Below are 71,279 nucleotides of genomic sequence, written 5' to 3' on the forward strand. Positions count from 1 at the left end.
TCTGGTCTGAAAGTCAAAAACTTATATTTATCCAAAAGTCCTTTCCTCTTGAAGAGGAAGCATTTTTGCAAAGGCATCAGAATAAAACCATAACTAAAGACAATGACAAAAGAATTACAAGAAGGTACGTTTAAAATCTGATTACAATGCAACTGACAAAGAAACTTGATTACTGTCGTGACATATAACACTTTAAGATAATAACTAGAATTATGACTGATAACATTTTATCAGGATATATCACATTTTTAGGAATCATATATAATTTCTAGAATATCTATATTAGTAACATTTAGCATACAATACAACCTAAAAAGACGTATTACTCATTTGACAACACCTCCTATCTAATTTAACATACCAAATGAACCTAATTAGTTTAATATCTCTCTTTGGGATGTTTCAGGGGCCCTTTGAAGCATCCCAAAGTTAGCTAGAGGTCAAAGAAACTTCATTACAATTTGATTTGGGAAGTTTTGTCAAAAAAATATCAAAGAGGTTTAGAACACTCAGTCACATAGGATCAGGGGGACCCCTTCCAGGGCCCGAGAGTGGGCTCTTGTCTAACACTCAGAAGTGCATTGTCCGAGGAGACACACCTGCTGACAAAGCAGGAGACTTTATTGGGAAGGGGCGCCCCGGTGGAGAGCAGCAGGGTAATGGAACCCAGGAAAATGCTGTACCACAGGGCTCGCAGTCTTGGGTTTTATGTAATGAGGTTTGTTTCCAGGTTGTCTCTGGCCCATCACTCTGACTCAGGGTCCGTCCTCGTGGTGCACGCATCACTCAGCCAAGATGGATTCCAACGAGAAAGATTCTGGGGGTTGGTAGGACGTATGGACTGGTGTCTCCTCTCTCCTTCTGACCTTTCCCGAATTCCTCCTGTTGGTGGTAGCTTGTTAGTTCTGTGTTCCTTATCAGGACCTCCTGTTGTAAGATAACTCATGCAGGTGGTTACTATCCTACCTGGTCAAGGCGGACAGTTTCAGTCAGTGGTTCCCCTAACAAAATGACCATCTCTCTCCTGAAGATAGTGTCTAGAATCTTAGCATCACACTTTATTCCATCACGTAGAGCCAAATTTCCATCTGGTATCATTTTCCTTCTGCCTGAATATTTTTTTTTTAATATAGAACAAGTTTGCTGCTCAGGAATTTTCTTAGCATTTTGTTGTTGTTATTATGTTTAAAGTTTTTACCTTATTTGAAAATAATAGACTTCATTTTTGAGAGCAGTTTTAGAACTGAATGAAAGGTACAGAGATTTCCCATATACCCTCAGGAGCCCCACCCCCATCCTGATGCCCCTTGCTGGTTTTCTGTCCTGGAAATGAGGATGTCCTGTGCTGTTTGAACTTTGATCCCAGTCTCTTCGACTCAGAAGAATTGCTGGTCTGTTTGGGTTCTTCCTCTCTATGCTTTAGCCTGGAAATCTGTCTCCTGTAGAGGCTGGAGACTTCCTAAGTTTCACCTCACTTGTTTTCATCTCTCCTCAATCATTGTCCTGCACTGCTTGTGTCCAGTGTCTGAAACAGTGGTTTGACACATTTTGCTGGTTCCTTAGCTGTATACTGTAAGAGGGCGGTTCCTGCAGCAGTTTTTTTTTTTTTTTTTATAATGAATCGTGGGGTCCAAGCTCTTGTCCTTGAGTGTCCGCTCCCCTCTTCCTACGAGCCCAGTGCCTTGACTGAGGGCTAGAATCGGAGGCAATGAGCCTCCCATTCCATTGTCTGGAATCATTCCGTATCAGCCTCGAGAGACCACTAAATACTTAGTTGGAGCAATGGCTCCAATGCCTTGGAATGCACTTCAACTCACTAAACACTTGTTGAGCAGCTTTTGTGTCAAGACACTTAGACCAGAAGTGATTAAGACAAGGTCCTTGCCCTTCAAAATCCTTCGACCAAATATGGAGATTGGGAATATGCAAATGTATACAATGCAAAAATTAAGCAAGACTCAGATGGAATACTTAAGTCAGAGCCCTGTGGTGAGTCAGGGGAAAGGTTGTATTTGTTTGGGAAATAAGCTGTGTTTTCCAGAAGGAGGTAGAATTTGAGATGGCCCCTGAGAGGTGGCTTAAAGTTTGGAGACAAAGCTAGGGGAGAGATTATATGCCAGACATGAGGTCAGCCAGAACAGAGGCAAGGATGAGAGGAAAACCAGTGGAATGGTTGAGGAAGAGTCAGGCTTCCCACTTCTCTGAGGCGTAAAGTGTTCAGAGGGACCTGGGAAAAACCCTGAGGGATGCACTGAAGTTTCAGAGGTAGATTTTTTTTACATCTTTATTGGAGTATAATTGCTTTACAATGTTGTGTTAGTTTGTGCTGTATAACAAAGTGAATCAGCTATACGTATACATATGTTCCCATATCTCTCCCCTCTTGCGTCTGCCTCCCACCCTATCCCACCCCTCTAGGTGGTCGCAAAGCACCGAGCTGATCTCCCTGTGCTATGCGGCTGCTTCCCACTAGCTATCTATTTCATGTTTGGTAGTGTATATATGTCCATGCCACTCTCTCACTTCGCCCCAGCTTACCCTTCCCCTTCCCCTTCCCCGTGTCCTCAAGTCCATTCTCTACTCTGCGTCATTATTCCTGTCCTGCTCCTAGGTTCGTCAGAACCATTTTTTTTAGATTCCACATATATGTGTTAGCATATGGTATTTGTTTTTCTCTTTCTGACTTACTTCACTCTGTATGACAGACTCTAGGTCCATCCACCTCACTACAAATAACTCAGTTTCGTTTCTTTTTACGGTTGAGTAATATTCCATTGTATATATGTGCCACATCTTCTTTATCCATTCATCTGTCAATGGACACTTAGGCTGCTTCCATGTCCTGGCTATTGTAAATAGAGCTGCAATGAACATTGTGGTACATGACTCTTTGAATTATAGTTTTCTCAGGGTATATGCCCAGTAGTGGGATTGCTGGGTCGTATGGTAGTTCTATTTTTAGTTTTTTAAGGAACCTCCATACTGTTATTCATAGTGGCTGTACCAATTCACATTCCCACCAGCAGTGCAAGAGGGTTCCCTTTTCTCCACACTCTCTTATCTTTGATAAAGGAGACAAGAATATACAGTGGAGAAAATACAGCCTCTTCAATAAGTGGTGCTGGGAAAACTGGACAGCTACATGTAAAAGAATGAAATTAGAACACTCCCTAACACCATACACAAAAATAAACTCAAAATGGATTAAAGACCTAAATGTAAGGCCAGATACTATAAAACTCTTAGAGGAAAACATAGGCAGAACACTCTATGACATAAATCACAGCAAGATCCTTTTTGACCCACCTCCTAGAGAAATGGAAGTAAAAACAAAAATAAACAAATGGGACCTAATGAAACTTAAAAGCTTTTGCACAGCAAAGGAAATCATAAGCAAGATGAAAAGACAACCCTCAGAATGGGAGAAAATATTTGCAAATAAAGCAACTGACAAAGGATTAATCTCCAAAATATATAAGCAGCTCATGCAGCTCAATATCAAAAAAACAAACGACCCAATCCAGAAATGGGCGGAAGACCTAAATAGACATTTCTCCAAAGAAGATACACAGATTGCCAACAAACACATGAAAGGATGCTCAACATCACTAATCATTAGAGAAATGCAAATCAAAAGCACAATGAGGTATCACCTCACACCAGTCAGAATGGCCATCATCAAAAAATTAGACATAGATCTGATGGGGAGAGGCTATGGCATATAGATGAACTGGAAACTCAAAATGGGTGACAAGAAAGTGAAGAAAATATTTCAGGAAGAACGAGGAGTCCTGTGTCACTGGGGTGCAAAATTTGCAAAAGAGGAATAAAATCTGATAACCCTTGGAACATCAGTTTAGATCCTCTTGTGGATTGCTCTAGAGATAATACTTTATTTGAATTAAAGGTGAGTCACCAACACTTCCTAAGTTGCCTGTTTGGTAACAACTAGCACAATAACCAGAATTAAAAGAAAGAAAAATAATCCACCTTCTATTCTTTTTGTGAAAAATCTTTAATTTGATTTGGCTTCTATAGACTTCGAGGGAGCATTTTCACACTTGGCAACATTCTCATCGCGCTTCTGGATTTTTCATCTCTCCCTTCGGCAGCATTTTCGACCACTTTGGGAACAAGGGCCTATGGGTATCTCCCTTGGAAGACAGCCAAACAGAGCACACCGGCCGCCTCTCATTTTGCAATAATACCTTTGTAATATATTTATGGTTCTTCCACTGCCTGCAATGAAGAAACGGAAAGCACGGGAAGGTTTTAGGAAGTGCAAGACCTAGGCTTTTGGAATTCCTCACGTAACTGATCTGTGGCCTTTTATTTCTTTTTCCTTTTTCTATACCATCAGGAGTAAAGTACAAGGTGGGACTAAGCAACTAACAATGTGTCCATGGGTTCAGCTCAGCCATAAACCGCCGGAGTGCTGAGAAAGTGGCATGACCACGGGCAGCCCCCCTCGTGAACTGACACCTGGGAGGCCGGGGCCACGGTGGTCCCCCGGGACTCTCTAGAGGCCAAAAGACTCTACCACCAACCACTAAGCTAATAAAAGGGGAGTCTGTGCTTCTGTTCTCAGATTGTCAATTTTTCCTCTTGGTATTAAAGTTTTACATCACTTTCCTCCTGTCTCATTAACAGGTATAACGGCCTTCCCGGGAAGGGGTGGCTTTTGTGATCTGGTTTTTCTCTTACGAGTGAATCAGAAGAGATCGAGACCCTTACTTTAAGGTTCTTAATGGTCTTTGTCAGAAAGAAAAAAATTGGTTATGTCTAGTTCCCAGACAATAAATCTATTTGGTCTAAAATTCCCAGAAGAATGGAGAGGGCTGACTCTGAATTATATATTCTCAATCCTTTCAGCCCTCTCATTTCCCAGCCCCTCTTACCTGAAACAGGCAGCAAGAACAAGAAGAACAACGCAAAGAGAAGGTAGTAGACCCTCATGGCTGGCCGGCTTCGCAGCTGCGACTAGACCAGAGGGTGCACTGGCTCACTTTATAAAGGCTCCAGGTCCACAGCCACAGGGAGAAGCATTCAAAAGCTGCAATTCCTGTAATATTACAGCTATGACAATATGATGTATTTCCTGATGCTTCATGCCAACGTATCTTACAAAGCAGACCACGCCCATTCCTCCCAGGAGTTAATTACAAACCTAAGGGGGACACAGAGCTTGATGCGAGCGCAGGGCTATCCTGATGCCTCTGAGCTCTGGGTGCTCGTGTAGGTCTGGCTCAGGTCTGGCTGCCAGCACAGGTGGGAAAGACCTGCCTGCTCCTGCGTATGGAGTCCTAGGACATGCAGCTGGGAGCTCACCTGTCTCCACTGTGGTCCTTCTAAGCGTTTGCCTCTTCCTAAAGTCCTGGGAGAGCCCGAGGGCCACTGGGAACCACATCAGTCCAGTCCAAGACTGGTATATTCAGAATCTAGGCGTAAACTGGGGCTAGGCCACACCCTGAGCCTGCACGGATATGCCTGAAATTGCTCTGAAACAGGATCAGTCTTCTAAGCAGTGTGGGAAGGGAGGAAAAGTGGGCTACATTCCAGAGACCCTGCCCTTATGCCCCTTGGCCTGTGACGGGGTGTTGCCCCTTGGGTGAAGCACAGCTTATGTACTTCATTGTTGTCTGAAAACCACCAAGTCATGAGTCAAGAAGGTGTGTCATTTTCCTTTATGAGAGGAAGCGGATGTTGGGGTGATACATTTGATGGACTGACATCTCCTCCTCATTGGCGACACTCCCTATACAAATGAGGAGCTTCGGAAGATACACTTACAACCTCTGGTTACTCCTGTGTCGTGAGCATTCAAGGAAGTCCAGGGGTCAGGTGATTTCCACTGGATATAGATTCAATATTTAGGGGGCCAGCTGCTTTTTAAAAAACTTATTAGGCTTAACTGTTAAGAAATGCAATCAGTGGGTTATACTCGATAGATTATTTCCTTGGAAGCTGAAATCATCATGGTGTTGGCTGGCTGTTGCTTTGTGTGAAAGCAATTGTAATGGGCCCACCAGGGTTCTGGGGTGTCTTAGATCTAGGACTGTGGGTTCAGGATCCTCTTGTACCTATCGGATTCTGTAAGCAAATTCTGAACTCCTGCTATAGATAAAGTACCATGTGCTTGGGGTAGGTGAGGGGATAGAAGGGATAAAATACAAAGAGGGGCCAGTTCTGGCTCTTTCTCTCAGGGAACTCCCATGTAGACGGGCATAGAATCGAATAGACCATAGAGAATGGACTTTAATAAGGGCCATAATAAGGGTTCAAGCACAAGGCTGTAGAAATGTAAAAGAAAGGTAATTCATGCTGAAAGGCAAGTTTGGAGAGCAGATTTAAGAAGAATTTCGAGTGGTAGACACTTCATACTTTTAAAATCTAACTTCCCTCATCAGTTCAGGATTTGAGACAAAGTGGACATTTTTATTTTAATTAGTTAATTAGTTGAAATATAGTTGATGTACAATATTATATGTTACAGGTATACAATATAGTGAGTCACACTTTTAAAAACATAAAATACTGGCTATATTCCTTGTATTATAATGTTGTTAATATAAAATATTGGCTATATTCCCCATATTGTACACTATATCCTTGTAGCTTATTTTATACATAATAGTTTGTACCCCTTACTCCCCTCTCCCTATCTGCCCCTCCCCCCTCCCCTCCCCCCACTGGTAACTGCTAGTTTGTTCTTTATATCTGTGAGTCTGCTTTTTTGTGATGTTTACTAGTTTGTTGTATTTTTTAGATTCCACAAATAAGCAATATTGTACAGTATTTGTCTTTCTCTGTCTGACTTATTTCACTTAGCATGATATCCTCCAAGTCCATCCATGTTGCTGCAAATGGCATTATTTTGTTCCTTTTATGGTTGAGTAGTATTCCATTATATACATATACCACATCTTCCTTGTCTGTTCACCTGTTGATGGACACTTAGGTTGCTTCCATGTCTTGGCTATTGTAAATAATGCTGCTATGAACACTGGGGTGTATGTATCTTCTCAAATTAGTGGGTTTAGCTTTTTTTGAATATATACCCAGGAATGGAATTGCTGGGTCATATGGTAGTTCTGTTTTTAGTTTTTTTGAGAAAGCTCCATACCGTTTTCCACAGAGGCTGCGCTAATTTGATTCCCCAATGCAGACATGTTTAACCGGGGAAGGAGATTAATTCCGGGTGGGCAGGTGCTGACTGGGTAAAGAGTCTCACTCGGCCTCACAGGGGGTAAAAGAGATAGCTGCAGGGGTGTCACAGAGAATTAGGACCAGCTCTCCGCCCAGGCACGGGGCTGGAGTCCTCAGAGCTCTGGTTACCGGTGAGGACTTACTTTCCCACTTGGAGAGCAGACCTCCACGGTGAACCCAGGGTCTAACCTGTCCCTTCAAAGCAGGGAGGGCTTTCCAAGGCGACATCACTATTTCATAAGAGGTTCTTTGGGAGAGAAAGCCACTTTTTCTTGTCAGCTGATTTGGAAACTGGGGACTGCGGAGCGGGCCATGGCAGTGGTAGTCACCCCACTCGCAAAATGAAGTTTGAGGAACATTTCTGTATTTTAAGATGTTTATAAAAGTTACTCTTATTTGTGGTAAAAATTCAAACAATAGGAGAGTGAGACTGTTCACTTCTCTGCCCTGGGGAGACACTGGTAACTCTGATTTGCCTTCTTTTTGACTTATTATAGCTTTTTTTATGTCACCAATACTTTTGGCCTCTCGAGCAATAGCAGTTACACGTTTACCATTGAATAATTCACACATGCCTGTGAGTCTGACATTGACAAGAACGGGAGCGACTCCCCAGGCGGAGAGGGCCTAGACTCACAGGGCTTGGAGATGCAGACCCTGCTGACTGGATGTGCTGGGTTTTCTCCCTGCTGTGAGTCAGCATTTTTCTATGTTGATTAGGTGGAGAGAGGAGAGACTTGAGTAATTCAACTATTTTCGCTCATGTCAGACTTTCCTCTCATCTCCTCTAATCCTTTATTTATTTTTTAAACTCTGGTTTTAAAATATGGAGCAGAGATTTGGTAGATCAAAGTTTTTGGTCCAGGGGCAGTACTATGTGGAGTGCAGAGGTCCAGGTTGGAGTGAGACGTTCCCATTTACCTCTCAGCTCTATCATTTATTATTTGGGTTTACCTGAATAAATTCCTTAAGCCCTTTGAGCATCTGTACCTCAGCAGTAAAGCACAGAGAGTAATCAATGTCCTGTTTAGTCCACAGTGAAAGCCCTATGAGTTAATGATATAAAATTGACTTGTAAACTGCAAATTACCACGGATCACCCATGTGGTCTGGGGAAGAATAACCAATGAGGTCTGGTTACCAATAACAAAGTAGGGCAAAGGTTGTGGCATGGGTTCCCTTGCAGGATTTCCACTCTTCTTTATCTTCACAGAGTCTAAGTGTGACTCAGCCGCTCTCCTTTGCAGCCATTTTAATCTTGTCATGACCACTGTTATTTAAGTTATATAGGCAAGGATACGCATTATCCCATTTTACAGATGAGGAAACTGAGGCTCAGAGAGGTTGAGTGACTTTCCTTAGGCCAGCCAGCTAGTAAATGGCAGTGCCCTGAGCTGTAGGGAACTGTGTACATTTCCCAGCCACTCCTGACCTCCAGGTACCATGTAGATTTGCCAAAGGGATGCACTGGTAGAAGATGAGAAGGCAGGACTTGGTGAGAAGCCAGGATATTTATCTTCCTGAACTTCAGAAGGCATCTCCTCCGTGCTTTCAATTTTGGCCAGAAAGCTACTTCATCCATGGGCCTGGCTTCCACAGGCAGGTCCACCACGACCCCAGCTTCTGCTGCGCGGTCCATATCCCAGGCTTTGGGAAGGTTACCTCCTTCCTGTCTTTGTCCCTCTAGCCCCAGGGATAGTAGTACCTTTCTGCTGTTGCAAATGCTGAAGTGACTCACCATAGGCTTGATTTCTCAGCCTAGCACCTCTATAACCAGTTGTCCATATTAAACTCCTCCCATTTGAGATTCTTATATTTACCTCAATTTCCCTTGTTGCATTTTGACCGTCTTCCAAGTCCATGCTGTAAATCGTAACACTATGAAAGTTCTGTTCATTCTTCCCCTTCTGGTGCCAATACTACGTTGTCACCAGCTAGAATACTTTGCCGCACACTGCCCTCCTGTCTACTTTATCAACATCTTAAGATTTAGCATAAAATGGGAGCTTTGAGATGATGGTATAGAGTTGCTGGTTGCTACCAACTAATTGTGGCCCTTTGTTTACACATTCTCACAGTTGTGTGCTTCCCACTGTAGGTGAGGCAGCTTCTAGAATTCCAAGATATCACTGTTATCTTAGCTTAATTATTTTTCTCCAGAAGGATGTAAGCAAGAAAACAGGAGAGGGCTTCCCTGGTGGTGCAGTGGTTGAGAGCCTGCCTGCCGATGCAGGGGACACGGGTTCGTGCCCCGGTCTGGGAAGATCCCACATGCCGCGGAGCGGCTGGGCCCGTGAGCCATGGCCGCTGAGCCTGCACGTCCGGAGCCTGTGCTCCGCAACGGGAGAGGCCACAACAGTGAGAGGCCCGCGTACCGCAAAAAAAAAAGAAAAGAAAACAGGAGAGACAAAACCTTGCCTTAACTATGTAACCACAGACTGCCTTTTCTTCTGGAAGGGTGGCAAACTGTAGGCTTTTAGTTTGGGGCCATCTATGGAGGTATTTTGTTTTGTCTCCGTGGAGGTTTAGAAATTAGCTTACCACTTACTCTTATTCCCATGCTTCATACATTAATATATTTGCATACTTCCTGTAGGCATCTGAGCCGTTACTCCTGCTTTAAAAGATACGGTCTTCCCTTCAAACCCAAGTCAGAAAAAGCTACATTTCAACATGGGGACATGGACCAGGAAGGCAAAGGCTGTATTTCACACTAGGTGACTGAGCTGTCTCCACCAAGCCCCCTGGATGTGGACTAATACTTTACCTCATCTTCAGGCAGCAAGTATTCTTGGCATTTTTGCATCTCCCAGGCATGAGCAAACATGGTTGACCCTTTAGCTTCCTGAAAATACTCTTGAATTGTGAACATCTTATTTGACATTTTGCTCCATCCACTGTACAAAAAAAAATAGAGGAAATATCAATAGAAAGGTGAAGGGAGGAAGTGCAAAGAACAGACAAATGTGAGCGTGAGGGATGCCTGGCTCACCATGAGTCATGGGCTCCTATCTGCTTGACCAAGTGGAGCAGAGTCAGAGACACAACTGTTCACCCCAGGAGCCAGAGCACATGGTGGGGAGATGGGGCAAGTAAGGGAACAGTGAACCGTCTGGTCTAGCCAAGTGGACAAGCGTGGGGACAAGTCTGCATTGATTTGGTAGTGGGGGTGATGACAAGAATTCATGAAAAATTAGATCTAAGATTTTTTCACATCTTTATTGGAGTATAATTGCTTTACAATGGTGTGTTAGTTTCTGCTGTATAACAAAGTGAATCAGCTATACATATACATATGTCCCCATATACATATACATATGTCCCCATATCCCCTCCCTCTTGCGTCTCCCTATCCCATCCTTCTAGGTCACAAAGCACCGAGCTGTAGATCTAAGATTTAAATGATCTAAAATGCTGAACTTGGATTTCCCTGGTGGTGCAGTGGTTAAGAATCCACCTGCCAATGCAGGGGACACGGGTTTGAGCCCTGGTCTGGGAAGACCCCACATTCTGCAGAGCAACAAATCCCGTGTGCCACAACTACCGAGCCTGTGCTCTAGAGCCCATGAGTCACAACTACTAAAGCCCACATGCCACAGCTACTAAAGCCCATGTGCCACAACTACTGAAGTCCACGCGCCACAACTACTGAAGCCCACATGCCACAACTACTGAAGCCCATGCACCTAGAGCCCGTGCTCTGCAAGGAAGAGTAGCCCCCACTCACCGCAACTAGAGAAAGCCCGCTTGCAGCAACAAAGACCCAATGCAGCCAGAAATAAATAAATCTTTTAAAATAAATAAATAAATAAATAAATAAATAAATAAATAAATAAATAAAATGCTGACCTCGCCAACATCTCCAATAAAGACTGAGGAGAAGGGCTGAGAAAGCCGTGCTTACAATTGGGCCAATGGGCCTGGTGGTAACTCTTCCAAAAATCTTTGTGTGTTAAAGACCATTTACATAATCTACCTCCAAGTGGTGTCTATCAATGGCTCTGGGAGTGTGGCCATTGTGAGACAGGCCACTGATGCCAGGGACCTTTGCTGGATCTCGGCCACTCTGTCCTATTCCTCCACACCTCAGCGGCAAAGTGGCTCTCAGCGCAGCTAGACATAGTCCGGAGGGAAGAGCTCTCAGTAGAGGCAGTGTGCCTGTTTTCTCCTCCCAGGAGCTTTTTTTGTGTGTGTGGTACGCGGGTCTCTCACTGTTATGGCCTTTCCCGTTGCAGAGCACAGGCTCCGGACGCGCAGGCTCAGTGGCCATGGCTCGCGGGCCCAGCCGCTCCGCGGCATGTGGGATCTTCCCGGACCGGGGCACGAACCCGTGTCCCCTGCATCGGCAGGTGGACTCTCAACCACTGCGCCACCAGGGAAGCCCCACCCAGGAGCTTTGAATTAAGATTCAAAGACTGTTGAGGAAGGCCATGGGCGTATCTTCTCAGTGGTCTCTCACTGAGAGTCACTAAGACTCTGTATTGTCCAAATACTAAAATCACCGTACATTGCCATTTCTAGTCCTCATTTCTTTATATGAAAAATAAATTAATTTGAAGAGGTGGTGCTTAAGATCCTCTTTGGCTACATCACTAAGGCTTCTTTTCAAGGTTCTCTGCACCCACCACGTCTTACCTTCATACAGCCATTTCCCACTCCTCTGAACGTGGACCACTCTAAGCCAGCCAGACCCATTGATGCCTCACCATTGCCTTGATGACGGACTATCGCTCAGGATTTTACTCATGGGTCCAGCAGACACAGAGATACTTCTTAGCTTTGGTAAAGGACGAATAAACTGGCAAAGTGATTCTGTGTCCATATTCTGCACCAACTCTGCATAGAGCACTCCTCTCAGGTGCTACTTGGGTCACAAGTCCAAATCCTCTCAAATTACCCTCCCTGACTTTGCTTCAAGTGAGGACCACACTTACTTGATGTTGCTTAAGAATATTACAAGAACAGGGGAAAAAATGAGAGCCACTGCATGGGGAACAGAACCTCTCAGGAGGGAAGAGGAAGGAGCTTGTGTTGTCTTCAGTGGTGAACACTTGGGCAGTGCCTACTTTGTGTCTGCTGGAAGGGAAGAGTTCACTTCAGGAGAGACCTTGGGTTCGCTGAATGAACGTTCATATTATACTCAGGCTGGAGCTTAAAGGGTAGACTCTTCATTTCTGGACACACCCTGGTTGACTCCTGCCAGGGGGAGAAATGTCTCCTGAATTAATACAGCTTAAAAAAATTTGGGGCTATTCCCTGTATTTCTCTTTGTAGCTTAGATACCTGATGATATCTTTTTTTTGTGGAAGAAGATACCCTGATGGTTTAGAGTACACAAATTAAGCAAAGATGTAAAAGACATACGCAGGGCTCTAAAAATTAATTCTTTCTCTCACCAAGTATTTTTAACTTATGGGAATGGAGGGTACAGGAGCCAGCTCTCCTCAGTGAATCTTCATGTTCCAGGTTCTCCCTCAAATTTGTATATTTTTACTATTCTTGCTTCTTTCTTTCTGTCTTAGAGGGAGTATTTCTCTTTTCCGAGGCTCTTCTTTCTATACCTTTAGAATCCACCTCTTTTAACCATATACCATTATTTATCCTCTTTCTCTCTCAAGCCACTTTCTTACCCTCTCTTTCTCTACCAGCTCCTTTGTTATGGCCCATAATCGCACTTAATTCTCTACTTAAAAATAATCTCTCCTTGACCCTTTTTTCCCCTCAAACCATTACTTCACTGTCTTTGCTCATTTATCATCAAATTTCTCAAGAGTGGTCTATACCAGTATATATTCCCTCAACCAATTGGTCCTCAATTTATTGCTTCCCGGCATCTGTCTCAAGAAATACATCAGAAGCACTCTCTCCAAGTTCAACAATGACTTTGGCATCTCCAATCCAATGGCTTCTTTGCCAGTAATCATTTGATTTGATCTCTTTGCGACATGTGACTTGTGGGGCTACTTTCAATCTTGAAACCTGTCCCTCTACTTTGACTCAACATCCAAAAAACTTTGCGGATAGCTGCTCTATATTAGGACCTTGGGACCTGGTGCCTTGACAGATACATCAATAAACGATATTTAGTCTCTGGGCTCTGTGCCCTTCACTAATGGTGGAAAGACACAGGCATTTGACATGGTAACACATAATATAAAAGACATACACTTTCCAATTTCCTCCTATCATTTGACTGCTATCTTTGGTTTATTATGGAATTTTTCCTCTTTCTGTTCTCAAGGCCATAAAAGCGAACATCTTCAAGAATTTAATATTATCACAGCAATGATAATAATGATCATCATTATCATGATAATTGACATTTATTGAGCACAGACTACATGCAGACACCATGCCGAGCAATCTGTATGCATTTATTTTATTTGAATTGTGCAATAATTCAATAAGGTTAATATAATTATCTGCATTTCACAGTTGAGGAAGCCAAGACTTAGAGAAGCTAGATAAGGTATCCCATCATCTTTATATATTTAATTCTTTCTGATCCTTCTCTTTTCCTAATTACTCAAATTCAATCAGTGTGTCCAGTCAATTCATTCCACACAGCTGTTTGCACAGTCTACAGAGCCCTGCTCATGTACCAATTCCTCACGATGCTGACCACCCTGGCTGAAAGTGACTGCTGTCTACTCTGCATTTGAGCAGGGCATATTTTGTACTACACTTGGAGCTATTGCCAAACTCCTTAGTAAATGTCATATGCTATCACTATTTGTGAACATTTCTTATCACCTTTAATAGATGGTGTCTTTTTACTTGCGTCCTTGTGTTAATGAGAAAGTAGATATTCATGACCTACATTGCTTTCATCCTTTGAATAATCCGAGGTATTTTCAAACTAGGAAACTTAGAAAAAAATCTATCATAAAGGAGAAATAATACCAGAAGAGTTAGGAAGTAGAGAACCTCAGCAGGCAATGCAAAGTCAACAAAGGACTTACAAAGGACAACAATCTGAATGAATTTATATTTTAGCAAAAAATTTACAGCAAATATAATATGGAGGTTGGGTTAGAGGATTATGAGGCTAAAGGTCAGGAGATCAAGAGCTGAACTGAGGGCTCTTTAGTTCCCAAAAACAATGGGATAAAGAGACAGACTTGAGAGTGAGAACCAGCCAGAAGGTAGAATCCAAAGTTGGTACGATTGAGCGTGAGAGAAGGAATTAAGAGTGAGAGGAAGCAGGCTAGGAAGACCGCCAGTGTTCTGTTCAAGGGACAGGTAGATGGTGGTATCATCAATAGGGAGAGACAATCAAGGTGGTGACCCCCGGCAGGCATGAAGGGAGACATGCTCTGGAGAGAGAGCCAGGCTGAAGATGTGACACCTTCTAACAAGCTCAAGCTGTTTGAGGAATTTGAAGCCTTAGCGGTAATGTGATGCTGTGTGCATTTTCCCAGAGTCTAAAATCACACCCAACAAGGTGGGGCTGATCTCTTGACTCCTGAGGGCAAAAATCAAGGCTATTACATCAAAAATTCATATAAGGTCACCCTAAAGACCTCTTACCTATCTGACAGCAATGTTTTCATCCCAAGAAGAATGAAGTGTGCATGACGCTTTACTTTCTGTTTATACTTCTACACTTTAATCAGATTCTTTGACTGCATTTCACGCTCAACCCCAGTGAAAGCTCACCAGACAGCAGCTCTTGGTGCTAGCCTACACGGTCTGCTGGCTGCTTCTCTGAGCAGGAATTTTAGGGCATAGGTGGCTCTTAGAAAACAGCTATGTAGTAAACTCGTCAATGGGCCAGGGGCTGGGGTGGAGGAAGTAATGTATCCAAAGGCAAGAGGACCCCAGAGAAAATTTTTGAAAATGTAGGACTTCCGGCACTGTTATATAATCAGAACTGATAACTTGAAATGAACCTATTGGCTGTTGCTGAAATAAGCAATGGGAAACCATCAAATGCTTTACACATAATGACTGGCATCTCCTGAACTGTTATGTACCTAGCACTGTAACTGGTGCTATAAAGCTTTTTTTTTTTTTTTTTGCGGTACGCGGGCCTCTCACTGCTGTGGCCTCTCCCGTTGCGGAGCACAGGCTCCGGACGCGCAGGCTCAGCGGCCATGGCTCACGGGCCCAGCCGCTCTGCGGCATGTGGGATGTACCCGGACCGGAGCGCGAAGCTGCGTCCCCTGCATCGGCAGGCGGACTCTCAACCACTGCGCCACCAGGGAAGCCCCCCTGCTTCTATTAATAAACCTTGCCGCCAAGCCCGGGAATGACTCGTCCTTTGAAGGTTCATGCGGAATGAGCTAACAGAGATAAGAATCAACCCGCATTTTCTGTGGGGAGAAGAGCTCAAGGGGGGAGGGCTTCAAATCTTATCGAGGACTAAGCTTTCTCAAATCCCCATGAGGTAGGCATAGGGCGGTGAGTGCGCCTTCCCTCCATAGGAGGAAATAGAACCGAGCTGAAATGGTCAAGCCCATGCTTCTAGGGGAGTTTATCCACTATTTAAAAGTGACTGTTTTCTTGCTTTGTTATCATCAGCAACAAGATCTCAAGAGTTAAAGGGATCTGCAAGGTCATGTAACAAAATGCCTCACGTGACGGTTGAATCCTGCCTCTTCTGCAGCACTTCTAACGCTGGTGAACTCAGTGTTCCCAAAAGGATCCCACTTTACTGTCAGCTGCTATGCCTATCATTTTACTTTTCTCCTTATTGAGCCAAACGACACTTCCCTAAAACTTGTCTCATTGTTCGTGTCTGGGTTCCTGGTTCTCAGAAACCTCCCTCCCCTCTTTCTTCCTTTCTTCCCTTCCTGTTTTCTTTCTCTTTTAAATTAATTAGACCATGTCCTTTTTATTTTATTTTTGACTTTCTGATTTTTAAATTTGAGTTATAATCGACAAATAAAATTGTAAGGTCATGATGTGTACGTTGTAATGATTCAAAGCATGGGCGCGGGCTTCCCTGGCGGCGCAGTGGTTGAGAGTCCGCCTGCCGATGCAGGGGAGGCGGGTTCGTGCTCCGCTCCGGGAGGATCCCACATGCCGCAGAGCGGCTGGGCCCGTGAGCCATGGCCGCTGAGCCTGCGCGTCCGGAGCCTGTGCTCCGTAACGGGAGAGGCCACAACAGTGAGAGAGGCCCGCGTACCGCAAAAAAACAAAAAAAACTCAGAGCTTATACCCTTTTCTCAAATGGTGCTTCGGTAGTTGTTTGGATAGAGCACTGAAGAGCTGCTCCCAGAGCAGGGGTTGGGGGCCTGTGGAGGCACGCATCACTATGCCACCAGGAAGCGGGCAGCAAAAGGAAGGGGGGACCACATACCCACGAGACCCTTACCCTCCATGGCGTGGTCAGGGTGGGCGCTGGCACCTGGAGAGGAAAATTGCTGGAGTGGAAGATCCTGGAACAAAGCTTTCTGTCATCATGGTGCTTCTTCATCCTTCTTTTTATGAAGAGCTGTCTCTCCAGCAAATTCCTTTCCCAAGACTCATGGTGTCTTCCCTCCACATGAGCGGATGCCAGAATGATGGGGAGCAAATGGGAAGGGCGAGCCAGGCACCAGGGGTGTGAAGTCTCACAGTGAGCCAGCCTGGGGCTCCCTGGCTTCACCTCTGCCCGACCAGCTGGTGGCGGAGCCGTGGTGACTCAAGGAACAGGATGTTCAGGTGTGATGCTTGATGCCAGGTGTGGTGCAGTTCCAGGCGAGCACCACGAAAAACTGGAAAAGCTGCACATTTCACTTTACTGTTGTCACTGTGTTGTTCCAGGCAGGAAGCTGGGGGAGCAGAGACGGGGCAGCTACCAGCCCAAGTTTGTGTCTCAAAGCCAGATGAGTGTCTTCACCCTTCAGAAACTGTCTCCTTTAGCCCTGTGGTTCTCAGTACCATCTTGGCAGCATTTAAGAATTACATATGGCGTCCAAGGCACCACCTGTAGGGATGACTGATTGAGTAGCGTGGATCCTTAGCTAATTCTGTAAAGGGACCTGAGTGAAACTATTGTGCATCCAGAGCTGAGAACCATGGCCTCAGGTAGAGAATCGTGGTTCCCTTACATCCTCTCCAGCAGCTTCACTATCGTTTCCCTGCAGTAACATGACTCTGGCCATCACCACATCCCCCCACTAAGTAAGGCTCCAAAGGAGTGGCAGACAGAGAGGAGCTGCAGTGGACACTGGTCATTTCACACGATCCACAGACCCGCTAACGATCTGTGAGAGGGAAGGCTAGCCTTCCTCCTCAGAGACAGGGACAGCGCTCTCGGAGGAGACATGTCATATGATGCACTTCACGTCAGAGGGGGAGGTGTATTCTAGAGGGCAAACCTCACTCGGGGGCCTGCGTTTGTACCCAGAAAGATAGTGCTGTACGAGGAGAGGTGCCAGGTGGGAGACACCCCATTTCAGACAGAGAGAGCATTCCCTGAGGAGAAACGTGGGATCCTGGGCTTTGACCTCAGAGAGGTCAGCAGCTCTCTTTGAAGACAAGGCCTGGTGGCCTGCTCTTGTTCTGAGACAGACAGAGATCACAATAAAAAGAAATGCCAGGGCTTCCCTGGTGGCGCGGTGGTTAAGAATCCTCCTGCCAATGCAGGGGACACGGGTTCGAGCCCTGGTCCCGGAAGATCCCACATGCCGCGGAGCCACTAAGCCTGTGCACCACAACTACTCAGCCTGCGCTCTAGAGCCCACGAGCCACAACTACTGAGCCCACGAGCTACAACTACTGATCCCACGTGCCACAACTACTGAAGCCTGCGCACCTAGAGCCCATGCTCCGCAACAAGAGAAGCCACTGCAATGAGAAGCCCGCACACCAAAACAAAGAGTAGCCCCGCTCGCTGCAACTAGAGAACGCCAGTGTGCAGCAATGAAGACCCAAAGCAGCCAAAAATAAATTAATTAATTAATAAATTAAAAAAAAAAAAAGAAACGCCAGAGGATCGGCCATTTTCCTTCGACAGCCCTCTAGGAGGAGAGGTGCCCAATGGACAGGGAAGAGAGCTCCCTGAGGAGAGAGGCGGGGGGCGGGGGGCGGGCTCCCCTCAGTCAGAGAGGGCGCTCCTCGAGGAGAAACTCAGCGGGGATGGCAGCTGAGTGTTTCAGAAGGAGGGGCAGATCTCTCCGAGGAGAAGTGCGCTGGCTGGCTCTCCACCTCAGAGAGAGACCGTGCCCTGAGGAGAAAGGCCAGGTTGGCGGTGCTCTACCTCAGAAGAGGAGAGGGCCCCTTGTGAGGAGAAATCCCGAATGGCCAGCCTTGTTTCTCAGACGGAGAGAAAGCGCTCTGAGGAGGAAAGACAGCTCCCCTTTTCAGACAGACAGACAGACAGAACCTCTATGAGGCGAAAGGCTGCATGCTTCCCTTCTGCCCTGTGAGAGATTCACTGCTTCCTCTGGTGAAGGGTTGTACGCCCTGCCTCTCTTCAGGGAGAGAGCACACACTGCTGGGGACTGTGAATGTTCAGCGGCTTCTAGGCCCTGTTTGTCAGGGAGGGAAACAGGGGGCGGCAGGAGGAGTCCTTGATAGCCCCCACATTTGGGGGGCCGTCTTGCCAGACGCCATCTGCTGAGGAGAGACGCCAGGTGGGCGACACCCCATTTCAGACAGAGAGAGCATTCCCTGAGGAGAAACGTGGGATCCTGGGCCTTGACCTCAGAGAGGTCAGCAGCTCTCTTTGCAGACAAGGCCTGGTGGCTTGTCTTAACTTGTCTTAAAGTTAAGAGCTTTCTCTTAACTTCCTGTCTTTCTTTTTGTCTTTTCTCCTTCTTCTTCTGCCTCTGAAATGTACTGGACTTGAGCTACAAGCTCGAGACAGATGGTGGACAGGCCTCAGGCCCTGGGCTTCCAAGGGCGCATCGGGCAAGCAGAGGAGCGTGGCTGCCGGCAGGGGATGGTGTTCGCCCCACGTGTCCTCGGGCAGCGCAGCAGGGGTCCCAGGTCACTTGGGGGGCGCTGTGCCGTGTCCCAGCAAGTGCTGTGTCAGCCAAGGCCTGAAGGGCAAAGACTGGACGTGGGTGAGCATTGCCAGGGCCTCGGAAACAGAATGTACAAAATCCAGGAGGTAAAAGATCAAAGGAAGTCCCAAAGCTTAAGGCCACTTGGGCGGGTTGGAGCTTAGCAAGGGGACAGCTGAAGCTGGGGTCACCCGGGTTTTGGTGTGAGGGGTCTCGTAGTCCGTGTTGGAGCGGCTCAGGGCCCCACATGAGGACAGGCAACAGCCCTTGGAGACTTTGGGGCAGAAGTGAGGGTCGGGGCCTCGGAAGGTCTGGTCTGGCTGCAGACTCCCGAGTTTGGAGGATCCTTATTTCACCCCCAAGAGAGGGATGTAGCCCGGGACCATGGGTGGATTTCTGAGCTTCCGGGGCCTTGGTTTCCCTGACTCCTCCACACGTGATCGGGCTCTACTAGGTTCTTTCGGAGGCGATGGCATCATTTGCGTTTCGTGGAGGCGGGTTCTGTCCCAGAAGAGGACGTTGACAGGCTGTGCTAGTGCAACATGATCGTCAACGTGTACGGCCTGTGGCCCACTTTGGAGGGTTTTCGTGTTGCTTTGTTAAAATTCCATCGCGGCCTTTTCCTAATGCATCGCCTCCGAGGCCGGCGTGGGTTTCAGAAGGCAGAGGATTGCTCTGGAAGCGTGAGCGGGCGGGGCTTGGCCCGAGCGATGGTCCGTGGTATTAGCACAGTCACCTCCACAGCACGCGGTTGTCGCAGGGTAGGACCTGGTGGCGACGATCTCCTTCAGAGGCAGGTGAGGGAGCAAGCTTGTCACCTCTCTCTGCAGTTTACCTGTGTTCAAAGACCCCAAGACATGGGGAGGGCAAACACGTTCGTCTGAAGAGTCCAGATGAACCTGACAAAGATTATCGACATTGAACTCGGCTGAGGGACTGTTTCACCCTTGAGGGGTTTAAAAATCCACTCAGGCTATAATTGTACAGGGAAAGACCTTGTGTAAATGGGTCCGTGTGTATGCATGTCTGTATTCTGATCACTAAATTACTCCACCCACTGGTATTCAAATGTGATGTGTACTATTTCCACGTTGAAAAGCAATCTCAAATCATTCTATGTCTTACTTGAATCGAGAAGTTTCCACCATTAACTAACAAAATTAGTCACCAGTAGAGGCCCAATGCTCTATCATTCACAAGGAATTTGAACTCAGCGGATACAAATATATGCCCACATTTCAAATGAGGAGCCTGACAGGCATGACGGTTGCAGGACTGGAATTGGGGGTTTTGACTCCTCAGTCAAGAGTCTTTCCATGACAGTGTGCTCCTTATCGGGAGATGGTTTTGTTGGCCCCTTTTCCGTCTACGATTCTGTGTCTGAGGGGCAGGGCCAGGCAGGTGAATACTTGTCGTGGAGACTCAGGGTCCAGGAGGGCTCTTCAGGGCTTCTCCCAGCCTTGTTTCTCTAGTTCTGCTGCCTACGGTGGGGGAGCAGGGAGCCCCCGAAAATGAATGGGTCACGTGCTCGGCTTTGAGGCTATGTAATAGGGCAGAGCTAGTAAGGTCTTTGTCCCACTTTCTGACCAGTTGTGAGAGAAAAGAGGGGGATGCAGGCTTTAGGCTGTGATAGGGATGCAGCAATCGTCACAGTGTGGTGTCCCCAGTCCCCTGGTGGCTCCCACGTCCTGTCCTTGGGGCAGAAAGGACAGCAGTGGTAGATTGAAGATTGGTGTTTGAGGCTTGGATTAATTTATTCATTTCTTCACCTCTTTCACACTGACTGTGCTTGGCTGGTCACTAAAGTTCCATAGAGGAGTAAGACCCAGACCTGTCCTGAGGCTTTCACAGGCCAGCAAGGAAGTAGCCATGTAAATAAGTAACAGCAGCACAGTGACAGATCCTAACATGGGGGGCACCGAAGAGCCTGTGGGGGCACAGAGCTCCAGCAATAGATTCCTCTGTGCAGTGTGCAGGGGGTGGGGCCGGGAGGGTCCTGAGTGGAGGGACACTGGAGCCCGCTGGAGTGGAGGGAAGGACTGCTCTGTCCTTCCTAGCTGCTACTGGCCATCTCAGAAGAGGAAGCTGAGTCTTTGAGAGGCACAGTGGGAGATAATTATACTTAGCTCAGAAAAGGGAGCCATGGGGGATGTATAAAGACTTTCCAGGTATGAACACTGGACCCCTGTGGGACCCAGTTGGGCCCCTCTGTCTCTCACCGGCTGCCTGGGGCCCAGGATCTCGCCACCAGGAACAGTCCAGGCCCTCCTGGGGCCAGTAGAGGGTCCCGGCTCCCAGCTCCACTTCCACCCAGAGAAGAGACTAGCCAGAATCCCAGGCATGCCCCTGCCCCACTGCCCCGGCCCCAGCTATCCCTGATCACCGATGAGGCACTGATTCTACACCCACATGCTAAGCTGTCATGGCTCTCAGAGGTCTAGACCAGCTACCTCATTTTATTTTTGAGGAAACTAAGGTCAAGTGAAGGGACTAGAGGCAGAACCAGACACAGGTTCCCCAGTATTCTGGGCCCTGGCCCATTCCTTTGTGTGTGTGTTTGTTTTTTTAGTCGTTAGTGGACAGAGAGATGGCCCATGGAATGACAGGACTCTTGGCTGAGTATGTGTCTGCCTGTCCTGAAGCACGAAGACCTGTCGTGTTTCACTTGGGAGCAAAAGCTAAGCCTGTTTCAAATCCCTTCCCAGGCAGGCATTCCCTCCAAGGCCGGCACTGCTCCTCCGTCCTTTGAAGGGACGACAAAGGGCTCCACAGAGATGCCTGTGATTAAGAGAGACTCCACTCCATGCAGCCCCACGCGTCTGTCTGATTCCATTTAGAAAACAGCCATGAGTAAGTTTAGGAGAGCCTGGGGAGAGGCCGAGGCATTATACCAAATGTTCATTGAAACCTGAGCTGGGAATCAAGACGGGAACCAGAAGGAGATTTTCTTGGTGACTCTTAAAGTAAGTTCAGCTTATCTGTGAGCAAACTGGACTCGGGCAGTGAACAGAAATACAGAAAGAAGGTATCTTACCACGCTCTGTAATTAGCCTAGAAAGAGCTTGGCTCCTGGTCTCCGACATCAGGACATTTGCTTTTATTATTCTTTTACATTTCTTACTTGTAATGAATGTTCATTGCTCTTTGCATGACTGGTTCGACGATATGGTATGAGTGACAACTTCCAGCAGGATTTGGAGAAACGCAAAGGACCACGGGCTGAAGCGGCAAGGAATCTTCACAAATGAGAGCCCTGCCTTGCTTTGTTCACTCAGATATATGTTCTTCAGAGGTAACATAGAACAATGGGCACTTGATTGGTCAGATATGCCAGGAACCCACTTACGAACTGCTCACCTGGGGAAGTTCACTTAGCCTTCTGATTTTCATTTCCTTTCCATCCCTAAAATGGAACTGCTTCAACCTGACTATATTCTCCATTAGATTGTGTTAATTAGCTGAGATAACCTAAGACTAAATGTTTGAAAATTTAAAAAAATCCTATTTACATGTGACTTATTGTTATTATTTCTTGAGGAGTCTATGGAAAGGGGACAAGGTACATTATAGTCTGGGAATAAGTAGGATGAAGCTGGGATTGGGTTTGATGAGAGGAAAGATGTCATTTGGTGGAAAAGAGACCAGTAGATTGGCTGCATTTCTGTCTCTCTGAAGATGAGATCAGCTTGGTTTCTGGTCTACCCTATTTGTGGGTAGGTAAGAGACAGTCCCTGGACCAGGGAAAGGAGGTGGATATTATAAAATTCTGAGACTCTTTTTTTTTTTTTTTTTTTTATGCGGTACGTGGGCCTCTCACCACTGTGGCCCCTCCTGTTGCGGAGCACAGACTCCGGATGCGCAGGCTCAGCGGCCATGGCTCACGGGCCCAGCCGCTCCGCGGCAAGTGGGATCCTCCCAGACCGGGGCACGAACCCGTGTCCCCTATATCGGCAGGCGGACTCTCAACCACTGCACCACCAGGGAAGCCCCTCTGAGACTCTTTAAAAAAAAAAAAACAGAAAAAGACAAAGTAGGTAAGCTTTTAGGGAAAATCTTTTATAAGACCTTCACCACTGGTGCTGGAGTCATTCAACAAATATTTATTGAGCACCTACTACAAGCCACACATTCTTCTAAGACCTTAGGATACCTCAAGATCCCATCTGCCTTCTGGAAGCTTACATTTTAGGTGCTAGATCCACCATCCATCTCTGGTTTATTTTATTTATTTTTTTCTTCCTCTGTATGTGGTATGCAGCACCTATTCCAGGGATCGGAGCAGATTTCAGCTTTTTTCTCACCAGAATAGCAGAAAAAAAGTCTGCAGGTTCCATGTTGCATAAGACAGATAACATTTCTAATTGCAGGTGGAATGTCCCCTATTGATACACTAAATTAGAGCTGATGTTTAGTTCATATAGCAAAAGAATAAAGCATGACCCCAGCCCACAGGCCAGCTCCACACGGTTATTATACGCTTAAAAAAATGAAGTGTCTGGACAGGTTCCAGTTTAACTGGGCTTCAGTTTCTTAGCTTTAAAACAGGGACAATAATCCATATCTCAAAATTTTGTCAGGAAGATATATATAATACATATATTTTTATATGTTATTGTACTGTATCAGGCTTCTCAAGCTTCCTGGTGATGGATGTGAGCTAATGCAACAGGGAGAAGCAGAGAGAGTTTTGGAGAACAGAGTCGAATGATTGGATGGGTGGGTCTTGGTCTCTAGGGAAATAGGAAATCGTTCTGATTCTCAGCTTGTGGCCTAATTTTCAGCTTTACAGCCTACAGTGAAAAAAGAAAAGAAAACCGAGCTCTCCTCACCATAACTTGTGGACTTGTAGGTCAAGCACAACTACCCAACGTTCCCATAAGGAAAGCATTTTCTATTTGTCACAAGAAAAAAAAAATGGAGCTACATGTGGTGATGGCTGTTGGCTAGACTTCTTATGGTAATTATTTTGCAATATCTACAAATATTGAATCATTATGTTGTACACCTGAAACTAATGTAATATCATATGTTGATTATATCTCAATTTTAAAAAAGAAAGCATTTTCTATTTGGGAATGAGATGGTTGAAAGAAAGGTCTCATGTCAGGTCTGCAAATGCCAATCTATCGTGACTCAGAAAACCAAAACACCCACCGTGTTGGTCTTACATGATTTAAAAAACAACCTTGCGCGATATCTCAGCTCCAAATGGGGTGTACTCTCTGAAGCCATGTCATCTCAGCTCTGTCATGGCTTTTTGGGGAGGACAGCCGAGTGAAGAGATGGGCTGCGCATCTAATGAAGATCAAAGAAGCACAGACTAGGGATCTGGAGACCTGGATTGGCTTTCCTTCTACCGGTAACTAATGATTTCTCCTTGAACAACTCATTTCCCTGGCTATGGCTCAGTTTTCCTCTGTAAAATCGGCTCTCTGTGAAAGCTGGAGGAATGCTAGTGTCAGGCTGAATAACTGCTATGACTGTGATTGTCAATTGCACCGCAGGACAGTGGCGTTTCTTGGGAGCGTGGTTTCCTCTCTCTGTAAAGTGTGGGGTTTCCATAGAAGAGCATTCATTCCCTTCCAGCTCTGACATCTGTATGACTGTCATTTCTTTCCGCAAACTTTTCTCAGACTGTGATGAATGCTTTCTATTTGTATCGGAACAAAGATGACCCTTTGACTTGGGTTATGACCCTGAAAACTCATACTTAGCTTTTAAAAACCTCTTTATAGGGAAGATCAAAATGGTCCAGAGCTGAGCCCCAAAGGGGTCCACCTGCACCCACCAACAACACACAGATACACATCCAATCCCCCCTCCACGGACACACAAATCAATGAAATTCCTGTACTGCCTTCCCTAGGCTCTCCCAGCTCATCCCTCCTGGCTGGGAGCAGCTTCCTACCTTAACCAGGAGATATTTACCTGAGTTCATCTGGACCAAACAGAAGAGAACAGCGAACAGAAAGAGGACCTTCATGTTTTAAGGTTCCCTCAGGTCTCCCCGCCCTCCTGTGCAGAAAAGCAAATCTGATGAGAGAGCCAAGTGGAGTGGAGAGGAGAGGGACAAAAATAGGACATTTATAGGTTTTGGGGAACACTACTCAGGAATGAGCACATTTATCTGGTCTACTGACTAAGGCTGTGGGCAGAAGTTACTCAGATACCTGGATTCCTTGACCCCAAATCCTATACAGTCCTAGCTCCTTAATCTGTGTCCAGTTCCCACAGATTTGACAGGAGTGAGCTGAGCTCAGGTTACATGATCGCAACCCTGGAGAGCTGGAGGACCAATGGGCGGGGCTTCCCACCTCTTCCCCCATATGAGCCCCAAGGTGTTCACTGTTCCCCTGCCTAAGAGAATGTTAGCTTCTAGAAGTTAAATCCACTTGAGTCCATATATCTAATATTAAAAACAAACAAACTTAAAAGTTGAAGAAACTTGTATTAGTCACAGGAGAACCAGATGGGTTTTTCTATGGAAATAATCTTTTGAGAAATTGCTGCAGCATGAATAGCTGGAATTCAGTCTTGCCAAATTCCCTCCAGCGTGAACTTCAGAATTTTCAAAGAAAATAGAAGAGATTTTAACTCACATATTTCACATTAAAAATATTAAGGGTATAAATGAGGCAACTGAAATTTGAAAATACAGTTTTACTATGCTTTCTGATGTTCACATGAGAGAACAGATATTCCAGTCAAAGGTATCTGGGAGTAATAAAAATTGATTTTTCACTAGTTAAAAGCAAAATCCACATATCTCCTAAAAAGCACACTTTTTACAAGCCTCATTATCCATACTTGACACAAAGCATTCAGAAATAGAAAATTAAGGGACTTCCCTGGTGGCACAGTGGTAAAGACTCTGTCTTCCAATGCAGGGGATGCCACAACTACTGAGCTCGCGTGCCTCAACTAGAGAGCCCACGCCGCAATGAATGGTCCCGCATGCTGCAACTAAGACCCAACGCAGCCAAAAATAACAATAAATAAATAAATATTTAAAATAAAATATCTCATTTTTCAAATTAAAAATACTTTCAAAACAATAAATAAAAAATACTTTCAGGTAACTGCGGTAATAAAGAAAACTCTGAAATTACAATATATTAAGACAATAACGACTTAAGCAATGTGTAGGATGTCATTCACGTCTCAAAGGTATCACAGGACTCACAGGACACGCTCCCAAAAGGGATTTTTGACTTAAATCATTTTCTATTTTTTGAGAAGGAAAGGTCTCCGCATTCAGCACAAGTGGCCTCCCAACTCTAAGCTTTTACCTTGAAGCACCGTCAACATCTAACTTGAAGGAAGGCGTGCGCACCGCCCCTCGCCAGACGCGGGACGCCCTCCCGCCCACGCGGAGAGTCAGCTTTCGTGAGCGTCTGTACCCACTGATCACTGACCGGAAACTCCCTGGGGGCGGGGCGGAGGGCGCAGGTCACGGCCCCACGCAAGCCCCTCCTCCCTGGCCCCGACCCCCGATCTCGCAATTTCCGGCCGAGCCGGAAGCAGCTCTTCTGGCCCGAAGGCCCGTTACCTGGCGTGTGTTTCACTATTTCTCGTTCAAACTCTCTCGTGGATGCCCTCAGCGCCGCGTCCTCCACACCCGGAGTCCCGGGCCCCTCGACCGCTACCGTCCCCGCCCGCGGGGAGCCCCGCCTAGTCGGGGGGAGCTCTGCTGCCGGGGCCGGACCTGAATCTGTTCCGGTAAAATCGCTGCGCGGCTGGTCCTCGCCCAACCTTTCTGCCCCGGTTCTTTTCACCGTCTCCGCTCCCCACCCCGCGCCTTGTCAGGTCCCTCTCGGTGTGTATTCTCCGGCCTTCGAGGGCGGCGTCGGGCCGTCCCGCCTCCTCCCGACCCTGCGTCCTGCAGCCCCCTGTCCTCTCCTGAATCTGCGTCCCCATCCTGGCTCCATTCTGGGGCCCAGCCCTGCCGCTCTCCAGGCGTTCCCGTCACAGTCACCTCTTCAGAGAGGCCCCTGAGTCCAGCGCTGGGGGCGTTCACCCGTCCCCGCCCCGTGACACCCCGCGGTCTCGAATCCCATCCCACCCGGCCGTGCCTGCAGGGTGTGTTTACATTCCCGGGGCCGCCCTGGAAAGCGTGCTCTTGCTGTGCAGGGGCTGCTGCATTCAATTCCTGCGACTGCAGAGGTGCGGCAGGGGGATGACGAGAAAGGAGCGAGATCAAGGGAGAACCAGGGAGACAGAGTGAGATAGTAAAAGCAGGGGTGAATTGAGGTTGGGGGAGTGGGTCTCATGGGCTTGAAAAGACCCGCTAAGAGTGAAGGAGAATGACCTGGGCAGCAGGGGAATAAATGAAAATAGACCAAAAGAGGATCAGCAGAGATGGAAGAGGGCAGAGACGGGGAGGGAGTTACGAGCACCAGTAGCGGCGGGGGCAAGAGAAAGGTAGATCCCGGATTCATTAGTTGTGTTTTTAAATTTCCAGCTTACAGTCCCGTTTACAGGTATTGTGTCAGATTCCGATGATGAGGTCTCAGTGGTTTTCCAGTCTTCATCACATGTTGAAAATATTCTTCAGTGCTTAGCAAGTAATTTTACACTATTTCAGTGTGTTCTTACTAAGGATATCGGTAATTTTCTATGTCAACAGTCAAAACCAAATTAACCACTTAGTCTGATATTCAACATCTTTATCCCCTTTTATGAGCTTTTAACTTAGTGGGCTGTGAACTGAAGTTTCCAGCCAAGTATATATTCCCTTTGTCGTGTCTCTGAAAGTGATCAAGGGTGAGCTGGATTGTCCTCAGAAGTAGTTGGAAGAGAGCCCTTCTGTTCCTGGTGAATAAATCGCTGAGCTGTTTCCATTGCTGACCTCCTTTCATGTTTTCCAGTGCTACCAATTAGGTCTTCTTAAGATCATAAATTTCTTTTTATATTTTATTTTTGGCTGCGTTGGGTCTTCATTGCTGCACGTGGGCTTTCTCTAGTTGCGGCGAGCGGGGGCTGCTCTTCGTTGCCACGCGCAGGCTTCTCATTGCGGTGGTTTCTCGTTGCAGAGCACGGGCTCTAGGCACACGGGCTTCAGTAGTTGTGGCACACGGGCTCAGTAGTTGCGGCACATGGGCCCTAGAATGTGCGGGCTTCAGTAGTTGTGGCTCGCCGGCTCTAGAGTGCAGGCTCAGTAGCTGTGGCTCACGGGCTTAGTTGCTCCGTGGCATGTGGGATCTTCCCGGACCAGGGCTTGAACCCGTGTCCCCTGCATTGGCAGGCAGACTCTCAACCGCTGCGCCACCAGGGAAGCCCCGTGTCATTTTTTGATGGTTTTAATATGATGTTCTTCTGGAAAAGAGGAGTCAAATACTTGAGATTATTGTGATTAAAATCGTGAAAGGAAGTGGCTCTTGCTGAGGGATAGGAAATGTGATTTTTAGAGGCAGGCAGGGGTGAGAGGGCAAACCCTGCACAGTCTCATCCAGGCCGTGTCATTCCCGTGAGGACAGACCTGGTTCCTCTCCGCCGGCCTTTCCTGCTGACCCCCTTGCCTGCTCCAACCCAGCAGGGGGTCACGAGGCCACTCGACAAGGGAGGGCCCGGACTTCACAAACTAAGCGAAGATCAAAAGTCTCTCTCCAGGGGCTTCCCTGGTGGCGCAGTGGTTGAGAGTCCGCCTGCCGATGCAGGGGACACGGGTTCGTGCCCTGGTCTGGGAAGATCCCACGTGCCGCGGAGCGGCTGGGCCCGTGAGCCATGGCCACTGAGCCTGCGCTTCCGGAGCCTGTGCTCTGCAACGGGAGAGGCCACAGCAGTAAGAGGCCCGCGTACAGCAAAAAAACAAAAAAAACAAAAAAAAAAAGTCTCTCTCCAGTGAGGCGGGAGAAGAGGGCACTTGATTCTGAAGGGAGCCGGAAGAAAGAGCAAGAATGCTGTCGAGGGCCAAGGAGCCGGGGATGGGAGGGAGACTGAGAAGCTCGGGAACAAGAGGAAGGGGAACGTCTTCCCGTCCTCACCCGAGGTGACCCTGTGCTCAGCAGGTACGGAGGAGACCGTGGGGGCGCTCACAGTCACTGCTGGCACGGAGTGCGTGGGCTTCCGTAGGATGGGAGGGCGTTCTGAGGAAATGGGCAGAAAAACCCGTCTGCCCGTCTCCTGTTTAACGCTTCTGAGTCCCTGTGGTTTCACTGGCCGCAGGGGACGGTGTTTGCCACTTAGTGAGTCCCTTCCTGTGTGTGGCTGAGGCGTAGGGAGCGGGTATGAGAGGCACACCCTCCACACCGAGGGAGGATCTCAAGGCTGATGTTGGCTGGGAAAGAAGCTTTCCGCGTGTCTTTATTAATTCCTTGATTTGACCGTCAGAACTTTCATTGATTTCTGTCAAATAATCTGTTTCTCCGTTTTCGTCTTTAATATTTTATTTAAGCTTTTGTTTCTTTTAACTTTATCTTCTTAATTTGTAACAATTTGAAATGTCAACTCACTCTTGTTTCCTTTTACTTTCTCTTGGTTTATAAAGTTGAACAAGCCCTCTCTGCTTCTATTAAGTGTATTTAAAGTTAAACACTTTTTCCAGGTAACAACTGTGGCCCTATTCTATGGAGTTGATGTGTTCATTCTTCATGGTGATGATGACTCGAATTGGCAATGGTCATTCGATTGTATTGTAACCCTGTTGTTTAAACTGTCATTGTCTTTCAGATTGTTAGTTTTGTTTGTACTACCTGATTATTGTTTATTTTCATTTTCATTTTACTGTGGTAAGCATATGTGGCCTATTTGATCTATTCTCTTTTGCATTTAGCTAAAACTTTCTCTGTGGCTAATTACAAAGTCAAATTTGATGCGTGCACTGGAGGTACTGAAGTCTCTACGTTGGAATAAGTGGGGATAAAAAGTCTCTACATTTTGGATGTACACGCATGTTCACACACGTTCATTAAAGTATGTGTGTATGTGTCTTCCAGGGAATCTGGCCTCCTGGGAAGAAGGCCAGACTCAGGGACCATGCCCTGCCCACTAGCCCTCCAAAGCTCCACCTACTCTGAACAATAAGACTAGAGCACTTTCTCAGCCCCCTCTCGCTGCACCTTCTGCCACTGCCCCACCCTACAGCCTAGAGGTATGTATCGTTACTTTGGGATCTTGCCTCTGAGCCTGGGACAGTAGGTGGACAACTGGATGGTCCCTCCCTGCCCTCCTGTGCTTACAGGACTGTAGCGCAGCGTGAGCAGTTGCCTGGTTCTGGGCACACTCACAAAATACCGCACAGCCTCCAGGCAGCAAGGACCTCCTCTTTAGCTTTCCACGCGTGTTCTCTTGCACCTGTTCCAGGGCTTCCGAGGGGTCTTAGGAAGTTGTTCATTGAGCCTGGCCAGCCATGGACTCCCTCCCCAGGCCTTGCAGGCAGGCTCAAATGGTTGCTGGTCCCCAAGATGACTTAGAATGTTTTCTAGAGGCTCAGGCAGGCCAGAATGTCGTCGTCTAGTCTCTCCTGTCAAAGTGGCCACTCCAGGCCTCCTGAGACAAACTTGGGAAATTTGTGGACACTCGTTTCTGGAAAGGGCATTGGGAATGACTTGAAAGCATCTGTGTGTTTGTATTTTGTGGAACCCTCTGTAGTCCGCTTCAGTAAACTCGATACCCTGCGTGGATAGAGAAAGCTGATTCAGTGTTTTTTAACAAGAGTGATAAATCATAATTGTTGTAATAAGTACAATCACGGTGATTAACATCAATAATGATAATGGTCTTTATGACAAGAGCAATAATAAGAAGAAACTGAAGGAGATGGGAGAATAGACTACAGACCTCAGTGAATGAGTGATCAGATACCCAGTAGGACTTGGGGTGGTTCGAATCAGAGTCCTAGGTCTGCTCCTTGAAACGTGTTCTCTGAAGGTGAAGGACAAGCAGCAAAAGAGAAAAAGAAACACCGGAAGTGGGGCATAGGTGAAAGCAAGGGCCCCTAGGAGATCATCTGCAGGTGAGACTTTCCAGGAAGAGAGGAGCCCAGGTCCAGGGCCTCCCTGCCGCCCCATCCCATCCCCTGGACGTCTGGCAGGAGTGGGGGTCTCCCTGGAAGGCAGGGATCCCTGCTTCCCTACGAGGAACGTTAAGGCCCAGCACTCTCAGCCCTGAGTTCTGGCTGCCTGTCTGCCATCTGCTCTTCCTGGGTCCTTCAGTATCTGTGCACCTCTGTTCCAGTATCTCTGCCTGGGGCTGCTGGAAGGTGTCATCTCCCTTCCTCTGGCTGGCAGGAAGCCTGGGAATAAAACACCAGATGAAAAAGGGGGCAATAATTATGAACAAATCAGAGGATGGGAAAGATTTTTAATCATATGAGTACTTATAAACTATAGACACTCAAAAACATCCATTCAGAGCCAGAGCTAGATCCCATTCTACCTGGAATAGACTTTATGAAGAACTCCGTGAGATCCTCCATGGTAGAAGGATGGTTTAAGGGAAGATGCAGTAACATGTGGCACTCTGTGGACAAGAAGATAAAGTTGAGCCAGAGACTCTTCTTAAAAATGCCATGAAAAAAAAAAAATGCCATGAAATTTGGTGTAACTACAGAAAGCAGGAAATTCATATTAACTTGCTGTAAAAACTCCTCCAAAACAGGCATAACATATGAACACTCATCGCCCAGAAGTGCTCAAAGAAATGGATGTACCTCTGTAAACATACGAAGGTGCACAGACATATAGATATGGACACAGGGGAATAGCTGTCTATATGACAGTGGGAGGGCAAAGTATTGAAACAATGATACAGTTATGTAAACATGCCTTGCTTAATCTTCTCTGACTGGTAACATTAACAAAGTGAAAAATCCTACTTCATATGATGAAAGAAAACTGGATTCTCATACGTTGCAGATAGAACAAAAGTGTGCTACATTTGGGGGTTAGCAACCAGGCAATATCTGTTCACTTTTAAAATACACATGAGCCCACAACTAGAATGCATCTTCTGCCAATCTCCCTCAAAGTAATAAACTCATTATTAATTAAGAATGCCAAGTATTCATTCATGTTGACATCACTAAGAGGCAGGAGAAGCCAACTTAAAATCAAGCAGTGAGCAAATGGTTGATTAATTTGAGGTTCATTCCTGTATTGGAACAATAGAGAAATTTAAGGAATAAATTCTGTCTCTGGCAGAACACTCAGAGACCATTCCAGCCTAATTTTTTTTTCAGTTTTTTTTAAATTATGATAAAATATACATAGCATTTACCATCTTAACCATTTTACGTGTACAGTTCAGTGGTGTTAGGTGGTATTATGTTTATTCATACTGTTGTCCAAACTATCACCACCATCCATATCTAGAACTCTTTTCATTTTGCAAAACTGAAACTAAATCCATTAAACAATAAATAGCTTCCTGTTCCCTGCTTCCCCGTCTCCTGTCAACCATCATTCTGCATTCTGTCTCTGTTATACTGTATTGTTCTATGTATTCCTTTTTTTGTATGTTTTAATACTTCTTTATTGAATTAAATCATAACATTATTTTTGTCATATCATTTCCTTTGTTATCTTTACCATTAGCATGGATTTTATAGGTTAACATGTCTTTCACATCTTTCAGTTTCTCTCTAAGCCTTTCAGTAGTTCTTACTTAATCCTTACTTACTTAATTCTTTTTTCTTTTGCTGATTTTAAAGCCTGTCATCCATGTAAATTAATGACTTTTTAGCATTGTCATTTTCCTTTCTCTTATCTCCCACTGTGGTCTTTTCTCTTAAATTATTAATCTTAATTTATTTTACTTTGGCAGTTTTGGAGCTCTGTCAAGTCATTTTTCTTTCTTCTGTTGTCTTATAATCTCTTTCATTTTTGTAATTACGCTTTGAAGTTCTGTTAAGGTTTTTAATAGTTTGTAGTCTCTCCATTACTAAACTTATTGGATAGTTTTTTTTTAATTAATTAATTTATTTTTGGCTGCATTGGGCCTTCGTTGCTGCGTGCAGGCTTTCTCTAGTTGTGGCGAGCACGGGCTACTCTTCGATGCGGTGCGCCGGCTTCTCATTGCAGTGGCTTCTCTTGTTGCGGAGCACGGGCTCTAGGCGTGCAGGCTTCAGTAGTTGTGGCTCGTGGGCTCAGTAGTTGTGGCTTGTGGGCTCTAGAGCGCAGGCTCAGTAGTTGTGGTGCACGGGCTTCTCATCGCAGTGGCTTCTCTCGTTGCGGACACGGGCTCTAGGCGTGTGGGCTTCAGCATTTGTGGCTCGTAGGCTCAGTAGTTGTGGCTTGCGGGCTCTAGAGCGCAGGCTCAGTAATTGTGGTGCACGGGCTTAGTTGCCCCGCGGCATGTGGGATCTTCCCCGACCAGGGCTCGAACCCGTGTCCCCTGCATTGGCAGGTGGATTCTTTCTCTCTCTTTTTTTTTTTTTTTGCGTTACGCGGGCCTCTCACCGCTGTGGCCTCTCCCGTTGTGGAGCACAGGCTCCGGACGTGCAGGCTCAGCGGCCATGGCTCACGGGCCCAGCCGCTCCGTGGCATGTGGGATCTTCCCGGACCGGGGCACGAACCCGTGTCCCCTGCATCGGCAGGCGGACTCCCAGCCACTGCGCCACCAGGGAAGCCCTGGCAGGTGGATTCTTAACCACTGCACCACCAGGGAAGCCCCTGGATAATTTTTAAATAATGTTTTGCTCCAAGGCATAGGGTTCCTTGAATATTAATATTCAATTTTTTTTTACCCCAACCTCTCTTATGCTTTAGTCTTTTAATAGTTACTGCTTTGGTTATTTTTTCCAAGTTATTTTCATTGAGTTGAGTTCTCCTTAAGCCACATCAGTTCATGGTAATAGTTTGGAGAGAATAGCAGGAACTCCTCCTGGCTCAAAGAAGTGACTTTAACACAGGACATTTGGAAAGTTTGTGGGACCTGGTATTTGTATTTTTATAGTGAGGGGCTGCTTTTATTTACAGTTCTCATCCACTCATGACCTTCTTTGATGCCTTCTATTTGGAAGTGTGGGCAAAGCACAGTGATACCTAGGTACATTCCTTCCCACTCACAGGGCTGTTCTGTTTCATGTGCATCGTGGTTCCCTGGATGTCCCTGTATGTCCTTAGAAGAAAAATCCTCAAGGTAAAAAGAAATATTTTATGTTTCAATTTAAATCTGCCCTGAAGTCAAAACCTAACGTAATCCCATGGACAGTGCCTTATTAGTCTTCCTAGGTTTTCCTTCCTTGTCCTTGGATTCTCCCATATGCTCTCGATAACTCAGTAGGTAAACCGTATTTATGGAGTATCTTCTGGAGATTGTGAACTGTCCTAGATATTGACTACCTTTCCCCAGTTATCAGATCCTTGCATTAATCTGGGGTTTTCCTTTCAGATCTGATTGAAAGTACTCTCCTCCCTGCTGGGTGACTCACAGAGGAAAATAAGAAGAAACAGTGCCCAGAATCCAGCTATCACGCCACCCACCCACCCACAGACATTTAAATAACCCTCTAGATCCTCAGTCCCCTCAACTCACCCTAGAAGGTTCCAGTTCCTCATCAGAGTGCATGCATACAACGGGCAGAGAGCAAAGCTCGAGAACCACCCTGGCACTACTTGTCTCTGTGATGCTGAAGACATTCTCCTTCCTGTGTGTTACAGAGAAGATTCAAATTTCCAGGTATGGACCAATGTCTGGGGGAGGGGTGTCCTCACTATTGTGAAGATCAGGTACCTCAAAGCTTGGGGTAGAGGCAGGTGTTTGAGGGGTGTAGAACATAGGACCCAGTCCAAGTGCACTAAAACGGAAACACTGGGATAAGAGCTTAGGGCACAACTGGAGCAGGGCTTCCAACCACTCTCTGGCCTTGTGGTCACGGAGGAGGACAGCAGGGGCCTCGGAGGGGAAACCATGGGCTCGCGTCAGTTTCCGAGATCAATGTCAGTTTTCTCTCTCTGCAGAGTTTGTAAGCTTTGGAAGATGCTAGTTGAACATTCTGCACTATGGAGATGTGTACCTGACACCTTACAAGGTACGTATGGCCTCTATTTGGGAAAATGCTTGAGGGTCTCTGCTGTAAACCGGGCATGGCAGTTCTTACACAAAACCCATGCTGGGCTCCTTGGAGCAGGTATATATGACGGCTCAGTGAGCTTTGATATTGTCCAGGGGCCCTGAATATCTGTCATTCCACTCCCTGATTCAGGTTGAACGCAGTTGATTTTTGTCCTTTGATCATCGGAATGCTTGGGTGTTGCAGGGAGAGGCCCCGGTTGTCAGGCATCTCTTCTAGAGACATGTGAGAGCAGGGTTCCAGTCACTGAGTGTGGGGCTCTACATGATCTGAAGCATAAAGCCTTCTGAAATCATTCCAGCTTTAATTAAGGAAGCTGGGAAGAGGTACCCTCACCAAGCTGAAGTCTAGTTGCATGTTCTATACTTGAGGAAATTCCCGATCACCAAACTTGCCCAATCCTCACGAGTGTGGAACTACACAACTGTGAAATTTCAGAGTCACGGATCTTCAAGGACAGGGACTTCTCTCCACTGCCTTTCTAACACAACCTCGTCCTGGACCCTCTCCTTACCTTCCAAGGCAGGGAGATGATGAACCTGCCCAAGCTGCAGGCTCTGTGTTTCCTGCAGTTGGTGGACATTCCCCTCGTGCCTGACTAGGGGCTCATGATGGCTGTCTCTGAAGTTGATTGACTCCACAGCCTAAAACTGGTGAACTCCTTCTCGTCAGGTGGATTCCTGCAGGCAGTAGCCCAGCATCTTCAGAAGCTCAGTATGAGAGTGGGCTCAACAACCAAAGTATTGTCTCAGCTAGAAAGGATGGATTCCCTGCTATAACTGGAACTAAAATATTCCTCCCAGCACTGAAGACTTCCTCTCTGCTTCTAACATCCTCTCTGTTGGCCTCAGAATGCCAGATTCCAAGTCCTGCAGCTCCTGGAAGTCCACACCTCAGGCCAGGGGAGGGAGGATGCCGGGGCTCTTCTGCAGGAGGCGCTGCTACGCTGTGCGGTCACTTTTAATTCCAGGCCACACTCGCCCGCCAGGTGGTGGAAGCGACGCCCCCGTGTAACTCAGGCCTATCCTCACCGCCCTCACCTGCACACTGAACCATGAGAGGACATAACTCACATTAAACTGTGGTCAGGGAACAGACTTTTGAGCCAGATACACGTGAGCGTGAAATGTAGTTCAACCAATTATATGCTGCATAGTTTTCGTTAAGTCACATGAATCTTTCCAGGTCGGTTTCATGAAAGGAAAAGTGACAATAATAATGGCAAATGAGGGAATTCCCTGGCGGTCCAGTGGTTAGGACTCTGCACTGTCACTGCCAAGGGCCCAAGTTTGGTCCCTGGTCGGGGAACTGAGATCCCACAAGCCGCACGTGCCGTGGCCAGAAGAAAAGAAAAAATAATAATGGCAAATGAATAAATGGCAAGATTATAAGAATACTCCTGTTACCTAATATGTGATCAATATTGATGACATGTTTGGGTAGAGGGCTTCTTAGATCTTCCATAAGAGTTATCCATAGACTTTGTTGTCTGTACTTTCTGCTCAGTTTGCTTGGAACCTAAAACAACTCTAAAAAAATAAAGCATTTTTAGAAAAAGAATGAAAGGATATCATCTGTTTTCCTTAATTCCATATATGTGATTTACTTAATTAGTGAGACAATATTTGATTAAAAAAGGCATGCCTTGGGCTTCCCTGGTGGCGCAGTGGTTGAGAGTCCGCATGCCGATGCAGGGGACACGGGTTCGTGCCCCGGTCCGGGAAGATCCCACATGCCGCGGAGCAGCTGGGCCCGTGATCCATGGCTGCTGAGCCTGCGCGTCTGGAGCCTGTGCTCCGCAACGGGAGAGGCCACAGCGGTGAGGGGCCCGTGTCGCAAAAAAAAAAAAAAAAAAAAAAGGCATGCCTTGATTAGATCTACATTGACTTGGCGTGCAAATTAATCAGGGTGTGTCTTTCGATTTACATGATTGATGAGATTATCAGCTGTTTACAAAGGGGGCTTGCCATGAGAAGCTGTTTATCTAGAGAGAGAAAGAAACTCTGAGTTCCTTTGGGTGGGTGGTGACCGCATCCTCAATAAAGAGTTGGCTTCTTTGGTTTTTCCATGGGTTTGGGTAAGTAGTAGAGAGAATTTTTGTCAGGAAAGACAGACTCCGTTATTTCAGAAGAGTTTATAATCAGGAAATGATGGATCACATGAGTGCAGCCACTTGGGGGCAAGTTTCCTTACTGTGGACATAGAGTTTCTCTGTATTTATAATTCATATGTAATGGTCAGAGGTGAACTTGCCTAATCTTACCATGTATAGGTAGATTTAGACCACTGGGAGGGCAGAGCATAAATAAATATCTAATGACTAATTAGGTGAATGGCCTCAAGGAGTGGTAGAGTTCGGTGTAAGTTAGGGCAGAGGGGAAGGGAAAGGTTTAACTTGGAGTTTAGTGAAAGTCTCCTGCTAGTTGAGATTTAAACTGATGCTGACATAAATTGTGTATGGGTGGGAAGTTTGTGTGTGTGTATTGGGTGGAAATGAAGGTTGATAACAGTCCCCAGTGTAGAGATAACAGCAGTATGTGTGTGGGCTCAGCCAGGTCATGCACACATCAATGCCAGGATGTCTGGTGGAGCCGTTAACTAAGACTGAAGACTAGAGGAGGAGTGCTTTTTGTATTTGGAGGGGCAGAGGTGTTGTCCTGAGAAATATTTCGTTTTAGGTGTATGTAAGTTTCCAAGGAGAGATGATAGCACAGAAGTGGAATCCAGACAAGAAGCTGGTCATTTTTAACAGAGATAGCAGTAGAAGAAATGAGAGCAATTGAATAAATGTGTGAGAGGAGAACAGGAGCTCCCATTAAGTCTTGAGACACTCCAGTAGGACCGAGGAATTCTTTGCAGAGGACTGATAACAGAGTAGATCGAAGACAGGAGAATGAGGTTTCAGTTTCGGCTAGGAAAAAGTTCTGGAAAGGCGGTCAAGTTTCAACTTTTGTTTTCAAGGAAGACTCTGTCTGTGGGGAGATACTTGGTGATATTAACAATATGTATGCGTGAGATAATCATTGAGGGTCTTTGCAAGTCAAGGGAGAGGAGGACATGAGGGGCTGACGGCTGTACTTCCAGCTTGATGGCGAAGGGAGGATAGATGGGCAGGGACTTGAGAAAAAATAGGTTCAGAGGAGATTTTTGCTTCAAGTAAAAAGAGACATAATGAGCTTAACTGATGAGGGGACTGATGGACAGGTGTCCAGTAAAGGAGAACAAGAAAACAGGAGAGAAAGGAGTTCAGCTGGAGACGCTAAACTAGAGGCAGCATGACCCGTCAATTTGAAGGGAGAAAAGGAGTAACCCAGGGGTAGGAATGTAGGAATATCTGTAGCTATCATGATGGTGAACGGAGTTACTTTGTCACATCATGTAATCCGTCTGTGTTATGAACTGAATTGTGTGCCCCCAAAAGTCAAATATTGAAGCCATCCTCAGACCTCAGAGTGTGATGGTATTTGGAGATTAGGTCTTAAAAGCGGTGATTAAGTTAAAATGAGGTTCTTAGGATGGGCCCTAATCCAATTTGGCTGGTGTCTTTGCAAGAAGAGGAGATTATGGCACAGACATGTCCAGTGGGAAGACACAGGAAGAAGACAGCCATCTGGAAGCTAAGAAGGGCGGCCTCGGAAGAGACCAGCCCTGGCTTCACTTTGATTTCGGACTTAGAGCCTCCAGAATTGTGAGAAAATAAATTTGCTTAAGCTACCCAGTCTGTGATACTTTGTTACAGCAGCCTTAGCAAACTAATACAATATGTGTAGTAGGAAATAACCTCATCTTTTGAAATGTGAAGAGTATGTAGATTCAAAAGGCATGGTGACAATTTGAAATATTTATGGAGCAAATACTTGAAATATTTCTGTTTTACTTTGCCAAACATAGTAGAGTTGCCAGATATATTTGAAAACAACTAGGAGTAGGTGATTCTGTGTTTAGACAGGGGTCGACTTACTAGTAGTGTGTGTTGGATGCAGTCATGGAAAAGGCAGGTACAAGGAGTCACCTGCTATTGGGATTTTGATGGGGAAATCCGGTTAATAGTCCAAGGGACATAGAAAATGTTCTGGTCTTGGTAAGTGCCTGTTGAAATGAGCAAGTGTGGATTAAACTGAGCAGGAAAAATGTAGAGAGATGTAGCTTGATGTTTGAGAAGTGAAACAAGTACATTGGGGGTCCCCATGTGGCAGAGGACCTGAGTTTGGGGTATCAGAAGGCAGAGGGGTTGTAGTTACAGGTTGGGGCTCCTGATTAATGTCAGAGCAAGTATTCCAGGTAAAACCTGGATATGATGTGTATTGCATAAGGAATATGAGCATAGGAGACAGGCAGAACAAAATTAAAATTATAGATGCGTCATTTCTAGCTGTGACTTTGTTATATGATTAACTTTTTGGACCTCTTCTGTGTATGTCATTTGTTATATTGGTAAACAAACTAAAATCGCCAGGTTTATTTTAAGGCCTAAATGAGTGAATATACGTAAATATCCAAGCACTAAGTCATGTTTGATACAAACTTTTTTGTTTTTCTTTTTCTGGACCTCAGGTACAAATGGGTGAGTTAATCCTACTTTTGTTTATGATGCATTATCATCATTTTCCCATGAAATATATTTAGTTATTGGTATTTCAGGGGAGAATTTACACTTTATAAATGCTTTCTCTGTGTGTCTCTTGCACACATTTGTGTGCACGTATATATACATATGCATGTACACATACGTGTGTTTGTGTATAATGAAATGCAGGGATATTGCAGCTAATGAAGATTAATGCAGAACATGATTTCAAGGATTTCAGCTACCCCTTTACTAAGATAATCAGCTGGAGTTAGCCCAGCCATCCTTGACACAGAGGGCTCAAGACAGTCCACGACCGGAACACTATGACTCGTGTACCCCTGCTTCCTTCTGGAGCAGCGGATGTTAAGGACGAGACCGGAAGGGTGGGTGCCGCGGTTCCTCCAAGTGGAATAAGTCCTTAAGTTAACTCCCTCATAAAACAGACTTTTAGTTGATTGACTTCCAGGTCCGTGGGGGTCAGATCCAACAGACTTAAGGGAGCACTGCCATGAATGCTGGGGAACCCCTGCCAGTGTGTTAAGTCAGAATAATGAAATCTGAGAATTCCCAGTGTTTACCTGCAGGTGGGAACCAAAATCTACATGCAGCGTGGGTCAGGGGTCACTGGTTTGGAGTCAGGGAGAGAACTGAATAACTCTGGGTACCACAGGCTAATTAACATATGAAGCTCAATACTTTCCATGTTCTTGTCTGTAAGTTATTTGTATTTCTACTTTTTAAATTAACAACCACAGTTAAAGTCTTCTTACTTTTGAGCCTGGGAGAGGAGTAGAGGCCTCTGTGTGTTTCCAGTAGGGTGTGCACTGCATGTTTGTCGGTTAGACTGGGCGTCACACCCAGGTGAAGGTTTGGGGCTTCATGAAGGTGTGCACAGGACTGGAGTCTCACGGCTTCTTCTCCATCCGCAGCTCTGCCTGCTTAGTGCTTGGACTGTCTGTGAGTGAAAACCCAGAGAAAGACTGCTCGCAGCTGAGTTACTGACAATGCAGCCATTGGTGAGTAAGCAGTGCCCCTTTCTGCTGGAATTGCACACACTGCTGCTGACAGCAGATGGGCAGGTTTCTCTTACTTGCATGGATGTTCTAAGTGCAGTCAAGAAACATTCAGGGATCTGAGCTCCAATGAAATTTCCCCAGGACTCTGGGATGGTTGTCATGGGTCAAGAACTCCTTAATAACTAGTATCCTTCCTAACATCACACTCTTTTATTCCAGCCTCTGCTAAGCTTGTGTATTTACAGAAGAGGTGAGAGAAGTTTTCTTTCTCTAATCTGTCCATGGTCTCATTGGGGAATAATTCACTCGTTAATCACGTTAGTGGCTATCGTGGTCTAAGGTTGTGGTGAATAGAGAGGAGGGAGGAGGAGAACATTACAGTCCAATGGGGAGGCCGAGGTCTCATCAGGTGGGTTCAGTCAGTCCTGTCTTCACAGGTCCTGGGTGCGGACTGTGAGCTGTGAAGGGAGCACGAGAGAAGCTGAGGCCAAAGGAGGCATGAGGGATCATTCATTTATTTTTTTCCAGTTTTAAAGTTTTGATAGAATATATTTGCTCTTTTAGGAACTTCTTAAAAAGAAGATTAACCCTTTTTTTCATTTTTGGTAACTGGAATTAATGTATAGGGAGTATTATTTCCTTAATTGTGGCTCCATATTGAGGAGGAATAGAGTAAAATTTAAGACCCTGTGGAAAGTTTTAAAGAACTAGATAGACCAAAACGAGTCAAGAGGCTTCTGTTATCCTTCAGTAGAGAGACAAGCTAAAGAAAGGCGACAGTAAGGACTGGTGTTTGAGGTCCCAGAAAACATTGAGAGTGGGGGTCCTCCCACCAGAGGGACGGGTCAGGCTGGGTCTGTCCTTCAGCACAGCCACCCCAGAGTCCCCCCGGCTTGTGCTGCTGGACCATCTGACCTCATACCTTCTTATGAACGCCCAAGTTCTGTAGAGTTCAGCGAGACCACGCCTGTTGATACCAAGTCCTGTATGAAACTTGTTCATTTCTGAATAATGCTGGAGACGGTTTCAAGGTTCTCGGACATTTTAATAAGTAATAGACTAAGGCTTGTATTTAATACATGTTTACTTAGATAGGGAGAACTTCATTAGTTCATTGGATCTTTCAATACTCATAACAGGTTATTAAACCATTTAATAGATGAGTCTGAAGTTCATTTAGGGGAATGATACAACTACAGTTATGGTTTAAAAGTGGCAAATCAGGGCTTCCCTGGTGGCACAGTGGTTGAGAGTCCGCCTGCCAATGCGGGGGACGCGGGTTCGTGCCCCGGTCCGGGAGGGTCCCACGTGCCGCTGGGCCCATGGGCCATGACCGCTGGGCCTGCGCATACGGAGCCTGTGCCACAGCAGTGAGAGGCCCGCGTACCGCAAAAAAAAAAAAAAAAAAAAAAGGTGGCAAATCATAGTTATCGTTTGCCTTGGATGTGTCAATAAGTTATTGGAAATTAATCAGGAAGAGTTTCATGAATTTTCAAATGCAGCTTTTAATCACATGTCTGAACTCACAATTACCAGTTTTTTGGGAAGATTTCCAGGTTTTTTTTTATTACACCACACTTCGTGTGATATTCCTTTATAATAAAGTTTTATTAATTCAGACTGTGTATATCTCTGTGATATATTGAAAAGCAGTTGCCAGCTCAGCACTGAGAATGAACTGATGGGAACCCCAAACTCCGTTTGATCTTTCTGTACACCCAGCTTCTCCGCCCCTTTCCTCAGTGCTGCCACATCAACCCTCCTGCTCTGGACATTAGTAGGGGCTGCTCTGTCTGAACCACAATATCCATGTTTAGGAATCAGTGACATTTGAAGATGTAGCAATCAGCTTCACCCAGGAAGAGTGGGCCCTGCTGGACACATCCCAGAGAAAGCTGTTCAGAGATGTGATGCTGGAGAACATCAGTCATCTGGTCTCCGTGGGTGAGTCTGTCAACATTTATGTATGTATGCAGGTAGGTAGGTATTCATTGATTCAGTCAATAAGTATCTAGAACAGCTTCTGCATACTCACTCCACTCCCTGTCCTGATTCTTTCATAGACCTTATAACTACATGAGAGAAAGTTGTTTAATATATTACTTACATCTAGTTTGTCACCCCACTAAAATGTAGTCTTGACCACAATTTAATGTCTTTCTTGCTACTCAGTCTCTAACACTCAGAACAGACCCAGGAACTCAATGAATGTTTTTGAATGCATAAATAAATTGAGTAAATATTTTCTAAATATTCTGCTCTAGTCACTATGCTGAGGCTTGACAGCAGACTAGAGAAAATAGCAAAACCTTGATTATTCTTGTGGAACTCATGTTTACTGGCGTCTGTTTGAAGATAATATTCAACCGACTGTGGAGACATTTAATTTCTCCATTTTTTAAAAGACTGAGGATTCTGTGTTCTGTCTTCGAACTTGGCCATGGACATCAGCATCCAGAGGTCTTCACTATTTTGGTCACATGATCTGTACTTCAGTGTTTCCTCTGCTCATGGTGTTGTTGCCTGGGCTGAACTTCAGTGGTCTCCTTGTTCTTCCTCAGTAGCGTGTCCTGAACTTGATGATAATGCCCTTTTATTAGCACAGAACTCAAAATCCACCTTTTTTCCATGAACAGGGTATCAGCATTGCAAATCAGATGTGATTTTCCAGCTGGACCGAGGTGAAGAGCTGTGGATTGAAGGAAGAGGATTTTTCCAAAGCCACAGTCCAGGTATGCAGCAGCAGCCTGTGCTTCGGTATGAGGAGATGCCTAGTCAGTGAGTGAGTATGTACTTAGAAACATCAACTGAAGATTTCGTTACGTGAGTGAGGTTCTCTAAAACGTAGGTGAACGACATTGGGGCAGAATTCTTTAGATGTTATTATTCCTTACATATTTCAGTCACATTCATGTGTACTCCTGCCATTATCTTTTTTGGGCTTTAGGGAAAGTTAAACTTTCACATAATAACTCTTGTTCTCATCCTCCCCTTTGAAGCTTTTCCCTCTCTCTACCCAACATCTCATCTCCATTTTAATATTTTCATATTTCAGTCCTGAAAATCTTTACTAATTGTCAATGCCCTATAATGTGTTTCTGTTTCCTAGAGTATTCCCTATTGAAGTACCAATTTTTGAAACGTACTCATAAAGGTCTTGGAGCTTTTCAACATTTTCATTCCCCTAATGGCATTCTAATTTTTTTTTTTTTCAATTATTTTAGGCAGGGAAAGTGCCCTTAAAGAAATGTTAGCCACACAGCATATCAGCAGGAAAGACACATCTACAATCATCCCACTGGTAAGTTTCCTGAGTGTTAACCCTGGTCATCCAAATTAAAGACCTGGCAATGGAATGTTAGTAATTGAGCACAATAGCCTGATTTACATTAAGTTGGGATTAAGCTATTTCTGAGCAAAAAGTTATGGGTGGTTTGAATTTAGTGCAGAGATTAACCTGAGCTCAAAACCATAACCTCAGATCTTAAAAAAAAGGGGCAACTGCATAAACATTGCTCATATGCCTAGTCTTTGAAACATATTGCAGTCTTCAAAATTAGCCTATAACCTCTGCAGCTGGGAAGCTATAAAGAGAAAGCCTTTGTGTGTGCAGGGAGTAACACATCAGGCATATGCAGGTCATATCGGAAGGATTTTAAATGGAGACTCTCACTGAATGCTTTGTTTTAGATTCGCGTGTAGAGAAAAGAATGTATGTATGTGGACAAACCGTTAATAGCCTTTTATCTCCTTCCCAAAAGCAAGTATCTCACACTCCAGAGGATCACTTCGAATGTAATGATTTGGGAGCAGATTTCACTCATAGCTCCACACTGAGTCAACATTTGTTAACTCACACGGAAAAGACACCCTGTATCAACAAACAGTGTAAAAAATCCCTTAGTGACCAATCATACCTTAATCAACATAAGCAGATCCACACTAGAGGTAAATCGTGTGAGTGCCATCTGTGCGGGAAAGCCTTCAGTAATTGCTCTAGCCTTAGAAGACACGAGATGACTCACACTGGAGAGAAACCGTATGAATGCCATATCTGTGGGAATGCCTTTATTCAAAGCTCTGACCTTAGAAAACACAATCTAACTCACACCGGAGAGAAACCATATGAATGTCATCTCTGTGGGAAAGCCTTTAGTCAGTCCTCTAACCTCAGACAGCATGAGAGAACACACACTGGAGAGCAGCCGTATGAATGTCAACTCTGTGGGAAAGCGTTCAGTAAATGTTCTGCTCTTAGACGACACGAGAGAACTCACACTGGAGAGAAACCATATGAGTGTCATCTTTGTGGCAAATCCTTCAGCCAGTGTTCTGCCCTTAGACGACATGAGGGAACCCACAATGGAGAGAAAATTATGAATGCCTTCAGTAAGTATTCTGACCTCAGATGACATGGTATTATAAATGTAACAAACGTGGACAAGACTTCAACCGTAGCTTTAACATTTAAACACACCAGAGGACTCACATCGAAGAAAACGCTGTAATCAATGGGGAAGATCCTTCGGTTATCCTTATTCAACTTGACATATGCAAATTTATATGGAAGAGAGTCCATTATGTGTGATATTTATGTGGCAAAACCTTCAGTCAGTGGTCTGACCATAGATGACATGAGAGAACTCATACTGTCAATAATAACAACAGCTCTAAACTTTAAACACACTAGGGGACTTGCATCAGGGAGGATCCAGGTCTGCCATCAATGTGAAAATGCTTTCATTTATAATTCATGGTTAAACAACATGGGCAAACTCCATTTGGGAGAGCCCCTAGGTCTAATCACTGCGAACAAACATTCAGCCAAGCACAGTCTTGATGTGCACGAGAAAACTCAGTGAAGGAATGAATAACCATTACAACAGGAAGTAAGAGGATGAAGGCTCTTAAGGAATACCAAGTCATTCATCCAGGAGAAGTGATTCAGTGCAAAATCATGAGAAATCCTTTATTCATAGAGCCACACTTGTGGTACCTGTGTGGATTCAGACTGTACAAAACACACTCAGTGTCATGAATAAGGATGACACTTCAGTGATCTCTGATTTCATAATCAACGTTAAGGTTCTCACACTGAGGAGACAGCAGTCCTAAAATCAGTGTGGCGAAAACTTCATCTAGACTTCACATTCAGAAAAGCTAAGTTGAGGGGGTGAAAAACCCTTTAAAAGAGGCTTTAACATACAATTCAGCAAATAATTCAGAACTTTGAGAGAACTATTTATGGGGAAAAACCTGACATATAAATGCAAACAGTAAGGTGGTCTGGGAATACTGAATGCAGAATTTTGTAAGAAATTAAACTTTTTCCAACAGATTATTTGTAAATATTTAAACAATAAAGTTGGTTGCTTAAAAGTCTAGTCTGTTGGTGAAGTTGTAGTTTTCTCCATGCAGCTGCAAACACACAGATCTGGGTCTGCACTCCATGGCGTGTCGGGGAGACTCGGCCCGATTCTCTGTCTTCCCTTTCTCCACAGCCCCTTCCACACAGCTCACCTCCACTCATTCCAGCTTCCCACCAACATCAGCTGTCTCATCTATGCACTGATGGTGACACAACAGGGGCCTTCACCCCACTGGCTGGTTTCTCAATGTGCCATGACCCTGGCCTACCAGGTGGACAGTATCATGGACGTCTAGTGTAAACCACGGGGTAGTCCGCAGCCTGTCTCTGCCCCTGGGCAGCTCCGCGGGGCCAGAGAGACGGGCAGCTCTGCTGTTCCAGGCCAAGAACACTCCTTGGATTTTTCCGTGAAGCCCCTGAGTTGAGCTAGCTGGGGCAGGAGCTCATCGTGTGACGCCATCCCACATCTTATTCAGGTGAGTCCTGAGTTACGCACCTACTTGCTTCCCAAACAGAGCCACTATTGTGCCCTCCCCGCCAACACACACACACAGAGCAGCCCTGAAAAGAAGACCCCAGCAATATAATATCCCCTAACCTGTCAGACACCACACAAGCCTGTCTTATTAACGTTCTTTTCCCCAAGCAAAATGAAAGTTCTCTCAAAGCAGGTCTCTCCTGCTTTGCGCCTAGGGCTTGGAAATGTGTTGCCCTTCAACAAACTTCCATACTGAACCTAAACCTCAAGGGAAGTGTTCTCAAGAGATAACTCAGCTGATTTGTGCTCTTCCCAAACTAGCACAATCCCCAAATCATAGCTTGACAGGCTGATTAAATAAGCACATCTCGGGGTGAAACCAGTACATCATCATTTAAAAAAAAAAAAAAAAATGATTCTACTGTGCAGCTAGGGTGGAAACAGTCGTGTGCGAGGATGATGACCAACCAAAATCGAACATCTTGGTGCTGTGGCTGGAGGGGTATTGGCTGTGAGCAGGCAGGGACACATGGAAGTGTGAACAAGGGTCAAGTGGAACAAACTAGTCAGAAGTTCAGATCTGGAAGACAGACCCCCCCATGGGTTATTTCCACTGTCACAGCCCATGAGACCTTGTTACTGACCCTTTCTGTGGTTCAGTTTCCTCCATTCTAAGGTAGAAGTAAGCTTCGTGCCTCTATCTTAGAGTTGCAGTGGGTACTACTGAGTTGGTACTGTACACACCAAGCTGTTACTGCAGGTAGTAGGCACTTTGTGTTTGCAAATAGAGAATATTTTTTATAAATTGAGATCTGGAAACACCACTCTTCCTTACCTCATTTTTATATTGAAATATTTCACATCACTTAAAAATAGAATAGATTTGTATTACTATTACATTTAATCTGCTTAGGACATACATAATTTACCCTAAAGCTGTAGTTGACTTTAGCTGTGATCCTGGGCCACAACTGAATTTGAGACTTATTTGGTGGCTTAGTCAGAAATCACCTCCTCTGCCTGTGTCTCCAGGCGGGAAGGGCCTGGTGCTGCTGGGGGCAGGGCCTGTGTAGGTGCTGGGACCCCCAGGAATGATGTGCACACTCCCTTCTCAGAGGAGCTCATGTCCCACTGGAATCTATCTACACTGACCTATGCATGTAAGTGTGCTGGGCATTTTCAGTGAGATCAAGGGATTTCAGGACTGATCACATAAAGTCATGACCACAGAGGGGTGGCATCACAAAATGAGATGTATTGGGTGGCACAAAGGTGCAGCTTCCCTATCAAGGATAACTCCTTCCAGCGGCTAGAGTGCGGGACCACCACCAGGAAGGGGAAGATAACAAGGGAACACCTGGGGGAGAAGGTGTTTGGAAAGCGGTGGTGGTTTCATTGTCCAGTTGAAGTCTCTCAGCCCAAAGATGGGGAGTCTCTTGGTCAGAGAACTATAAAAGGCCAGCAGCAGCTTAGAGGCTTGTATAGCCCATGGTTTAGCTTATCTATGGTCAGCTGGTCAAATGTTGGGTGCATTTTCACAGGGTATGCACAGCAGGCAGGCTCTAAATGGTTAAAAATCTCATTTGAGCTATGTTATGTTTAAGACAATTCAGTGTATAAAAATTTAAATTTGGCACTGGTGGGCTTTTGAGCTAATGGGCCTAGTCTCTTGTGAAGACGTAAACAAGAGGCCCAATATACAAGGACCACCTTTGACTCATTTATAAAACGCTACTTGATAATCTCAGCGGATTTTTTTCTTCATATTCACTGGTTATTTATTTTGCCTGCTCAAATCTGATGTTGTAACCCTCTATTAGTATTTTATATAATATAAAACATAGAGGTGAAAACCCATAGCAATTTTCCACTCCAGAATTCCTATTTGACTCCATTTTACAATTTCTGTCTCTTTACCGAAACTCTTGATTCGGTGAAGCGTCATTTGCCTGCTCTCCTTTCGTTCTTTGAGCATCATTGAGACAGTTGTGTAAAGCCTTTGTCTCGTCTCTAAGTCCAATGTCTGTACTCCCTCAGGTACAGTATCTGTTAATTTTTCTTCTCCCTGAGGATGGGTTGTACTTTCTTGTTTCTTTGCATGACAATTTTTGTCGAATACTAGTTATTTTGAACATTATAATGTGCCTAGAAATCAGATTCTCCTGCCTTCCTGGGGTTTGTTGACACTCTATGTGGTCTGGGCTTAGTTGTTTATTTACTGATTTTCTGAACTCTTCCTGTAAAAGGTTTTGTCATGAATGCCACTGAGGTCTCTGTTCTATTAGCTTAATGGTCACCTTGTGATTTGAGAGGTATCTCCTTAAACACTGGAGCCAGAAAAACCAAAACCAAAACCAAACAAATAAAAAACCCACACACACGGAATACTCTGCCAGTCTTAGCAAACCTTCTCTGTGTTGGTGCTTTTCTGAAAGCTTCGCAAGGCACTTTACAACTGTCTCACCCTTCAGTAAGCTGCTTGTGCCACTTACTCTCTTACCATCGTGCACCACTGTGCCATATTTGACGCGACTTGTGAGTATTGATACATTATTAACCAACGCCCACGTGTTATTCGGATTTCCCTAGGTTCACCCTTACCGTTTCAGAACCCCATCCAGTACACACACCACATCACGTTTATTCAGAATGGTTCCTTAAGCTTCTCTCGGCTGTGACGTTTGCTCAGACTTTTTTATTTGTGATGACTTTTGACAGTCTTCAGAAGAACCAGCCAGGCTGATCTGACATGAAAATGTTTGAAACACAGGCCTACTCGATTTACTGGATTTCACTTTATTCGCTTCACAGATGCTGAGTTTGTCACAAATTGAAGGTTTGTGGCAACCCTGTGCATTGATCAAGTCTATTGGTGCCATTTTTTCAAGCGTCTTCTCACTTAATGTCTCTGGGTCACATTTTGGCAATTCTTGCAATATTTCAAACTTTTTCATTATTATTATATTGGTATGGTGCTCTGTGATCAGTGACCTTGATGTTACTGCAAGACTCACTGGAGTCTCAGGTGACGTTTGGCATTCTTCAGCAGTAAAGCATCTTTAACTGAGGTCTGTACACTTTTTAGACGTAACGCTGTTGCACACTTACGAGGCCGCAGCATAGTGTAAACGTCACTTTTATGTGCACTGGGAAACCAAACTTTCATGTGACTTGCTTTATTGCAATGTTCACTTTTTGCTCTTGTCTGGAGCTGATCGCACAGTGTCTCCAAGGCAAGCCTGTATCATCATCTTAAAACATTTTTGAGAGGCAGTAGTTCATGTAACAGCAGTAAAACAAATGTCTATCACGATGAACTTGTATGCACCTTATTTCTAGGTTTCAGTTCATGTTATTGGGGAGGCCTCTCACTGCTGTTTTCCATACAGGACATGAAAACCACTCTCTCTGTCACCTACCTCTGTGTCCTCAGATGGTGCACGGGAACCAGGTTTTTCTACCCCTGGAGTATTCCATCACCTCACACTACAGTTATACACGGACAATACCTCCCAGATCCTCAAATCCTTTGAGAAGTTCCTCCATAAGACATGCGTTAAGACCTGGAGATTCCTAAGTTTAAATATATAAGATATTGAATGACATGCAGAACTGTCTCTACAAGTGGTTCTAGTGTTGCCAAATCATTCGCGTACGTGGGTCTCCGCTCATCCACTGCTCTGTGACCCTCCTCTCCACAGTGCCCAGAGCCCAGCCACGGTCCTCTGAGTAAATCAGCCGTAACTGCAGCAAGGAGAACAATCAGCCGGTTTCTAGTCTTCTCCATATGGGAAGGCAACCTCTGGGTGATAACTGCGCTGTATTTAGAAGATTAATATCCCCACTACATTTAATATTCAAAGGTATCCCTCACTCAGTTTATTAGTTCCTGAAGACAAACTGTACAGCTGCCCTTTGGGGAAAACTAGCCCCGAGAAAGGTTATCCAAACGGTGATTCACGATCACATGCATGTGGAAGCGCTCTGAAAAGCATCTTTGAATTGAATGAGAAGAGCTATAGCTAAATTCAAGTTCCACTGCATTTAATAAAGAGACTATTCTTAGGGGTTTTCACATTTTAAAAGTTGTTTTAATTAAAATGTTAGAAATCAAATATGACTGAGGTGAAAACAAAGTTAACATTTCTTCCTGCAGCGCCCAGGCAGTGAGAGCCCTCAGATTTTAGAACAGCAGGATTCTATGATAGGTGGACTGCGGTCATATCTGGAATTCCAAAGAAAAACCAATGAGATTTTGAGTAGAAGGGTGAATTAAAATAATAATCATTGCAGTATTGATGATACAGTAATTAGTGAAAATATTAAGTCATAGCGGAATATTTTAATGGTAAACATATAAATTTCAATTTCATTAACATTATTTATATAACCTGTGCTTATACTATTAATACTGAATTAGGCAGTAATTAAAAGTAATGATACTTTAATATCAAATTATGAATACTGTTAATCTAGTTTACATTACTAATGTTAGAATTTGAAAGATATGTGATGTTAATAAAATTTTTAAAGGCAGTTTTTTAGAGCAGTTTTAGGTTTACAACAAAATTGAGAAGGTACAGAGATCTCCCATTTCCCTCTGTCCCCACCCACGCACGGCCTCCTGCATTATCGACGCTACTACCAGATGGTACATTTTTCAGTAAGGATGAACCTACACTGACGCATCATAATCACCCACTGTGCATAGTTTACAGTTCACTCTGGGAATTGTACATTCTGTGGGTTTGGACAAATGTATAATGACATTTATCATCATTATAATGTCATACAGAGTATTTTCACTGCCCTAAAAATCCTCTGTGCTGATTTAACTTTTTAAAAAGTGTATATTTGCAAAAGAATGGGTTATCTGAAGTTATAGTTTAATGTCTTTTAATTTTCCACATAATGAAATTATTATTACCCCCTTATATTTGTGAAGGATTCCCAGTATTGGTTAATGTTCTCATCTGAAATGTTAAGTGATTCACACTCTGGCATACTTTAAATATATCATTTCCTGGTAAAGAGCACTTTATTTGAACGTTCACATTACTATCAACTAGACTACCTTAATCTACAATATTTGACATGTGCTATAAAAAATATTTGTTAATACTATTGATTTTAAATTTCATAGCAGTTGGTTATATTTCAATGTACATTTTTCATTTTACATAATTTTTTAATTTCAGTTATTTTGGAAGAGTTTCTTCTGTACATCGACAGTGCTGTAGTGTGTGAATGAGCCTAGCATGAAATACTGCTAGATGACAGACCCTAAGATAGAATGTAAAATAGACATTATTTTAGTCTTTATATGCCTGGAACATATTATCACATGAATCAGCAATGTACATCATGCATAACTAAAAAGGCACTTTAATTTTTCCACTCTGCTGATTCTCTAAAAAACAAGCTGTAGTAGATTTCTAAAATCAACTTCTGGGTATTCCCTGGTGGTCCAGTGGCTTTCACTGCCTTGGCCGGGGTTCAATCCCTGGTCGGGGAACTAAGGTCCCACAAGCCACGCAGCATGGAGAAAATAAATAAATCAATTAACTTTTAATATATATTCTAAATATGATAATCCAGATTTAATAGTGACAATAACAAAACAGCATCAAACTCCTGTACTATGTTAGAGGGATCATTCAGAAGCACTTTGTAATTACCCATATGGTTCCTTGTTATTCTTCTCCTTAATCAAATTAAAAAACTAGAGAAGTTTGGGCAATAGAAAGTTCGCCTTCCTGGAGAAGAAAATGACCATTGGTCCCCCAAGAGCAGGAGTAAAAGTAGTTCCTGAGATAAACTGTAAACGCTTGAGGCCATTTTCCTCTAGGAGACTCAGCCCACTGGGCCCAGGTGGCAGTGACACAGCGCCCAGAGCGTGTGGCGTGAACATGCCCGCTGGCGCACTCCTGCTGGATCCAATGTGCCGTGTCATTTCATTGTTACATCACATACAGTTTACACATTAATTTTCGGGGTAAAAGCCAAAGGGTTTTTCTGTTTGTTTTCTTTTAGTTCAACTAGTTTTTCACTGTCATGAATGCTCCATACGAAATGATTTTTGTGGTAGACATTTCTATCTTGTATCAGTTCACTTACTATTTGGAATGTTCTCAAATGAGGCATAGGGAAGCCACTGTGGCACGTGAATTAGGTCACTGATCAGCCTTTGTACATCTCTCCGCTCCGAGCTGGCATCTGGAGTGAGAGAGGCTCAGCCCCGGATCCTATGGGGCTGGCATTGAAGCAGCTTCCAGGACTGAGCTGAGTGCAATGGGTATGGGAGTGGGTGGAGCAGAGCTGGGGGCATGGGTAGGGAGAAAACCGACATCTGTTCCCGATGCAAGGGAAGGCGGGGGACCAACATCCGGAGAGACTGGGGAGGCACTGGTCCTAAGGGGAATGAACCAGGGCTCACTGGCTGCCTGGACCCTGCCTCACCCCTTTGCTGAGGGTCGTTCTCACCACCAGCCCAGTTCCCTTCCTCCTCCAGTCAGGCTCACTGTGGCTCCAATATTTTCCATCAGGCTTTTACTCCACTTCTGTCCTTTCCTGGGCCTAGAGTCCAGAGCAGATGCCCTGAATGCTCCAGCTCACCTTCTGCCCTCATCTTCTTTGAATTGTATGAGAGGAAAGCAGACATTGTCAGCCGCAAGCTGGTCTGGTACCCTCAGCTGGGTCACGGTTGTCTGGTGAACATAACAATTCCACGGAACATCAGCGTCACTCAAGGCCATTATACGACAATGATGAATCAAGACGAAAACAATTCCACCCTGGACACAGACAAAATATGGACGTCGTCCAAGCCAAAAAATAACCACCGTCCCCCTGTCTCAGCATATACAAGTGACTGCTGCTTCTTTACAAATTATAGCCGTAGTGTTGCTTTCTTCAGACCTCCACAGAGAGATTTCATAAGACATCAGTCATAGAATTACCCCTCATGTGGGTTGTCTTTCAACTTTTATTTTCATTTTGATGAAGTCCAATTTATCAATTTTTCTTTGGTTGCATGTGCTTTTGACGTCATTTATCTAAGAAATCATTGCCTAATCCAAGGGCACAAATATTTGCATCTTTGTTTTCTCCTGAGAGTTTTGTGATGTTAGCTCTTATATTTAGGTATTTTATCCATTTTAGGTTTTTAAAAATATGTTAGATATGGGTACAATTTCTTCCTTTGCATGTAGTTGCCCACATAAAAAAGACTCACATCTCCCACTGAATGTTCTTGGTACCCTTGTCAAAAATAAATTGACCATAAATATGAGGATTTATTTCTGAACTCTCAATTCTATTCCATCGATCTATAAATCTGTTCTTTTGCCAGTATCACAGAGTCTTAATTAATGTACCTCCGTGGTAAGATCTGAAACCGAGAAGTATGAGGACTCAACTTATTTTTCCTTTCAAGGTTGTTTTGTCTATTCTGTGTCCTTGAATTTCCATGTGAATTTTATGGTCAGCTTGCTGATCTCAAAAATGCCAACTGGGGATTTTGATAAAGATTACATTTCATCTGTAGATCAGTTTAGGAGTATTGTCATCTAATATATAGTCACCCAATCCATAATCACTTTCATTTAGGGCATTTAGGTATTTCCTTTTTTCGTATATCTTTAATTTCTTTCAAAACATTTTGTAGTTTTCAGTGTACAAATATATTCTTAAGTATTTTATTATTTTTGGTGCTAATGTAAATGCTATTTGTTAATTTTCCACTCTCCAGGATCCAGTCCTGGATCACACACTGCTTTCTGCTTCTGCCAGCCCCTAAGTTCACTGAACACTCCCTTCACTCTATCCCTGCTCCAGTGACGCCTTGTGCCTCAGATGCCAGCCGCACACCTTAGGAACCGCTGCCCCCTCACCCACCTGTGCTTTCTCCTGATCGCTTTTGTTTTTCTCCTACCCCACCTTGGCCCTGGTCTCTTGGCCTCCCATCCCCTCTCTCTTCTCCTCTGACCTGTTCAAGATAGGAATGATTGTGGCAGGACAGGTAGGAAAATGCAGAAAGGTTTGACATTTCCAAAAGAGAAGTATTACTTTAACATCAAGCTTTAGTCACAAACTATATGTTTATTCTTCCATGTTTGTATTAATTTTTACCATATACATTTTTAAACACTGATATGACAGATTACATTATTTTGTATTATATTTTTCAGTTTAGATTATGACTGAACCAAGTCTCTGTAATTATGTTGAAAGCTGCATAAAAATATAAACTGAGCAACATAATAGATTTTTTTTTTTTTTTTGCGGTACGCGGGCCTCTCACTGTTGTGGCCTCTCCCGTTGCGGAGCACAGGCTCCGGACGCGCAGGCTCAGCGGCCATGGCTCACGGGCCCAGCCGCTCCGCGGCATGTGGGATCCTCCCGGACCGGGGCACGAACCCGTGTCCCCTGCATCGGCAGGCGGACTCTCAACCACTGCACCACCAGGGAAGCCCCATGACTTCTACTTTGACCACGATGTGAGTGTCTCCTGCTGAAATCTTCCCCATGTTATTTACATATGCATTGCGTGTTATCTTCCACAACACAAAGAGATTTCCTGTTTCATAACATTTCAACTGCAGGGCTATCAAACTTGTTAAAGATTTCACTAGTTTCAAAGACTTCAAGTATGAGCCACGTTTAGGCAATTGTTCTTTTATAAGAACTCAGGTTATGGTTTTGAGCACTCATTAATTTTTCCCTAAATTGAAACTACCCACAGCCTTCTGCTGGGGCAGCATTTACATCCAACTCAAATAACCATCGTGTCCTGCATTCTAAAGCCTTTCAGTTCCCATGTCTTTAATATGGAGGAAAGGGTTTACCCCCTTGAAACTCACCACTGACATGCAATTAGATGGGTCCTTTCTGCAGATATCTTGTACGAATATTATTTCTTCTCCCATAAGGCCACTTTTCCTGTCTAAAATACTGTTAAAAAATGCTAGTGTGGCATTGGAGAAAGAAACCTGCTGAAAGCATGCAAGGCCTGTGTGAGTATGTTTCAAATACTGACCCTGACACAGAGCAGGAATGTGAAAAGAAAGCAAAGTGAGTTGAAACACATTTCAGAAAACTGAAAATTAGGAAGTATTTTCAGGATTGAAATAAGAGAAAAAATAAAATCAAGATTGGTAAAGAGAAGGAAAATTGTCAAAGGGAAGGGAACAAGACAAAGGACACTATGTGAAACTTTAACTCTAAAAGAACATGAACAGTCCCTTTCTGAGGCCAAAAGAAAGTGCAAAAGAGAGTATAGGCCCCAGTGGCCTCTACTGCTTTCCTAAAAGCATAACTCACTCAAGAAAATCTGCAGTGAAGACTTCCCTGGTGGTGCAGTGGTTAAGAATCCACCTGCCAATGCAGGAGACATGGGTTCGAGCCCTGGTCTGGGAAGATCCCACATGCCATGGAGCAATGAAGCCCGTGCACCACAACTACTGAGCCTGTGCTCTAGAGCCCGTGAGCCACAACTACTGAGCCCATGTGCCACAACTACTGAAGCCTGTGCGCCTAGAGCCCGTGCTCTGCAACAAGAGAAGCCACCGCTCGCCTCAACTAGAGAAAGCCCCCGCGCAGCAACGAATACCCAACGCAGCCAAAAAAATGAATGAATGAATAAATAAATAAATATTAAAAAAAGAAACAAAATCTGCAGCGGCCATTTCCCAGCTTCTGCTCTCCCAATATTAGGATCTTCCTCGTGCTGAGCACACGTAAGCCTGGAGCTCACCTGGACTCAGGCACTGGTGAACTCCTTTTCCTTCCCTCCACAGCTCCACTCGCTGCTCCAACTGGGAAGTCACATATGATTTGCGGAGTTGATACCCTGTTTGTGGGGGGCAAAAAAGATACATTGGTTTTGCATTTTCTGCTGAGAACCATGCATGTCCTTTAATCTGAGGGCAGGACACCAAGGAGGGACAAGGTGAATACTGGAGGACAGCCCAGGGAAGAGCACCCCCAACGCTGAAACACTGTCACTGTGACAAAACAGGGAGCTCTTCCTGTTGCTGGTGTGCAGGTCCAAGGTCAAAGCCAGAGTGAAGAATCCTCAGCGTTTTCAACGGAGAAATTAAATGTTCCCACAGTAGGATGAACTTTACATTTTAAAAAAGAATCCGAAACACAGAAGCTCCACCAGAACAATCTAATTTCTCTTTGGAAATAGATCACTGGTATCATTTTCAAGAATGAATTTTTAACCATCAGGTGAGTATACAGAGCAGGACAGTTATTTAGTAAATATTTATTACTTTTATTCATTTAAAAATATTCATTGAATTCCTGATTGTTAAAGATAAAGAAGAGAGAAAGGGAAGAGTGGTCAGGAAAACTATATTCTTTTGGGCTGACAAAACAGGTGTAAGTAAATAAATAAACAAATGAATTAACTTCAAGTAGTTTTAAGAACCATGAAAGAATGTGAATGAGGGCTGAGAAGGGAGGGCGATACGTGGAAGCTGTTCTGGATACTTGTTAAACATATATCAGTGTTGACAGACTCACCCACAGACACCAGATGACTGATGCTCTCCAGCATCACATCTCTGAACAGCTTTCTCTGGGATGTGTCCAGCAGGGCCCACTCTTCCTGGGTGAAGTCTACAGCTATATCCTTGAAGGTCACTAATTCCTAAAACATCATGGACATTTTGTGAAGCCAGGGCCTTCCCTACAAAGGGCCACGGGAAGATACTGGACACGGCAGTGCTGCGGTTGGGCTGCTGTATAAGAGAAAAAGCTCAACCCTGTTTGGGGTTCCAGTCAAATGTTTATGGTGACATGTCGTGTGTCTTTCACGCAGACAGAAATATCCACCCACTTTGAAAACATAACACCATTATGAACATGAGTGAGATAACTGTGGTGGAAATAACCTGGGCACAGATGATGGCCAAGTTCGGCAGGACTGAACATCCTCCTAGAGAATGTGGATAATCAGGGGTGGCCTCCCTCATCTCTACACAACTCACATGTTCACGACAGAGAATAAGTCGTACAGTTCAGAAGCAAACCCCAAGGGGCCTGAGACTGCTGTGCAGAAGGAGTGTCCTGGCCTGACCCTCCTGTGGTGAGGCTCTGCGTTTCCATTTTCTCTGGGACCTTCAAGCACGGGTTATCATTATTCTTCCCGTTATCACAACCCTGTCTATATGCTAACGGGAAATAGAGGCCCCTCAGTTGAACCTGATCTCTCCAGTCCTTCAAAAATTGCTACAAGACCCTAGGTTTACTCCGTTACAATCCTTTTTCCGCAATGCACAGCCCGAATTAAGAAAAGGATTCCAGACATTTCTTTCTTTCTTTTTTTTTTTTTTTTGCGGTATGCGGGCCTCTCACTGTTGTGGCCTCTCCCGTTGCGGAGCACAGGCTCCGGATGCGCAGGCTCAGCGGCCATGGCTCACGGGCCCAGCCGCTCCGCGGCGTGTGGGATCTTCCCAGACCGGGGCACGAACCCATGTCCCCTGCATCGGCAGGCGGACTCTCAACCACTGCGCCACCAGGGAAGCCCCAGACATTTCTTTCTGTCTTCAAATTTGAACACAGTTTAATTACAAAGAAGGAAACTGGGGTTTGGGGAGCAAGAGGGGTAAGGAGAATTGTTTTCTTTTTTCAAGTTATTTAAGTGTTCAAGTGTGTTCTATAAACACTTGAATAAATTTAAAATTGGGAAAAATAAATTATTCCTCATTGCTCTCCGCCCCGCTACCCCAATCTCAATGCTGCACAGCCCTCCTCTGCAGCACCTGAATCACTGGATGGACTGAACTCACCTGAAGAAACATCTGCCTCCCTGCAGGACTATAAGCGTTTGCTCTTACTCATTTCCATCACCTGTGTCCACCACACGCCTAAGCCCAAAGCGGACACTAACATGGGATACATTAGAAGAAACAACTTTTCACCTTTTCTTCAAGGACATGATTAAGGGGGTGGGGAACGGAATAAAGTAGTGTAAATATTGGGTAGGGGATTATTTCTTGATCAGTCCCCGACCTGCCATAAGCCTCCCAGAGTCCTGAGGAAATACGACAGGCAGTAATTTAACTTCACGGGGGCACACAGGAGATCCAGGCCAAGACGGGAAACGCACTCCTCCCCTGGAAAAACAGGTATCAATTCACAAGAAAGAGCAAGTCCTACTCACCTGGGGTTGCATTGTCTGGAACTCAGTCGCCCTGTCTTCCTGTGTATTCTCACCAAAGGGCAGTTCAAAAGCTAAGCAAAGCTGAGGAAAGAGAAAGAAGCCAAGAGACTCCAGTCTTTTCTAACATTCCCAGACATGCCCACCGTCTTGAATCTGCAAACCTTCACATGGTAGTGACTCCTCAACCCACACGTGTCTGCAGCGGGGACAAGGACAAATGGGGAGAGGGCTCTCCTCTCCAAGGGTCGACTTTGATGCTCATAATGCAGACATTAACATCCTCACTTCATAGATAAGAAAACACAAGTATGGGGCTTTACAGTTTAATTAGACGCGGTGTCCCGATGTATTATTTAATTCCATCCCTGGCACCAAATCCTAAGAGAACCCGACTCCTGCCATATGGAGATTCTCGTATCCATAACCCAGGACGCCATTCTGGAGTCGCTGATTCTATAAATCTTGGTGAGGTCCACTAGCATTGTTTTGCAACACCCGTCTCAGCTCAGTAGTGTCCCGTACTTTCCCTCAAGATAACTTGCCTTTAGTCATCTGGATCCTCCACATGTGGAATTCAGGCAATGTCAGTGTCTCAACCCTAGCTGTATACTTCAGGGCCTTGGATACGTGACCAAGCAACTCTGGAATCTCTTTCATGCTGAGTGGAAACAATTCAGAGACCAATCCCTTGCTCGAGTGCTCAGTGATTCTCATCATGCGAGTCTAGCACATACAACCCCTCGCACAGAAACAAGCAGGAGTACAAATGTCGTAATGCTACAGTTATGCTGCACAACCCCCGTAAGGCAGACAGGCTCATAAAATATAGTGAAGGGGTTTCATTCTGGAGGAAATTTATTGACTGGGATATCTCAATGAAATGGTGTCTGGAATGCTAGTTATTTTTATGAACAACATTATCCCTTCATTTTATAATTTAAGGATATGAAAGAATCTGTCAACTCTCAAGTACTACCTAAAACAAAGTTTACAATTAAATATATTACATCACCAAATACTGACACTGTGTCAACAGAATATGATTAAAACCCTTTGATGCTGAGGGCCTGGAAACAGAAAAAAAAAAAAATCTGCTAGTGTTAAGTGAGACCCTGAGTGGAATTCACATGTATTTGCTTACATACATATGTTGTTGCATTGAATACTCACAACAACCCTGCCTTTATGGATTATCACACATTTTTCTTTTTTTAAATAAATTTATTTATTTATTTATTTATTTATTTATTTATTTATGTCTGAGTTGGGTCTTTGTTGCTGTGCACGGGCTTTCTCTAGTTGCGGTGAGCAGGGGCTACGCTTCCTTGCTCCGCAGCATGTGGGATCTTCCCGGACCAGGGCTCGAACCCGTGTCCCCGGCGTTGGCAGGCAGATTCTTAACCACTGCGCCACCAGGGAAGCCCTAGTCACACATTTAACAACTGATGTGCTTTAGGTTCAGGAAGCTTTATTTATATGACAAAATTGTGCGGCTAGAAATCGACAGAATAAGAATTTAAAATGAGCTCTGCCCATCTCTGAATATCAAATAACTAAATATTCTAATCTTGTGGGTAGACACCAAAACCAGGTTTTACCTGTATATGTCACCAGTCAGATCCATGACCAGAGACCTCTCCCTCACAAACCTCCTCCTTTCAGCCTATTCCTACAAATACTGCCCATGCTCCTACTACATGGGAACCTCCAGTTCACTGACCTCAATTTCCAAAATCAGCCCTCACCTCTCCTCATTTTTACGGGTCAGTGTAACACACAATTACTCATTTCAGCATATACACACCAAGACCAACAATTCTAATGCCCCAACTTAGTCCTTCCCCATATCCGCTGAGACGCCAGTCCCAGATGACCCCAAATATCTCCTCTTCCCATGGCTGCATCTGTCACAGTTCAGGTTTAGGTATTGATCTGGTCTAATTACAGTGTCATATACCTCCCAAAGGCTTTGTCTAAATATCTGGCATCTTACTGTGGCTTCCTAATCACTCTGCCATGCTTCATTAATATGTCAATATTCTCTGTACCTTTCAAATCTCACAAATTCTCTTTTCCTCTTTTCAAAAATGGCTTCACTTCCTACTGCAGAGATGAATTAGATAATGTGAAGAAACAGTTCTGCTCACTGGCGTGAAATCTATACTTATTCCTGAACTCCAACTCATCAGTGTGTCTTCTCATGTAAAAACTGAAAAGTCGTCTCTATTCCTAACTAAATCCAACTTCTCCGGTTGTACCCCTTTTTCACCTACTCCCTCAAATATTTCATATTATAGATTAGAAACTGAATTTATTGTACCAGCAACCTCTTCATCACTTCCCCATCCATCTCCTTAAACTCATTTAGTCTCTACACTCTTGAAATAAAAACCAGCTCTAAGCCAGTTTACATCTCATCCCTGCCACGTGACCTTTCCCCTTCAAAATAAAACTGAAAAACAGTACATACTTGGTCACAGTATGGTGACAGTACATACTTGGTCACACTCCCTCACTTGTAAAAATCACTAATGATCTCGTTAATAAATTTTGATAAGATCACAGTTATTCCCCCGTAATTAAGTGCAATGAGTGTATCTCAACCTTTTACTTGGAACCAAAGCATGATCTCCTTTTGGGAACTTTCTCTCTCCTAGGATTATCTGACAGCTCAAATTCCTGTCTTTAAAATATTCTAGGGCTTCCCTGGTGGCACAGTGGTTAAGAACCCACCTGCCAATGCAGGGGACACGGGTTCGAGCCCTGGTCTGGGAAGATCCCACATGCCGTGGAGAGACTAGGCCTGTGTGCCACAACTACTGAGCCTAAGCTCTAGAGCCCGAGAGCCACAACTACTGAGCCCACGTGCCTAGAGCCCGTGCTCCGGAACAAGAGAAGCCAGCGCAATGAGAAGCCCGCGCACCACAACCAAGAGTAGCCCCCCTTTGACGCTACTAGAGAAAGCCCGCGCACAGCAACGAAGACCCAACGCAGCCAAAAATAAATAAATAAAATAAATATATTTTTTAAAAATATAAAATATTCTAGTCACTCCTTCTAGGAGTCCTTTTCAAGGTCCTCCTCCAACAGTAGTGTTAAAATAGCTCAAGGTTCAATCCTACCCCTTTTTTCTCTCCCCTTACAATATACTATCTCAGAACTCTCACAACAATCCTTTAGTTGCTTCAATTTTCCCTTTGTTAAATCTAAACTCATATCTAGAAACTCGTATCTAGATTCCACTTCTGAGCTATAATCTCCATGTGAATGTATTACAGGTGTGCAAAACGAAATATATTTCAAAATGAAGCCATTAACTCTTCCGCAAATAAAAATTTCTTCTCTTCTAGTCTTTTTTTTTTTTTTTTTTTTTTTTTGCGGTACGCGGGCCTCTCACTGTTGCGGCCTCTCCCATTGCAGAGCACCGGCTCCGGATGCGCAGGCTCAGTGGCCATGGCTCACGGGCCCAGCTGCTCCGCGGCATGTGGGATTTTCCCGGACCGGGGCACGAACCCGTGTCCCCTGCATCGGCAGGTGGACTCTCAACCACTGCGCCACCAGGGAAGCCCTCTTCTAGTCTTTTGAAGACTAGATAGATAGTTAGATAATGGTCCCACTAACTATCCAAGGATTAATCTTCGACACTACTTTTCAGAACCACACAAGGGAGTACTGCTGTTATCCCTACACTTAGAGCTATTGTCATCTTTCATTTTCACTCCTTTATCTACGCACATAGGACCGCTCCATATTCATTAGGTGTCAGCCTGAGATGAAATGCCATTTGTTCTGAGATCCCGTCTTTAAACTATAAGCCTTTCCTTCTCAACTAGTTGGCTTGAGGACTCTACATTTCCTTTGGTCTATTCATCTAATTTCTCACTATGCATTTATTTGTTTGCTCCTTTCTTCACTGCCAAGACCACCTGCAGAAAAATCACCTGCAGAATCTTAACGCAATTTTCTCTTTGTGATTTATGAATTATGAATAAACAGAAATTCCATGTACACAATCACCTAACCTGCCCTCAGAAGATTATGATAAACGGTCCCGCACGAGATTGAACATAGTAAGATGCACCCTTAAAAGTAAAACAAAAAATGATTATCTTTATATAGCCCCTCGGAGCTTTTAGCTTGCCTCCTGTTGCCTGATTCGAACTTGTTAAAAAATATTTCAGATAAAAACACACTGGCGACACTGCCAAGAAGCAAACATACTGGTGGTTATGGAGAGTTCATGTGTTAATATACAAATTAAGAAAAGCCGAGTCCTCGCGGAGAGTCGCCGCGGTTTCTTGCTTCAACAGTGCTTGGACGGAACCCGGCGCTCGTCCCCCGCTCCGGCCGGCCGCTCAGAGCCAGCCCTCGCCACCACCTCACGGCGCCCTCCCGACCGCCCCAAGGTCCCCGCCGCCGTTACAGCGCCGCGCAGCCACCGCCACCGTTTCACCTCAGCCGCCCGCCATGACGACCGCGTCCCCCTCGCAGGTGCGCCAGAACTACCACCAGGGCTCGGAGGCCGCCATCAACCGTCAGATCAACCCGGAGCTCTATGCCGCCTACGTCTACCTGTCCATGTCGTACTATTTTGACCACGATGATGTGGCTTTGAAGAACTTTGCCAAATACTTTCTTCCCCAATCTTGTGAGGAGAGGGAACATGCTGAGAATCTGATGAAGCTGCAGAACCAACGGGGTGGCCGAATCTTCCTTCGGGATATCAAGAAACCAGACCGTGATGACTGGGAGAATGGGCTGAATGCAATGGAATGTGCGCTACACTTGGAAAAGTGTGATTCAGTCACTACTGGAACTGCACCAACTGGCCACTGAGAAAAATGGCCCCCATTTGTGCGACTTCATTGAGACTCATCTGAATGAGCAGGTGAAATCCATTAAAGAATTGGGTGACCACGTAACCAACTTGCGCACGATGGGGGCCCCCGAATCTGGCATGGCACGGTATCTTTTTGACAAGCACACCCTGGGAAATAGTGATAATGAGAGCTAAGCCTTAGGCTGGCTTCCCGTAGCCACAGGGGTGACTTCCCTGGTCACCAAGGCAGTGCATGCATGTTTGGGTTACCTTACGTTTTCTGTAAGTTGTACCAAAATATCTGCAAGTCCTTTCCTTAGTACCATTCCTTCAAATAAAGTAATTTGGTACCCCCCCCCCAAAAAGAAAAGCCAACCAGTTTGCATCTCTCCAAGGATATTTAGCTATATCCTAAGTATGTAAATCACTACTACAAAGTTTCAGAATAACTGAGCCACAACTTATAAGTGATTTGAGTATAAATAAAATGTGTTTTAACTAATTTTTTAATGCAGAGGACACGGGTTCGAGCCCTGGTCTGGGAAGATCCCACATGCCACAGAGCAACGAAGCCTGTGCACCACAACTACTGAGTCTGAGCTCTAGAGCCCGTGAGCCACAACTACTGAGCCCGCGTGCCACAACTACTGAAGCCCGTGTGCCTAGAGCCCATGCTCCACAACAAGAGAAGCCACCGCGATGAGAAGACCGTGCACAGTAATGAAGAGTAGCCCCCACTCGCCACAACTAGAGAAAAGCCCACGCGCAGCAACGAAAGACCCAATGCAGCCAGAAACAATAAATAAGTAAAATAAAATTTATAAATAAATAAAACTTAGAACTGAGATGTCTCAGGCTACTGGTGCAGGAACGAAGAATACAAGATTCTGAAAAACCGTTTAAAAACAATCTACTGTCATTTTGAGTATAAGCTTTTGTTTCAAAATCAATATTTTCCCTCCATGTCTTTTTTTTTGACAATTTTATAAATTTGGGAGTGTCATCGGTTTATTTCAACAATTCCTGTCACACTGAGGTCCTGCAGAAGACCTGTCATAAGATGAAATTCAAAAGTATCTAGGGCTGTCATTGGGTCACACTAAAAAAGTTAATCATGGTAATAATTCAATTTGAAAACGAGTTACGCTGAGAAGCATTATTTTAAATATATGAGAGAGAAGGCAACTTCCTTTACAGCCTGCAAAGTGAAATCATAATAAATTCTGATTTGGATGTGAATAAAATATCAACATTTAAACATGGTTGGGAGTTTTAATACACCTACTCTTCAATTTTTCAATGTTTTTTCAACTACTTTCACTTTATAGAAAAACTACCCTGTAGAAAGTAATAAACACGTGTAGCGCTACAAACACTACTTCCCTTTCACCTGGGAACCGGGTGCGTGTTGACCAGGCCCTTCCTGTGTCCCCAAGTCACTCGACCAAACACCCCGGCTCGTCGTGGTGCTTCCACCAGCGTCCACACAGGTCCCTTCCTCCGAATCTGTAGCGGGATTTCCCCTCAGAAATGATCTTGAACCCGTAAAAAATACGACAGCGTGCTGTGATTTTCACCCCAAACCCCTCACTGAACGCATACTTCTGTAAAAGAAGTCTTGCTAAATCAGTGCACGAGAAAGTGAAGAATAAAACACTTGGAAAAGTTCACAAAACGGAAAGCACTTTCCCGCTCTTTGAGAAAAATACGTACCTTCAGGTCGGGTCTCTCCTGAGGAAACAAACCGCTTGCTCTCGGGGGCAGGCGGCGTCCTCGAGGTCCGCGGGCAGAGAGCGCATGCGCCCTATGTGCGTCACGTCACGTGGCGCTCTTGCGCCCTCTGCCGGCGGCCCGGCGCGGTACAGGATGCTGAGAGCTCGCTGTTTGCTGGGGAAGTGAGCCCTTCACAGGCTCTTGCGCAGTTAGCCTGGGGGTAACAGACACGTGAAGGGAGACGGCTAGAATAGCCCATGTGCTAATGGATGACGGAGCTTAACGTATTAAGCTATGTTGATAGCTTAATATTATAAATATTAATATTTATATTACTATGTTAATATAAACGATTATTCCTTATAGACATGCATCTATGTCTATATGTATATATGGATCAATGGATCCGTAGATGCAACTTAGGTGGACATACATAGGTCAGAACATACAAAAACTTCCTCACACTGTCAGCTGAGAAGCCAAGAAACAAGCACTCCCCTGTAGCAATGGACGCATTCAGATCTACGTTGTTGTTGTTTTTGAACATATTTGCTAATGAAAAGAAACCATGTTCCTTGGAGAAATAGGTCATTTTAGGTCTGGAGCAGGAAATGTACAAGATGAACCTGGAGACTCTTGTAGTTCCAGACAGTGAGGAAGTGTTAATTCAACAAAACAATAAATGCACACATACACACACAGGCACAGATGGGATTGTGTCAAAGGAAAACAGAAATCAACTAAAAGAATTCCCAAGGGCCAAAACTGGAAGATTCTGAGCAACAAAATAATTAAGTAGTATTCACTATAACCCAGGGTACAAAGTAAATATCCAAGAGTTCATACTGATTTAAATAAAAGACTAACTATATAAATAAATTGGAGGAGGGTACAAGTCTCCCATGGAGAGGAATTCCTGATAATTCAGGTGGATATCAGCAATCCAGGAGGTAGAGTAGAACTCTCCACTTCTTAAGGGCTGCGCATAGTGAAATCCTTCCAAAACAATGCATTTTTTGACATGACGAAAGCATAACTTTACACTGGAGAAATCTGGTAAATAGCTGGACAGACAACATTAACATCCTAGTGATAAATCATTTCATACTTGTAGCCTTGAAATGAAATGATGAGAATGGTAGTTTACCTCTGTCATCTTTCTCAAAAAACAAATGAACAAAATAAAAATTCAACAAATAAAGAAACACATAAGCCAAACTAATTATAAGAAAAATCATCAGCTATATCCCAATTGGAGTAAATTCCATAAAATTCCAAGGTTCCCCGGAGTACTTAGAAAGTTCCGTGGTTGCTTGAGTGAGCCGGTCACTTCCTCTACGGCTTCCAGGTCAGTATCAACATTTCCTGGCTACCAGAGGCGACCTGGAAAGTTTTCATCAGCTCAGGGGGAACAAGGTAGCTGACTGAGCAGCCATTTTGACCAATGGTGGTCTCCTGGCTTTCGAGCTTAAGTAAGTTTCTGAAGAGGGAGAAGTGTTCTCCCTGCAGCCTTTCCGGACTGGTTCTTGTGTCCTTGGGGGCATCTGAGAGAAACAGCAGGAGTCTCATGCCCACCGTTCACTCGCTGGCCTTCTGTGTCATTAAGAGCTGTTTCTGGATCCCTGAGTTGAAGGAGAAAATTCAGTGTTTTCTCAAGATGTCCAGAGATGCCCTCGGGTGGCGATTCCAGCTGGCTACAAACAATTGCTGGGCTTCGCAGGGACTTGTGACTTTTTGCAGAGTCTCAGGAGGGCCCAGTACATCATCCTTGGTTCTCACATTCCAGTCTGGGAGAGCCCCTGCCTCAGGAGTATCTCAGGAGCATCTTCAAGCCGAAGGTTCAGTCGGGAATATCACGAGCTGGGAGCTGCAGTATATGAGTATTTGTGTTGGGGACCCCTCACAGGCATCTTCAGAAAATCAGACACCCTTGGTGAGTAGAGAGACTCTATTCATTGTTGTATAAATACAACCAAAACACAATACATAAGGGCAACAGATATATGAATAAAAATAATCATGAATGTCAACAGTAACAAAGGTCATTATCATCCTAGTGATACTAACAATTATAATACTGAAAATAGTACTCAGCCTACAAAGAGGGTAGATAAGAGTACACATTCCCTCAAGTGAACGACAGATACAGATCCTGGACTTCGTGGAGGCAGTCTGAGTCAGAGTGCCGGTTACACAATGAAAAAGTGTTCCCTGAAAGCAAGGCCTAGCAGCAGGTGGGATCAGAAACACAAGGCCAAGGGGCTTCCCTGGTGGCGCAGTGGTTGAGAGTCCGCCTGCCGATGCAGGGGACGCGGGTTCGTGCCCCGGTCCAGGAAGATCCCACATGCCGCAGAGCGGCTGGGCCCGTGAGCCATGGCCGCTGAGCCTGCGCGTCCGGAGCCTGTGCTCCACAACGGGAGAGGCCACAGCGGTGAGAGGCCCGTGTACCGCAAAAAAAAAAAAAAAAAAATTATAACATAAAATTCATGATGTGACAGGAGATAATAGGAACTGAATACAAATGTAGAAATAAATTACCAAGTTGAGATTAAAGGCAATTCCTTTCCTGTTATGAGGGAGATGGCATAAATAATGAATGACAGTACAGGAATACTCTAACTAAATCTAGTGGTAGAATGTATATACATCCAAAATTATCTATTTCCCTAGACTAAAATGTTAACAGTTATCATTGCTGGGTAGTAGGATTATGGGTGATTTTTAAATATAAAATTTCATTCTTTATAGGTTTCTACAGATTTCTACTATGAATAAATTACTTTTATATTGAGAAAATAATACAAAAATATCTATTTCCTTTGTGAAAGAGTTTATATACAACCTGACAAATGTGGGGAAAAAATGCGAGTCCATGGAGAATGAATAGCAATGGGGAAGGTTTGAAATACTCTTTAATGTGAATGGGAGACAGAATTGACAAGCAATTCAATCATAGGATTGCCAGGCATTTTTCTGAGACATAACTGAAATGTCTTCAGATACAATGAAATACTTATTGTGCCCCCCAGTTTAATTATTTCCTCTTGGGAACCAGGAATTTTAAGCTTAAGGAGCCATCTGCACAACCATAAGGTCTCCACTCAAATAGTTACCGAGTCCAAGCTCGCTCTGCTTGCCGCATGACAGGCCAATACATCGGAGACGAGGTGCTGAGGCAAAGAATAGCAACTTTATCAGGAAAGCCAGGCATCTGGGAAGATGGCGGACTAGTGTCCTAGAGTACCATCTTATCGGGGTCTGGAAGGGGAGGAGGTGAGGAAGTAAAGTAAGAAGGCCATAAGTCTTGCAAAACATCTGGTTTGGCCAGCCTTGGGGAGGGGGTGTGTTAATTTCCTCTTTCTTGCAGCCGTTCACAGGTGGGCAGGGTCAGAATGTGTGAGTTGAACAAAGGCAGTTTAGTTTAATATTCAGGCAGAGGGGCAGGTTTCCCCGATGCAGGTCAATATGTATGCTTATAGCTATAGAAAGATGTAGATTGACCCACCCTTCTCCAGCTGTAAGGAAATCGCCATCCCCAGTTAAGGAATTTAGGGCTTTTCTATGTGTGGGAAGATGCAAGGGTCTGGGCTCGCTGAAATCATTCCTTTGATATGCACCTCACCTATCTGGGGCCAGTATTCTATGTTTTCACATCCTGAGTTTCCTCAAGGCTCACCACGGGGGAGTGGCTGCAGTCTGATGGCGGCCAGATGGCAGGTATTCTTTGTTTCCTTCCGGAGTTCCCTCGGGGCTTTTACCAGCTCAGGCTGGAGGGCTGCACTTGCTGTCTGTGACATCCTTTCTTCACTGATACGGCAGGAAATATTCCATTTCTCAGATCCTCCCCTTGGTCCAGAATTAGACCAATATTTGGGAGACATTTCACGACCAGATATTGTCCCACAGAGCTGGGAGGCTCATCCCAGATCAGGCGAAAATTCTTGTTGATATGCCTCTCCAGGTGCTAATTTCCAGATTAGGCCCTGTCGATAATTAAAGATTTTTCTGGATTCTCTGTCTCACTAGCCTGTTATGAACCAGGAAATGTTTTCCCTCTTGCTTCTTCCCATACCTAGAATCACACTATTACAATTATTCTATGAGAGTCATAAATGTGATCTATTTCCTTAAGATGTTTAGCCATCATCAATTTTGTTGGAGGCCTGGTTACACACTGGGTACTGTAAGAGACAATTTTATAAAAATAGACAGGATAGGGCTTCCCTGGTGGCGCAGTGGTTGAGAGTCCACCTGCCGATGCAGCGGACACGGGTTCGTGCCCCGGTCCGGGAAGATCCCACATGCCGCGGAGCGACTGGGCCCGTGAGCCATGGCCACTGAGCCTGCGCGTCCGGAGCCTGTGCTCCGCAAAGGGAGAGGCCACAACAGTGAGAGGCCCGCGTACCGCAAAAAAAAAAAAAAAAAAAAGGGGGGCGGTGGCCCAATTCCTGGGAATCCCCGCCCCTTCCCCAAAATAGTTGGAATAATCCTCCCGCTCATTAGCCTATGAAATGACCAGCCCATAAAAACTAACCGCACGATGTTTCGAAGTCTCTTGCCTTCCGAGATGGCCTACCGTCTGTCTGGATGTGGAATGTGTTTCTCTCTAAATAAATCTGATTCTTACCTATCATTTCGTCTCCGAGCTCTTCCGCGGCGAAGAGAGAACCTTAACTTCACCACGACTCTCCCGCTCTCCTCTTTTGTTTCTTACTCTCTGTTGCCTTTTTAGACTTAGCCTCTGGCCTCTCTTGGGCCTGAGAAGCGCGCCCTCACTTGCAGCCATCTCCATCTCTCCCTCCCTCTCTTACTTACAGTCTGTCTCATTTTCAGAGCTATTGCAGCAGAAATGTGGGCTCAGTACAAGCATAACATCGCCCCCTCCCCGAGGCTACCCTCATAGGCTTATTGGTCCACCTATGCCTAACTTTCCTTGTCTCAACTCTGCATCCCTACCTCGCTCTTACTTGCCACTCTTATCTCGTGACTTTGCTGGAAACGGGGGCAAAAATCTGCCAGGCATTATCCAACCTTGCCGCTGTTACATGTGCGTAGGGCATGCCGGGGAAGGCTTCCAGCTATCCTCGCAGACAGGTAAGGACCCTAACCATAGGCTCTTTGCCCTCTGGGTTGGCCTTATGCACCATTTAATTCACTAGTAACAGGTCCAGTTGTGTAAAAAGATGGACTACAGCCTTACTTAGAGTTCGTGCCCCTGGTTACTGCAGCTGCGATCCCTTTGGGGCGCTCCCTCCACGGTGGGCGGTTCCCGGGGTTTCAGGAGGGGGAGGGTCCCGCGCCGCCTGGTTGGGACTTAGGGCAGTGGGTCCGTCCCTTCTCCGCCAGCCTCCTGGTGTTTGGCCCGCCCCCTCCAGGATCCACCCTGACGTCACCCCGCCCTGTTAGGGCGGGGCAGGCGGCTCAAGCCGGGTGGGCCTTGCACCCGGCGCCGCCCCGGGGATACGTGCCCGGGCCCTGACCCGCCTTTACCCTGCTTGCCTCCCCGGGTCGAGTGATTGGGAGTGTCCTTTCAGGGTCGCGGGGCCTCCGTCCCCCCCAACGACAGTCACGAGGCCTCCGCCTCAGCTTCAGACCCGCCCCCGCGCCCAGCCCCACTGCCCGCTGGCCAGAGCACATGTGCGAAGGTGGGGGGAGCGTGGCACCGAGGCCCCAGGGGTGCCGCCCACAAAAGGGGAGGGAAAAGACAGGGTTTTTTCCTTTTTCAGAAACCGTCTCCCTTACTGGCCAGTGCCTGCTCTCTGAAACTTACCACCTTTTTAGAGAAAAAGCCTGGGTCTTGATTAAATAGGTCTTAGAACCACGAGGATGTCCGGGGGAACATATCCCAGAACACAGGGATTAATCTATAGAATCTATAGAGAAACCTCAGGAAGGGCACTCATCCTGGGTACTACGGATGCCAGGATAGGACACGGGCCCCAGGACGCTGCGGCCAGCAGAACTGCCACATGCGAGAGTAGCTGGCCCC

At 45.2% G+C, this 71,279-nt stretch overlaps 3 protein-coding genes and 1 pseudogene across 9 annotated transcripts in view; 2 read left to right on the forward strand and 2 right to left on the reverse strand.

Annotated features, from left to right (window-relative positions):
- The window catches only part of LOC111173353 (beta-defensin 103A), a 6,310-nt gene extending 1,270 nt beyond the window's left edge, over positions 1-5,040 (reverse strand). The window contains exons 1-2 of the mRNA XM_022570832.3: positions 4,899-5,040; positions 1-4,239 (exon numbers count right to left, since the gene is read on the reverse strand). The exon at positions 1-4,239 is cut by the window's left edge and continues 1,270 nt beyond it. Coding sequence (XP_022426540.1) covers positions 4,094-4,239; positions 4,899-4,956 — 204 coding nt within the window. The 5' untranslated portion in view covers positions 4,957-5,040 and the 3' untranslated portion in view covers positions 1-4,093. The remainder of the gene's footprint in view (positions 4,240-4,898) is intronic.
- Positions 5,041-23,045: 18,005 nt separating this feature from the next.
- Positions 23,046-27,191, reverse strand: SPAG11B (sperm associated antigen 11B). The gene is given in 2 exon segments (XM_089903578.1): positions 23,046-23,521; positions 25,071-27,191. Coding segments are annotated over 2 exon segments (249 nt in total). The 5' UTR covers positions 25,126-27,191; the 3' UTR covers positions 23,046-23,327.
- On the forward strand, positions 26,646-46,124 carry LOC111173351 (zinc finger protein 705A-like). Of its 7 annotated transcripts, XM_089903572.1 has the most exons (10): positions 26,646-26,861; positions 30,077-30,231; positions 34,150-34,220; positions 34,473-34,760; positions 35,042-35,112; positions 40,654-40,740; positions 42,558-42,684; positions 43,377-43,472; positions 43,965-44,041; positions 44,502-46,124. In XM_089903572.1, the coding sequence occupies exons 6-10, from the start codon at positions 40,729-40,731 to the stop codon at positions 45,150-45,152; spliced, it is 963 nt and encodes a 320-aa protein (XP_089759698.1). In that variant the 5' UTR covers positions 26,646-26,861; positions 30,077-30,231; positions 34,150-34,220; positions 34,473-34,760; positions 35,042-35,112; positions 40,654-40,728; the 3' UTR covers positions 45,153-46,124. The 7 variants fall into 7 exon arrangements, with proteins under 7 accessions (XP_089759698.1, XP_089759700.1, XP_089759699.1 ...); XM_089903574.1 differs by lacking the exon at positions 30,077-30,231; XM_089903570.1 differs by lacking the exon at positions 26,646-26,861 and having other exon boundaries at positions 26,970-30,231.
- Positions 46,125-62,194: 16,070 nt separating this feature from the next.
- LOC111173354 (ferritin heavy chain pseudogene) lies at positions 62,195-63,947 on the forward strand (annotated as a pseudogene).
- Positions 63,948-71,279: the final 7,332 nt, after the last annotated feature.

Source organism: Delphinapterus leucas, chromosome 21 (assembly GCF_059928025.1).
Source record: "Delphinapterus leucas isolate spDelLeu-1000000601 "Yukka" chromosome 21, BTC_Dleu_Yukka2, whole genome shotgun sequence".
Taxonomy (NCBI): Eukaryota; Metazoa; Chordata; class Mammalia; order Artiodactyla; family Monodontidae; genus Delphinapterus; species Delphinapterus leucas.

Coding starts and splice junctions, on each gene's coding strand:
- LOC111173351 (XM_089903573.1), top strand. Junction 42,685..43,376: donor CAGTCATCTGGTCTCCGTGG/GTGAGTCTGTCA, acceptor TTCCATGAACAG/GGTATCAGCATTGCAAATCA. Junction 43,473..43,964: donor TTTCCAAAGCCACAGTCCAG/GTATGCAGCAGC, acceptor CAATTATTTTAG/GCAGGGAAAGTGCCCTTAAA.